General features: G+C 41.6%; 3 protein-coding genes and 2 non-coding genes across 5 annotated transcripts; 3 read left to right on the top strand and 2 right to left on the bottom strand.

Annotated features, from left to right (window-relative positions):
- Positions 1-15277: 15277 nt before the first annotated feature.
- LOC128607365 (dynein axonemal heavy chain 3-like) lies at positions 15278-27711 on the top strand. Its single transcript, XM_053624136.1, has one exon. It carries the CDS (start codon positions 15339-15341, stop codon positions 27273-27275), a length of 11937 nt encoding a protein of 3978 aa, XP_053480111.1. The 5' UTR covers positions 15278-15338; the 3' UTR covers positions 27276-27711.
- Positions 27712-30068: 2357 nt separating this feature from the next.
- Positions 30069-30141, top strand: trnaa-agc (transfer RNA alanine (anticodon AGC)). Its single transcript has one exon. It is a non-coding gene; the product is annotated as a tRNA-Ala (tRNA).
- A 539-nt stretch (positions 30142-30680) lies between these two features.
- Positions 30681-30753, top strand: trnaa-agc (transfer RNA alanine (anticodon AGC)). Its single transcript has one exon. It is a non-coding gene; the product is annotated as a tRNA-Ala (tRNA).
- A 390-nt stretch (positions 30754-31143) lies between these two features.
- On the bottom strand, positions 31144-48960 carry setd1bb (SET domain containing 1B, histone lysine methyltransferase b). The gene is made up of 19 exons (XM_053624052.1): positions 48918-48960; positions 47150-47274; positions 45004-45099; positions 44631-44895; positions 43242-43363; positions 40788-42077; positions 39891-40586; positions 39496-39663; positions 38881-38974; positions 38410-38633; positions 38203-38329; positions 37661-38005; positions 37127-37306; positions 35702-36868; positions 34668-34834; positions 33982-34101; positions 33626-33745; positions 32890-33027; positions 31144-31645 (listed from the first exon to the last, which is right to left on the bottom strand). Exons 1-19 carry the CDS (start codon positions 48958-48960, stop codon positions 31472-31474), a joined length of 5661 nt encoding a protein of 1886 aa, XP_053480027.1. The 3' UTR covers positions 31144-31471.
- A 677-nt stretch (positions 48961-49637) lies between these two features.
- On the bottom strand, positions 49638-53370 carry LOC128607364 (hereditary hemochromatosis protein homolog). The gene is made up of 7 exons (XM_053624135.1): positions 53268-53370; positions 52450-52701; positions 52037-52315; positions 51608-51901; positions 51401-51520; positions 51267-51308; positions 49638-50543 (listed from the first exon to the last, which is right to left on the bottom strand). Exons 1-7 carry the CDS (start codon positions 53323-53325, stop codon positions 50512-50514), a joined length of 1077 nt encoding a protein of 358 aa, XP_053480110.1. The 5' UTR covers positions 53326-53370; the 3' UTR covers positions 49638-50511.
- Positions 53371-72089: the final 18719 nt, after the last annotated feature.

The raw sequence follows: 72089 nt of genomic DNA, 5'->3' as shown, positions 1-72089 counted from the left end.
AATTTGTCTGAGGAGCACACATATGCACATGCGATCTGGGAGACAAAGATGTAACGAGGTAATCTGATCGGTTGAGAAATTTGTTCAGTGATGTCATCTGAGAAAACAAGCCTTAATATTGAGCTCAGTGAGGGGCTAATCCGCTAACTTTCACACTGGGAGCGACTGACATCATGACCGTGGCCATGATAGCTCAGTGATTAAGGTCTTATCCCAGTGATTATGAGGTTGCAAGTTCAAATGCCATTCTGTACTACCACAGATCTTCTGACACACATCCAAGTGAAACAAGATTTCACCTGAGGATGGCTGGGGATGACATGATGATATTAGGTAGCGTTATTTTTTTCCTTTCCAGTCCGTGCATGGTGATGTAGTTAAAACTCACACCATGTAGATGGAGATTTAGATCCCCAAAATGGATCACGAACAAGACGGAGGCGACAGTGGTGAGGAAAAACTCCCTGGGACGACATGAGAAAGAAACCTTGGACCTTATTTATCAATCTTTTAGTAACGTTGTTAATATTTGACTAGTAATTTACAAAAGATTTACAAAAGTTTTGCTGATTTCATTCATACACCTGAGGGTATTACCAAGCGTGGTCATGGCACAGTTGATTTATATGTACTGACGGCCACAAAACTCCATAAAAGGCAAATAGAGCGTCTCGTAAACGTGGTATTCTCGTATTTGCTTGTATTTCCTCATTTGTAAGTCGCTTTGGATAAAAACGTCTGCTAAATGAATAAATGTAAATATAAATGTATTCGCTAAAACTTCCAGTAATGCAGCTCAGCCACTGCAGCAACTTACTGACCTAAAAGTTTATACATATATATATTATATTCTTTTAAAATTACATTATTATTGTCTTAATAGAAAAGCTCATTTGTCTTAATTTTTTTTACAATTTGTTTTGAATTGCTTTCACAAAATGTTCACTAAATTCATGTGCAGTTGAAATCCACGAGCGTTTTAAAGGTTAACACATAATCCGTACATAACATCGCAGTAGCTGATTGCTAATTATAGCCAATCAGTCAATGTTTACATTAGCGTGTCTCCTTGTACGTAAATTGACACGAACTCGGGGGCAAAACGTCGTACGCGAACGCTTTTTCCAATCTAACTGGATTTTTAAGAATGCCGCAGTTCTTGTATAAACGCTCCTGCGAATGATTATGCAGCTTGATAAATGAGACCTCTTGGGAGGAACCAGACTCGAAAGGAAACCCGTCTTCTTCTGGGTGACATCAGATGGTGGGATTATAACTCATTACTCTTCCACAGTTGGATACTGTAAAGTCGAACAGTACTAAGGGTGCTGGAAGGATGTTCAGCATGAGAAGAAGAGCCCTTGGCTGAGCATAATACACTTCCTATTATGGAATATTGTGGGGGGAACAAAAGGACTTTGTCGTTTGACTTGTTTTGCTTTAGGTAATGAATTGCGCCCAACACAGACTATGGATATGAACTAACAAAGTCAAAAAAGGCCAGTTTTTAATGTCAGATTATCTTTACCCCGCAATGGCCTACACATAAACTTCATATTTATGCCTTACGTATATACTACAACATAGTATATAGACACCTGACCATCAGACCCATATGTGGTTCTTCCCTAAATTGTTGCTACATAACTGAAAGCATGCACTTGTATAGGTTGTCTTTGGATGTAGCATTATATGAGGCCCAAACCTGCTCCAGCATGACAATACCCCTGTGCACAAAGCGAGCTCCATGAAGACATGGTTTGCCAAGGTTAGAGCGGAAGAACTCGAGTGTCCTTCACAGAGCCCTGACCTCAACCCTACTGAACACCTTCGAGATGAAAGGGAACACCAAGCCTTCTCACCCGACATCAATATCCAATCTCACTACTGCTCTTGAGACTGAATGAGCACAGATCTCCATGGCATGGCCAACTTTTGAGTCGAAACGGTTATAGAGAAACGGAGTTACAGACCTGAATAATGTCTTTGGATGCATGTGATGATTTAGACATGTTTACAGTTTGTGGCGTGCTAGACCAGTAGTTCTAACAGTAAGCTTCAGTTACTTGTTCACTACATTAACTAGAGTGCAAAGCTTAAAAGACAAACTTTATAACACAAACATGTCTTGGTTGAACCACTTGTAATGTAAACGTATTCCGGTATCAGGCAGAGACCCAAGCACTGATGGGAACATGCTATCTTACTGACTCCTGAATGTACATGTGTGTGTGCGTGTGTGTGTGTGTGTGTGTGTGTGTGTGTGTGTGAGATAGTTACTGTTTCTGTTACGTTATCTGTGCATTTCAGTTAAGGGCAGGCAGCAGAAATCTGAGACACAAACACACACAAAGAAGACAAAAGGGTCTTTAAAAACAAGTAACTCCTGTATTATGAACTTACTTAGCTTGGTTAGGTTTGTTTTCACGGTTCATTACAGACCAATTACCATGTCACAGAGTGAACTCATAATCTCTCTCTGTGTGTGTGTGTGTGTGTGTGTGTACCACAGCTGCAAACCCTCATAATGATGACCAGAAGCATGTGTCCTCCTTCATCACCGCACACACGTCCCTTCTCTCACAGTCTTTCTTCCAAGGTGTGTTATCAGCAGCCGTGTTCCCCCAAGAGCATTTTTTTTTTTTCAAGTTTTGTCATGTTTGAAATGTGTGGTAATTGAATGCACTTTTTTTTTTTTGCATAAATTTGAGATCATTAAACGAACAGACTGATCAGTTCAAGATGTTTTTTTTTTTCCTTTAATTTTACACAGGAGTGATGAAGCTAATGTAGATATTCTCAGGACATTTATCTCGGCCAAAAGCTTTTCTGCAAACGCTTCATACGCTTGCTTGAAATTACAACGTTAGACTACGAAATGTCCCTTTTATATCATATATTTCATTAAAAAAAAAACAAAAAAAACAAAAAAAAACACAGATAGACCTGAAAGTTGCACTTTCAAACTTTGGGAGGCAGGGACAGCACTGCAAAATAAATAAATAATTTTTAAATAGTTTTTTCTTTTATAAGCCAATATATAATTATTAAACCGATTTTTAATCATTTCTGTACTAATTTAAAGCGTCAAATATTTCTATTGGTAGATCATTTTGCTGATTTTTAGCATTTATTTCTAGAAAGAAGGCAAATTTAATTTAATTTAATTCATTTTTAATTTTTTAAATTTTTTTTAAATGTAATTAAAATATTTTAAGAGACCATTTAAACCATAAAATGAGTTTTAAAAAAAAATTCTACAAATAGGTTTAATAATCTTACATTTGATTTATTGTATTCTAATAAAAAGAAACTACTAGCTAGTAGTTTTGGCTATATTTAAGATATGTTGACGTGCTAGGATGTCATTTTTTTTTATAATGAGGGCCAGTGGTGAACATGCCCTGAGACAAAAAGTGATACTGGTTGTCACTGAAGAACTGGATGTGTGAGAGATTTTAGGTGAGACTGCTTTTCATTACTAGCTAAACTTCAGACTTCAAACATTCCTTGGCTGATCGACTGCATTTACGATAAATGGTTAAATGCGTACATTAATAATTTATCTTTTTTTTTTTTTGCCAAACTAATCCTTTAATGGTGTGTGTGCGCGTGTGTTTTGTGTGCTTGTATTTCGAGAACCCGGACCTCTATGCTCACACACTTCTGAACATCAAAGAGTGGCAAACTGTCATCTGATACACACACCACGTTACTGCAACAATTTGTTCTCACTTGGGGTAGAGACAGACAGCGAGAGAGACAGAGAGAGAGAGAGACTTAATTAAAAAGCAGTGATAGAAGTTCTAAACACTGTGTGTGTGTGTGTGTGTGTGTGTGTGTGTGTGAGTGTGAGTAGTCTATTAACAGTGCTATGGACTTGAGCCTGCTGTCTCTTTGCTTGTAAAGACATCCAGACTTCGGCATCTATTTTACACACACTCACACACTCCAACAGTCACATAACCCTAGTTCATAACATAATGTACTGTGTGTGTGTGTGTGTGTGTGTGTGTGTGTGTGTGTGTGTGTGTGTGTGTGTGTATGTGTATGTGTGTGTGTCCAAGCTCGTACAGACAATAGAGTAGACTCGCCCCTTATCCATCAAAACAAAGAGGCCACACTGGAGCATAAGTTTGTTCAAGGACACACACACACACACACACACACACACACACACACACACACTAACAGAGATGGAAAGAAAAGCAGGTTCCGAGAAAAACTGTGTGTTACACAGCTGTCTACATAAGAGAGATTAGAATGGCGTTTCAGTTGAAACCATTTATCCCTCTATCATGTGTCGATAACCTGTTATACCATATACTCTAATATTCAACACACATGCTACTGTTTTCATAGAAATACTGCCACGTCCCCTGCTCTTCACATACGATAGAATGAGAGACGGTGTTCACAGTCCAATCAGGGGTGTGTTAAAAAGAAACTTGTGAATTTGTGCATTCGGTATAATCGATACACGCGTTATTCAAGTCGTGGAAGTACTGTAGCTAGCAACTAGCAAGACCAACCATAATCAATGACTATAAAGCAAGCATGCCCCTAGCCATTAAGTCTTTTATTTGGACAATGCAAAGGCAGCATGCCCATGGAACAAAACAAAACCGTCAGGCCTATCAACATTTCCCACAGATGTGTTGGTAAATTACTAAGGAAAGACTTCTCATGACTAGAACGACCTGTAATTGCACTTAGCATAGATTTCTAACATGGGTTCTGCCATATTGGAGAAAGGCAGAGTTCATCCTCCATATATATATATTTGTATATATATATAAAATTGACTTATGAGGTTGTTAAGGTCACTTGAGTGTGTGTTTCACGTGGACTATAATTCCGGTTATCACTTAGGTTACAACAGCTAGGAACCGTCATCCCATCTTAAATTCTTTAAATTAATTGCCTCTTGTTTCAGAAAAAGAACTTAAAAAAAAAAAAGGTAGTTAAGGTAGCAATTCCAGCGAGACATTAATCAGGACAGAGAGCAGCTGCCTTCTAAATGGTACAGCTTTTATCTTGGAAGTGTTGGAAAGCTGGTCAAAAGTGATGTCTACCCAGGTAGTCTTGGAAAAAGTTAGTCCCTCTGGGGAAATACTGACACAGGGTTTCGTTAAAAACCCATTTTAGAAACCTAAGAACCCCTAACTGCCCATTGAAAAGCACTATTACAGTTTCATAAAGATCAATGAATCAGCAAATATCTTGGGAATCAGGTTTACATCATCATCATCATCATCATCATCCTCCTTCTCCTTGTGTATTTTATTATAATCATGCTCGGAGGTTTGCTCACATTGATCTCCTTCTCTATTTCTTATACCATTCTTTATTTCCCTCACCTCCATCTTCTACCCCCCCCCCCCTCTTTTCTCTTCCCTGTAGTTAGGCTCTCTTTTGATGTTTCATATGAGCTCTCCACCTCCTCTGTTTACACCCTAATGAGCTTCCAGACCACTAATCTAGACACAAACCGAGCTGCCAGCCACATGAACTCGAACCTGCAAGAGAGGGACGAGAAAAGACAAAATGACCAGAGTTTTGCTGTGTGTAGCCGTTCGACATGCTCCATGAGCCCTGGTGAAGATTTAAGAGGCTGAAACCGGATAACTTTCCGCCGATTTCATGGTGTATACCTTGTTAAAGATTCGATTTGGCCGTTACTGGGCACCTGCAGAATAACCAGAAGAATTGTGAAATAGCCCCATTGATACGTTCGCAGTGGGTGTGTGTGTGTGTGTGTGTGTGTGTGTGTGTGTGTGCCCGCCTGCTCCATTTTAATGAGTGTCCTGATACGCTATCTCTTTCTCAGAGTCAGATGTCACTCGTAAATGTACCTTTTCCACTCCAACTCTGGGTTCAGACCTGAATGGAGAGCCAGAGGGGTCACACCTGCCTCTAGTACTGCCCCCTTCCCTCGAGGCATCTCTCGTTCTCAGTTGGACTCGCCTTGTGATAGGCCATTAGGGTCAAACAAAGCTCGCTGATCTGTTATCCTTCTCACATCCATGACAATAGAAGCAACCAAGTGACAATACACACATCTCCCGATAGAGCCATTAATCCAATCCCGGCAAACGACAAAACACTTGAATGCATAACCAGTGAACGCACTTGCACTTGCAATCCGGGTGATGTGCGAGTATTTTAGTGTCTTTTTTCAACATACAGAGTCGTTTCTCGTCTGAGATGAAATGTTTTATGTTGAAGTTGATCTCTATCTCTATCTGTACTGCCAATCCTTCATGTTATTACACCTAAGACAGCTTCTTGACAGCCTGTCTATCATCTGTCGGAAACAATTAAAACACTGTCTGCAAATTTATGACATTATATGACTCCGTTACATGAAAAAAAATAAAATAAATAATAATCTAAAGGAAAAGCTATTCTGTATTGACTTATGTTTCTTCTCACTTCAGTCTTTATTTGTTTATAAATGTTTCATTCATTGCTAAATTAAAAATACAAAATATCATGCTTGGCCCTTTTTTTTTTTTGCCCCAGAGTGTGTGTGTATATATACTCAGCATTCATTATTAGGAACACTTGTACACCTGCACATCCATGCAATTGTCCAATCGGCCAGTCGTGTTCCAGTTGCACAATGTATAATAAAACACATAGATACAAGTCAAGAGCTTCAGTTAATGCTCACATCAAAACTTCAATATGGGGAAACATGTGGTAGAGTCGTTGGTGCCAGAAGGGCTGGTTCATTTCAGAAATCTCTGAACAACAACAAGAACAACAACAAGAACATCCAGTGAGAGTCGGTTCTGCGGGCGGAAACCAGTCTTTACAACCGTGGTGAGCAGAAAAGCATCTCAGAATGCCTAACCTAATAAACCATAAGGAGGACAGCCTACTACAACATAACAACACTTTGGCTTCCTCTCTTGTCAGACAGGAATCTGAGGCTACAGCACAGGCCCAGGAATTCACCCTGCATATACATACAGACCGTCCAATATATTGTAATAGTGAATAGTTCTATTCAGTGTCTCTAACGATCAACAACGTACACTTCTGGCTCCAGAAGAGATCTTTATCAGCCTAGTCATGGTCTTTGGCCCCCTTGCTGTACCTCAAGCTGTCAAACTAATCAAATATATGAGTCTCCATCCTTCTCTGTCAAGAAGAGCAGAGGAAACATGTTGCAGCAGACTTGGGTTTTAGGGTTAAATGTCTTGCTCGGGGGCACAAACACAGCAGGACAGCCATGTTAGAGCAGGGTTTCTCAAAGTCACAGCACGTTTTTTTTGTTTTTTTACTGCTTTGTCACATCCGACTTGGACGATCAAGGGTTTGAAACTACCTGAGGAGTTACACAGGGCCTCTGAGAACTGACCTTGGTATGTTTTTGAATGTGCTGATAAATGTGGTGGGATTTTCTTCCACTTTAAAAAAAAAAAACAACCCTGACCTGGCTGATCGACAGTATTAATGATCATTAGCGATGTTTGCATTTAAATATCGCGTTGCAGTTGTTTTGTTTTGTCTAACTGAGCTGTGCTGTGGGTGGATTTGTTATTTTTGATTAATAATTTACTTTCAATCTTACTTAAAATGAAATTTGACTTTCTTTGCCATTGTTTAAAAATTATTTATTTATTTATTTTTTATTTTAAATTCCAATTACTTTCAAAGTTTGGGTAACAGGGCTGTATGTTCAATGTCACCTCATCAGTCAGTATTACAGAAAAGAAAGAAAGAAAAAGAATGAGACAACTTACCTTTCTTCTTCCCGGGATCTTCAGGAATGTCAGTCGAGTAAACTCAGTAAGTTGAGTAATGTTTCATAACGTGTAAAGGAAGTCTCATGGGAAAGGAATGAGATGCCAAATGGAAGCACACAATAATGCAAAAATAACAGGATTTCTGCAGTATTTTAATGATTATATTTCAAGTTAAAGTGTAGTATATAGTGCACAGTGGTCTGAGATAGGTGTTTTTAGTTGGATAAAGATTTAATGCTTTATTTAGCAGACATCAGTCATCATACATCAGGTTTTTGTATTTAACTGAAATAATAAAATGTAATAATACTTACTTTATTATATTTTTAAAAAATGATTATTTGTTTGCGGCAAAAAACTTTTTCTTTTTCTCAACCTTTCAAACCACAGTGTGTGTGTGTGTGTGTAAGTTGGGGAGAGGTCCCTCTCCGATTGCCCTGAGAACAGTCAGGTCTCCCTCTCTCTTTGTGCTGCTTAATGGATTAGACATGCAGTTTCCTGCAGGCTGAATGAACTCAGTCAGGATTGTGGCTTTTGTACTGGACAGGTAGCACACACCCACCCACACACACACACACACACACACACCCACACCCACACACACACACACAAATCTGCAAAGCTTCCCGCATAGTGTGTCTAAAGTACACACTTGTTCATTATGTACTTATGGTCTAAGCCATCTTCTCAATCATTACGTAAAAGTTTTTTGTAGCTTTTTTTTTTTTTCCACAATATTTTTATTTTTCACTTCGTAACACTTTGAAATACAGCCTTTAACATCCATATACATTCATTCAAATTCTATACATCCATAAAAACTCTGCAGTTCCTCTGGAAAATACAATGTGTATATCAAACAAACAAACAAACAAACAAACAAACAAAATAGAAAGAAAAAAACCAAACAACACTCAGAAAACAAGAATTCTTCTCCTGTTTTAGCAAATGATAATCTATTCACAATTGACTTTTATAATCGTAATGAATTCAAAATGAACCAGAAATATGTTGAAGGATATATCAAGTTTACAAAGTCGGAACCTGCACTGTCCACAAATATTAGTCATGCACCCCCTCATCTGTTAAATCCAAATCCTTAATATACAATCAATGAAAGGGCTCCATGTATTTTCAAATATTTGCTGTTTAGCTTTTAACATGTAAGTTATCATTTCTAATGGAAATCTCGACAGCATTTGTCTTATCCATTGAGTCGTTTTTTTTTTGTAGCTTTTAAAAGTCGACACGTTTCATTTGAGTGGCGTCTCCTTTTTTTTTCCTGAGATATGTCACTGGAACTCAAAAACTATACAGTAACACGTAGACCTACAAACAAATGTATTTAACCTATGATGAATCATTTCTGTGGAAGTGAGAGCACTCTCAATCACCATCGTCAAAACACCAATGGAGGGAAGATCTTTTGATAGAATATAGAATATAATAATATTAATGGTAATCATATTAGTAATAATGATAATTATAATGATAATAATAAATTCATATAGCATTTTTCCATACATTTAAAACACAGCTCAGAGTGTGAAGTAAAAACAGAGAAATAAATAAACAAAAGGAAGTGAGAAAATAAGAAAAATATTTAATTAATTTAATAAAAGTATAATCATTACAATATTATAAAGGTGACTTCCTTTACATGCATAATTACATAAATTGTGAAATCCTTTACGGACTGTTTTACATACTTACATACACACAATATGACAATCTAGTTAAGCTAGTGAGTTACCTGACCACAGCTTTAACATTAGCCAGCTAACTAGCCTGGCTAACATTATCATTACATCTCAGTCGTTGACCTGAGGTACATAGTTGTCCAGCTTTGCAAGCAATCTACCCAATGCTAAGTTTCAATTAGCTCATCAAATTTAACTTAAGCTTAAACCCGTCACCGGTATGTGGATAGACTACGGTATTGTGTGATGAAAACTATTAGTGATTTAAGTTTGCCGGCTAGCTAACGTTAGATAATCTATTCTATCATATCTATCATTTGATTGAAACCCCGGAGCTAGAAGCGGTTAAGCTCACACACAGACACTTCTGTGTATTTAACAGTCCTTCAACCTTCAACGTATCAACTAATGTGACACAAAAAGGCTAGTCAGTGCATATGCTAATCTCTGCAGGATTCTTCTCTCTTCCTGCATCCCTCCATCCCTCCATCCATCCCTCCTCACTCTATCACCCGGCTTTTATATTCACATATCCCACTCTGTCGGGTTGTGATGCGCTCGCATCCAAGGATGGTTTTGGCGGGAGGATGTGTGTGTGTGTGTGTGTGTGTGTGTGTGTGTGTGTGTGTGTGTGTGTGCAGCTGGACTGGCAGTGGGTTTGGGGCATGGACAGGAGACTTATTTAGCCCTGTAATGCTCATAATGCTGGTCTCTCAGCGCAGCATCAACGGACCCTTTGTGGCCCCTGTGGAGGAGGATGAGTCCCTTCTGCATCCAGATCCGGTGCTCATCACATACACACACACACACACACACACACATCGGCATTTTCATGCACGTTCCTAAATCCTCTTTTTTTGTGTGAGAAATTGTACAACTAATATGTTACACACACACACACACACACACACACACACACACAGATGTGTGTAGGTGTGAACGGCTAGTGTGAATAGAGGAATCCTAAACCGTCCTGCTTCAGAGGCTCATGCAAGGGCAACTCGTTCTCTTTCCTATTAGGACATCCTGCAATACACACACACACACACACACACACACCTGTCTCATCTCTGAATCCTCTGCCTGTAACAACAACCCCTCCCTCCCCTCTTCCTGACAGGTGCCTCTATGAAAAGACCTCCAGTGTGAGAGATGCCTGGCACCCTATCAAAGCTACAAAATGAGGGGAAGTGTGTGTATGTGTGTGTGTGTGTGTGTGTGTGTGTGTGAGAGAGAGAGAGAGAGAGAGAGAGAGAGAGAGAGAGAGAGAGAAAGAACGAGGGTGGCATACCAATATGGTAATGAATAAATGGAGACATCACTTATCGTCCTGAACATCTTTGCACACCTTTACACAGATGGTTGCACTTTTTCATGAATACAGATGCGTGTCTTGTACGTCTGTGGATGCAATTAAAATAAACAATTGATATTGCAATATCAGGTGAGGTGTCCATTCAAAATTCTGTAACCAAAAACTAGCACTATAAAACAGAATAATCAAGAACTGGCATTGTAGTGAACAGGGCAACCGAAAACTAGCATGATCACTTGCAATCGTGCAGTTATACCGACTATTAGCAACCTACGGCCGGATCACAGCTGTGCTGATATTCAGTATAATAACCACACTCTTGCAATATTGCTTAAATATACTGAGTCCATCAAAGGGCACCATGCACACAAACATTCACATACTTTGGGCAAATCAGCCTACTGACTTGTTTTTGGGAGGTGGGAGGAAACCTGAGAAGCCAGAAGAAACCCACATGAATATGGGGAAAGCATTCAAACCTTCACACAGACACTGTGCCAACAATGTGTTATATAACAACACAAATTGGACGGTTGGAGTAGATAAAACCATTAAGGTTAATGGTTTGTGAGTTGGCTAACTAGACAGCTAGTTACCTTGCTAGAGAACTTGTGACCGGATTGGATGAATGCCGAAATTCTGATGTTTCTCATATCTATGAGACTACGACTATTAAGAGCTAAGAAGCAATGCAAATATCAACCGAGAGGAATTGGTTTAGTCACTATTCGTTCAGTCCCACCTATTCCAGGCCCTCTGTACATGACTGGGCCCAGGATAAAACATATATTTTGATCGGTAAATTATCAGTATCAGTAAATCCCTAGGGTCTCAACCTTCTCTGGGCCTAGGACAACCTCCATAGTTGTTGCCTCATGAAGGTGGAGCTGGTATCTAGCTCTGAGCACAGGTTTGGCTGGCCTAGTGTAATACAACGTTACAACGTTTCCACCTGCTGGACACATTTAGAACTACAATGGCAAACATGCCTTTATGGTTAAATTATGCATCCAGAATAGGTGGGACTGGGCGAATAGTGACTAAACCAATTCTTCTTGGTTGACATTTGCATTGCAGTGGGGTATTACTGATGTATTTTATGTCGTAGAATAAAACGTGAAAATATCTTGAGATTGTAAACCACAGAGGGGTGTTCCAGAAAGCAAGGTTAACTCACTGTTACATAAACCCTGAATTCTAGGTTGATTAACCCAAACCTTGCTTAAAAGTGAGCAAAAAGCAAAGTTCCCTTTCATTATGAAATAAAATAAAACATTGATTCTATTAGTTATATAGAATATATATTAATGTATATATTAGTATGTTGTAACATTTAATAGATGAATCTTTACTTTTACTTGTACATAGTACATTGGCTAATAATATATAGGCTCCATAGTTTATCAGGTGTAATCCTTCTGGAGCCAAAGAACTTGGAGCCAAGTCAAAATTAAACACAAAAAATATTCTCCAAAAAAAAAAAATATTTCATAAACATGAAAGTTTGTGAACCCTAAAGAATTTCATACATTACTGCCTAAATATGACTTAAAACATCAGCAGATTTTGACACGAGTCCTAAAAGTAGATAAAGAGAACCCAGTTAAACAAAAGCGACAAAAATATTATACTTGGTCATTTATTTATTGAGGAAAATGAGCCAATATTACATATTTATGCAGATACACAGAAAATGGTAAAGAGTTCACAAACTTTCAAGCACCACAGTAAGTCGTAAATCTAAAATATTTATAGTTGTTTCTCCAATCATACTTTGCCCCCCATATAATTTTAATCTAAGCAACGAATCAGTTATGATACATTTCGTACTGAATCTTCATTTGTTTATCAACAAGCAAATAATGTAGCTAAGATATTGACTTATGTCTAAGAGGAACCTCTATCACAAAACTAGTGGCGCCTTTACATTTTATCTCCAGCACAAAATCTCCAATCTTGTCCATTTAATGTTCATATAAAACTGCCATTGACACACACACACACACACACACACACACACACACACACACACACACACACACACACAGCTTATTTACCATCTTCAGGCATTATATGACTCCAAGCTCAAAAATGCACGGGTTTGGATGTGTTTGTTTGATTAGGCTTCTTTCTATTCTTTATATTTTAAAACCATAACAACACTTCAGAGAGGTATGTTGTTGTTGTTTTTTTCCAGTAGAGGTCACTGTAGTGAAGGAATTACACAGTTCTGTGATTATAACCTTGGAGACAACTTTCCAAAGTCAATTTTCACATATCAACATAAAGTTCGTCTTCGTTATGATACAATATACAGTTTTGGGTGTTTCTTTAAAGATTCTTTAAATCTTTTAATTGTTTCTTTAAAGATGGGTGCATCTTTAATTTTATGAAAGCTTCAAGTGCAGTTAATTATTTGTCATGCTATACGTGCAAACAGATGAAGCCGTGCTTGAAGCTGTGGGTTGCGTCCGAAATCAAATATTTACTTACTATATAGTAGCCAAAATACATGTATTTCACCTACTATACACTGTAGCAGGTAAGTACTTTTTTTGTTTGCCGTCAAACGGTTGAGCACTGCCTTGTGTCCTGTCGCAAAATGCGGTGAAAACTCCCACACGCTTGATTAATGTGTGTATGTGTCTATAATGCACGTAAAATGCGACTAAAATATGAATACTTGACAATTGCCTGAAGAAAGTTATCAGCGGCTACAAGGACCACACACACACACACATGCATCACATGTTTTAACTAGATACGTCTGGCAGGTGTTATAAGACATTTTATGCCCATACTTCTTCTTCTTCTTGTACTATTTATTGGCAGTTGGCAAACCAGCTTTTGGTGCATTACCGCCACCCACTGAACTGGAGTGTGGTGCGTTAACTGGAGTTGTGGTGCGTTTCTCCTGTGCAGCTGCGCAGATGTCACTACAAGTACGCAGCCTGGTGATCGCATCACTGCAGGACCTGCTACACTTCATGTCACTGCACCAGGATGGTAATGATTTTGGGGAGTGTTATGATAAGCTGTACACACAGTGTCCACTCCTTTTGGTCACGCTGAGGGTAGAAGAGTCAAGCATTGTTTTTCAGCCTCCGTTGTCTCAGTGCTGGGAGCTCATCAAAACCTCATTCACCCACATCATCAACAGCGCTGACCACTTACCCCGGGTGGAGTGTAACCTGTTCCCTGAGCTCAAGAATAGTGATTTAACTCTGTGCTCTGTCAGACAGGACGAGTCGCTCGTGATATACCTGCTTAGTCAAGCCAGAATGATCCATGACATGAACACTGTGGGCCCACATAGATATTTGGACATTTATAATAAATACAGCAATCTGCTGGATCAGTCAGCCAGACAGGATATTCTCTCATTCCTCCAGGAGAAACACTCCTTGCAGGATTTGTCGAAAAGATTGAGGGGGTAAAGTGTGTGAGGAATGAGATCTCCTCTCTGCGTATGACTGTCCCACTGTCACTCTTCTGTCTGGAAACTGTGAATCTCCACCAGGATCTGTGTGACCGTGTGGACAACCTTAAATACCTGCTCATCACCTGCAAGCTGCAGGAGAACCGAGAACTCAACCAGAGTATCTGTCAGCAGTACCAGCAGATTGTGAACACAGTGATGAGTGTACCAGCCAACACAGAAGAACTGGTGGAGCTCAGTCACTTCCTGAAACACACCAGTGATGTGACTGTACACACACTGCGTAATGAAATTAGCGAAGCGGCCAAACGCCTGAGCTTTCTGCTGGACTATGACACTCTCACCGATGATGATTTTGAGCTGAACAGCAGAGTGTTCGACTGGCCGGATCAGATCCGTAATGTATGTGAGGTCCATACGGGCAAACTGGCCAATCAGAGAGATCACTTTGAGGACCAACTGCACAAGAGTTTTTTTGTTTGCCGTCAAACGGTTGAGCACTGCCTTGTGTCCTGTCACAAAATGCTGTGAAAACCCCCATACACGTGATTAATGTGTACATGTCTATAATGCACGTAAAATGCGACTAAAATATGAATACTTCACAACGGCCTGAAGAAAGCTATCAGCCTCTACAAAGACCACACACACCCATGCATCACATGTTTTAACTATTTACGTCTGGCAGGCGGTATAAGACATTTTTATGCTCATACTAATTCTTCTTCTTGTACTATTTATTGGCGGTTGGCAAACCAGCTTTTGGTGCATTACCGCCACCTACTGAACTGGAGTGTGGTGCGTTATGCTCATACTTCAGGTCTGTAGTCTTTTCAAAAGGTTGCCATGGCCACCGGAATACACATGACGTGTGACTCAATTCTAACTGTGACATAGCATGAATTCTAGAACGTTCAGCCTCTGGACTATATAAACACAATAATATTGATTCTTAACTGCAGTACGAGCGTTTGCTAACTTCAGAGAAATTTATTAGAAGTGATTAATGGTTAAAGTTAACTATCTTGTGACGCCATAGTTGTTTATTTATTTATTTATAGGAATAAGATCAACAGACAGAAAAAATATACTAATATATATCGTCCTTACACGTCTTGCATTGGGATATGCAACAGATGGAAGACCTTCCACAATCATCATCTTCCCTTCACCAGAGGAGACTGTTCCCGCCCCTCTTGGACGATGATCAGATAGAGCACAGGACACCAAGTGAGTGTATCGCTAACAATTTCAGCCCACAAGCACGACACCTGAGCATCACACACCTGCGGCACCCACACAGACATCCCTTGAGATGTTTTGCTTCATCAGAGAAGAGGGTGAAGCATACTGGCACCCCACACTGGAAGGAAGTGACTCCAGTCAGTCAACCTTTAACCCCTGAACAGCAGCTGATCATCATGCACACTCAGGATGAGCTGGAGAAGAAGAAGCTGACAGAACCCACTCCCACTGATTTAGATAGGTATATGCACTACATACATAACGGGCTTCGGGAGGACGCGGTCGCCCCTCAGCCTTCTCACCACATCACCAACATCCTTAAGCTCATTCCTGCCAGTTTCCACGACAAACAGATGCTGCAAGACCTTTTGGAGGAAGAGAAAAGTCGTTTTGATTTCAGCATCCGCAAAAGCATCGTGGATTACGTCCTGATGGACGAGCAGCAGAGGGAGAGGCTGTCCATTTCCAACATTCCTCACCCGTTTCGTCAGCATGTGATCCGTGCTCCGGTTCCGTGGTCTCACTCTTACAGACACGCTCACAAATGGTGCATGCAAAACGTTTTCACTGTCAATCCCATCATGCAACAGCTACAGGAACTGTGGATCAAAAATTTCTCAGATCTGCGTTTTGTGCGTTTGGACGATTTGCGCTCTGCGAATCTGCCGCTGCTGCCCTCAGAGTTCCAGATGTTCATAGAGACACAATGTCAGACCACCAGGGATGTGCTCATCAACAAGTGGTTGCCACAGTGTGAATCACTCTTTTATACCTATAAGGATGCTTGGCTGACCCAGGTGCCACAGACAGATGACGTTGTCCCGGTAAAGACACAGAAGTTTTTCTCCTGTGCAGCTGCGCAGATGTCACTACAAGTACGCAGCCTGGTGATCGCATCACTGCAGGACCTGCTGCACTTCATGTCACTGCACCAGGATGGTAATGATTTTGGGGAGTGTTATGATAAGCTGTACACACAGTGTCCACTCCTTTTGGTCAAGCTGAGGGTAGAAGAGTCAAGCATCGCTTTTCAGCCTCCGCTGTCTCAGTGCTGGGAGCTCATCAAAACCTCATTCACCCACATCATCAACAGCGCTGACCACTTACCCCGGGTGGAGTGTAACCTGTTCCCTGAGCTCATGAATAGTGATTTAACTCTGTGCTCTGTCAGACAGGACGAGTCGCTCGTGATATACCTGCTTAGTCAAGCCAGAATGATCCATGACATGAACACTGTGGGCCCACATAGATATTTGGACATTTACAATAAATACAGCAATCTGCTGGATCAGTCAGCCAGACAGGATATTCTCTCATTCCTCCAGGAGAAACACTCCTTGCAGGACTTTGTCGAAAAGATTGAGGGGGTAAAGTGTGTGAGGAATGAGATCTCCTCTCTGCGTATGACTGTCCCACTGTCACTCTTCTGTCTGGAAACTGTGAATCTCCACCAGGATCTGTGTGACCGCGTGGACAACCTTAAATACTTGCTCATCACCTGCAAGCTGCAGGAGAACCGAGAACTCAACCAGAGTATCTGTCAGCAGTACCAGCAGATTGTGAACACAGTGATGAGTGTACCAGCCAACACAGAAGAACTGGTGGAGCTCAGTCACTTCCTGAAACACACCAGTGATGTGACTGTACACACATTGCGTAATGAAATTAGCGAAGCGGCCAAACGCCTGAGCTTTCTGCTGGACTATGACACTCTCACCGATGATGATTTTGAGCTGAACAGCAGAGTGTTTGACTGGCCGGATCAGATCCGTAATGTATGTGAGGTCCATACGGGCAAACTGGCCAATCAGAGAGATCACTTTGAGGACCAACTGCGCAAGAGGATTGCAGAGCTGGAGCACACACTACAGGCTGTATCTAAAGACGTGGAAGTGTTTAAGAAGATAGAAATGATGAGTTTCGAGGAGGTAAAGAAGAATGTGGATAAACTCCGCAAGATCACAGCATGCCTGGAGAATGCCAGCACACAAATTGAGTACATTAATAAGGAGGAGTGTTTGCTGGAAAGAGACCAGACTCAGTTCCCCCAACTGCAGTCCATCATATCCAGCAAACAGCCATACGATCAGCTGTGGAACACAGCACTGAACTTCAACACCAAATCAGACATCTGGATGAATGGCTCCTTCATGGAGCTGAATGCAGAGCAGATATCTGAGGATCTGTCAGACATGTACAGGCTTATGTACAACCTGATGAGGAGTTTCTCTGCGGCTCCAGCTCCGCGCAGAGTGGCCGACAGCTTTATCACCAAAATTGATAAGTTTAAGCAGCATGTGCCTCTCCTGAGCTACATTTGTAACCCTGGCATTAAAGCCCGCCACTGGGAAAAGATCAGCATCACTGTGGGATTTGATGTAAAGCCAGATGCAGACACTTCTCTCAGTAACATGCTGGACCTTGACCTGACCAAATATGCTGACAAGTTAGAGGAGATCAGTGCATCTGCCAGTAAGGAGTATTCTCTGGAAAGAGCTTTAGAAAAGATGAAGAATGAGTGGACAGACCTCCAGTTTGGCTTCACAGAGTACAAAGACACGGGTACAAGTATTGTCTGTGGAGTGGATGACATTCAGGTGTTGTTGGATGATCACATCATTAGTGCACAAACAATAAGGGGATCTCCGTTCATCAAACCCATTGAGGCAGAGTGCAAGGAATGGGAGGAGAAGCTCTTGCAGATGCAGGACATTTTGGATGCCATGCTGAAGTGTCAGTCCTCTTGGCTGTACCTGGAGCCCATCTTCAGCTCACAGGACATCATTGCGCAGATGCCTGAGGAGGGCCGCAAGTTCAGCATCGTCGACACCTACTGGAGGGACATTGTTGCAGGAGTATTAAAGGATACACATGTGTTAGTGGCTACAGCTCAGCCCAACATGCTGGAGCGTTTGCAGGAGTCAAACATCTTCCTGGAGGAAATTCAGCATGGTCTGAACCACTACTTAGAGGAAAAAAGACTCTACTTTGCCAGGTTCTTCTTCCTCTCTAACGATGAGCTGTTGGAGATCCTGTCTGAGACGAAGGATCCTAAGCGGGTCCAGCCCCACCTGAAGAAGTGCTTCGAGGGAATCGCTAAGCTGGAGTTCACCTCAGAGCTCGAAATCACCGGGATGATCAGCTCAGAGAAAGAGACCGTCCCCTTCACAGACCCCATCGACCCTGCTAAGGCCAAGGGCATGGTTGAGAAGTGGCTCTTGGAGGTAGAACACATGATGCTGAGGAGCGTGAGAGATGTCATACAAGGCGGGTTAGAGCAGTACCCTGAGGTCCCCAGGAAGAAGTGGGTGTTGCAGTGGCCTGGTCAAGTAGTGATCTGTACTTCCTCCATTTTTTGGACCAGTGAGGTGTCTAACGCTATACAGAACAATACTCTGCCTGCATACCTGGATCAGTGTACTGTTCAGATTGCAGACATTGTTGAGCTGGTCAGGGGGAAACTCACAGGTGGAGCTAGACTCACACTGGAAGCTCTAACAGTTATTGATGTTCATGCACGTGATGTTGTGGCAAAACTGGCAGAGGACAGAGTGTCATCTCTAAATGACTTCCAGTGGATGTCACAGCTGAGATATTACTGGGATGGAAGCGAGGTCAAGGTGGGGATGATCACCACTGATGTCACATATGGATATGAGTACTTGGGGAACTCAGGACGACTCGTCATCACCCCACTCACAGACCGCTGCTACAGGACGCTGATGGGAGCTCTGAAGCTGAATCTGGGAGGAGCTCCAGAGGGACCTGCAGGAACAGGAAAAACAGAGACCACCAAAGACCTGGCCAAGGCTCTGGCCAAACAGTGTGTGGTGTTTAATTGCTCAGATGGTCTGGATTATAAAGCGATGAGTAAGTTTTTTAAAGGTTTGGCTCAGTCGGGAGCGTGGGCCTGCTTCGATGAGTTCAACCGCATTGAGGTGGAGGTGTTATCAGTGGTGGCTCAGCAGGTGCTGAGTATTCAGCAGGCCATAGCGCAGAATCTGAAGCGGTTTATGTTTGAGGGAACCGAGCTCTCACTGAACCCAACCTGCAACGTGTTCATCACCATGAACCCGGGATACGCCGGCCGAGCAGAACTGCCTGATAACCTTAAAGCTCGGTTCCGTACAGTAGCCATGATGGTGCCAGATTATGCACTGATTGGAGAAATATCACTCTACTCCATGGGCTTCATTCAGTCCCGCAGCCTGGCACAGAAGATCGTAGCAACATATCGCCTGTGTTCGGAGCAGCTCTCCTCACAGCCCCACTATGACTACGGCATGCGAGCCGTCAAATCAGTCCTGACCGCAGCAGGGAACCTGAAACTGAAGTTCCCACAGGAGGACGAGAATGTGCTGCTGCTCAGAGCACTGATGGATGTCAACATGGCCAAATTCCTTGCCCAGGACGTCCCTCTCTTCCAGGGTATAATATCAGATCTCTTTCCAGGTGTGGTGTTGCCGAAGCCCGATTACGAGTTATTGCTAAAAGCTATGCATGAGAACATTGTGAAACTCAAACTGCAGCCTGTTCCATGGTTCATCGGCAAGATCATACAAGTGTATGAAATGATGCTGGTGAGGCATGGTTTTATGATTGTTGGTGAACCACTTGGAGGGAAAACCTCTGCATATAAAGTTTTAGCAGGAGCTCTGAGAGACCTGTATGAGGGAGGTCTGATGAACGAGTTTGCCGTAAATGTCTCTGTCATTAACCCAAAGGCCATCACCATGGGTCAGCTGTATGGCTGTTTCGACCCAGTGAGTCACGAGTGGACAGACGGTGTCTTGGCCACAACATACCGGGAGCAGGCTCAGTCGACAGCTGAAGATCGCCAGTGGATCGTGTTTGACGGACCAATCGATGCAGTGTGGATTGAAAACATGAACACCGTACTCGATGACAACAAAAAGTTGTGTCTGATGAGCGGTGAGATTATCCAGATGAGTCCTAAGATGAGTCTGATCTTTGAGACAGCCGACCTAGAGCAGGCCTCACCGGCTACTGTCAGCAGGTGTGGCATGATCTACATGGAGCCCCATCAACTAGGCTGGACTCCACTCAGAGATTCTTACATGGACACACTCCAAGACAGCTTGTCACCAGAACACCATGAACTGATTGTGGATCTCTTTGATTGGCTGGTGCAGCCGTGTTTGGACTTCATCGCCCATAATTGCCGTTTCCTGGTGCAAACCTCACCCATCCACCTTGCCAATAGTCTCATGCACCTGTATTCCTGTCTGATTGATGAGATTGTAGTTGTGGGTCAGGAGGGGGCAGAGCCTATGTCCAGTCAGCAGATGACTGTGTGGCTGCAGAGCCTGTTCCTATATGCTGTGGTGTGGACAGTGGGCGGGACTATAAACGGTGATAGCAGGAAGAAGTTTGATGTCTTTTACAGGAATCTGCTCACTGGAACGATGGACGAGAACCCGAGACCCAAAAGTGTCAAACTCACCAAGAACAACGTCTTCCCAGAGAGCGGTTCGGTATATGATTATTATTTCCATAAGCAAGGATCAGGACAGTGGAGAACATGGACCGACTCCATCAGCAAAGAGGAGAGCATCATACCACTTGGAGCAAATGTGTCTGATCTGATCATACCCACTATGGAGACGGCGCGTCAGTTCTTCTTCTTGAGGACGTACTTGTCTCACCAGGTGCCCATGCTCTTCGTGGGGCCTACAGGAACTGGGAAATCCATCATCAACTCTAACTTCCTGATGTCTCTGCCCAAAGAAGAGTACATACCAAACTGCCTCAACTTCTCTGCCCGCACCTCTGCCAACCAGGTGCAGGACATCATCATGGCTAAGCTGGATCGCCGCCGGAAAGGTGTGTTCGGACCACCGCCGGGGAAGAAGTTCATTGTCTATGTTGATGACCTGAACATGCCTGCGAAGGAGGTTTACGGAGCTCAGCCCCCCATCGAGCTGCTGCGGCAGTGGATTGATCATCGGCACTGGTACGACAAGAAGGACACATCCAGGCTGGACATCGTAGATGTGCTGTTTATGTCCGCCATGGGGCCCCCTGGTGGCGGGAGGAATGATATCACAGGTCGTTTTACACGTCACCTGAACATTGTCTCCATCGACTCGTTTGATGATGGGACTCTCAGTAAGATCTTCACCTCCATCACTGACTGGCACTTCAGCACAGGATTCGACGCCTCCTTCTACAGGCTGGGGAAGATCCTGGTTCAGGCCACTATTGCGGTGTATAAGGATGCGATGGAGAAGTTCCTGCCCACTCCGACTAAATCTCACTATGTATTCAATCTCCGAGACATTGCCAGGGTTATTAAAGGAGTGCTGCTGTGCCCACACACACACATGGAGGATGGTGATAAACTGATCAGGTTGTGGATCCATGAGGTTTACCGCGTCTTCAACGATCGTCTGATCGACAACGAGGACAGAAAAACATTCTTCGAAATCGTCCAAGAGAGAACCTCAACCTACTTCAAACAGACCCTGAATAAGCTCCTCTGCCATCTCTCTCTGAGTGGTAACGTGTCAGATGAAACCATTAGATCCCTCTTTTTTGGTGACTATGCCACACCAGATTCGGACATGAGCAGGAGCTATAATGAGATTCGAGACCTTTGCTCACTCACCAGCGTCATGGAGTATCACCTGCAGGAGTTTAACAGGATAAGCACGGCCCCCATGGGCCTCGTCATGTTCCAGTTCGCCATCGAGCACATCTCCCGTATCTGCCGTGTGCTGAAGCAGGATAACGGCCACTTGCTCCTCGTGGGCGTCGGAGGATCCGGTCGCAGCAGTGCCACCAAACTTGCCACCTTCATCAGCCAGTACGAGCTCTTCCAAATCGAGCTCACCAAGAACTACGGCAAGACCGAGTGGCGGGACGACCTGAAGCGCGTGCTGACCATGGCTGGGATGAAGGGGCAAAAGACCACGTTTCTCTTAGGGGATGGACAGATGAAGGATGAGATGTTTGTGGAGGATGTGAACACGCTTCTAAACACTGGAGACGTGCCCAACATGTTCGCACAGGATGAGCGCGCTGAAATCGTGGAGAAGATGCAGAGCATCGCCAAGAATGAGGGGAGAAAAATCGACGCCACGCCACTCTCTATGTACAACTTCTTCATCGACAGGGTCAAAGAGAACCTGCATATTGTCCTGGCGATGAGCCCGATTGGTGACGCATTTCGGAAACGTCTGCGCATGTTCCCGTCTCTGATTAACTGCTGCACAATCGACTGGTTCCAAGCGTGGCCTACAGATGCACTTGAGATGGTCGCTAAAAAATTCCTGGAAGACGTGGAGCTGGAGAATCCCATCAGGAGAGAGGTGGTGGAGATGTGTAAGACATTTCAGGAGAGTGCACAGAAGCTTTCAGAGCAGTATTACTCACAGCTACGTAGGCATAATTATGTCACTCCCACCTCTTACCTAGAGCTGATCCTCACCTATAAGACTCTTCTGACGGCCAAGCGCAATCAGGTGGACATGTTCAAGAATCGCTACCTGATTGGCCTGGAGAAACTTGACTTTGCCGCCTCACAGGTGGCAGTGATGCAGCAGGACTTGACTGCTCGTCAACCTGAACTGATAAAAACCTCAGCTGAGACAGATGCGATGATGGTGAAGATTGATAAGGAGACGATAGAGGTGGATGCGAAGAAAGAGCTTGTTGCTGCCGACGAGAAAGTAGCGAATGAGTCTGCGGCAGCTGCAAAAGCCATTAAGGATGAGTGTGAAGGGGACCTTGCAGAAGCAATGCCAGCACTGAAAGCAGCTCTTTTGGCTCTCGACACGCTGAAATCTGAGCACATCACAGAGGTAAAGGCCATGCAGAACCCTCCTTCCGGTGTTAAACTCGTTATGGAGTCCATCTGTGTAATGAAGGGCATCAAACCTGATAGGAAACCTGATGGTTCTGGTAAGATGGTCGAGGATTTTTGGGGTCCATCCAAGAAACTGCTGGGAGACACAAAATTCCTGGAAAGCCTCAAAACATTTGACAAAGACAATATCCCTGCCGCCAACATCAAGAAGATCCGTGAGAAGTTTATTAACAATCCTGAGTTTCAACCTGCCCTGGTCAAAAATGCCTCAACTGCCTGTGAGGGTTTGTGCAAGTGGGTCCGGGCCATGGAGGTGTACGAACGAGTTGCCAAAGTGGTGGCCCCAAAGAAAGAGAAGCTCCACCAGGCAGAGGAAGAGCTGGCACTTCAAATGGAAATTCTTTCAGTGAAGCGGGCTGAGCTGAAAGCTGTGCAGGACCGTCTGTGCTCTCTGAATGACACGTTTGCTGAAAAGGTGCAGAAGAAAAAGGACCTGGAAGATGACATCGAGCTGTGCTCACAGAAACTGATACGGGCTGAGAAAATGATCGGTGGACTGGGAGGAGAAAAAGACAGGTGGACAGAAACAGCACGAGTCCTGGGAATCAAATACACTAACCTGACCGGGGATGTGCTTCTTTCTTCAGCCACTGTGTCATACCTGGGGGCTTTTACAGTGGATTATCGGGTGGAATGTCAGAAGGAATGGCATAAGATTTGCATGGAAAGGAAAGTGCCATGTTCTGAAGACTTCACACTTAGCAACACCCTTGGCAATCAAGTTCTGATCCGGGAATGGCGGATTGCTGGGTTACCCGTAGACTCTTTCTCCACAGACAATGGCATCATTGTGTCAAATTCACGCCGCTGGCCACTCATTATAGACCCTCAGGGACAGGCCAACAAGTGGATCAAGAACATGGAGAAGGCCAACAAGCTTGCCGTTATCAAGCTCTCTGATAGCAACTATGTGCGAACTTTAGAAAACGCCATCCAGTTTGGAACCCCTGTCCTCCTGGAGAATGTGGATGAGGAGCTGGATGCTATTCTAGAGCCAATTCTCCTGAAGCAGACATTTAAGCAGCAAGGTGTAGAATACCTGAAGCTGGGTGAGAACATCATTGAATATTCCCAAGACTTCCGGTTCTATATGACCACTGGGTTGAGGAACCCACACTACCTGCCTGAAGTGGCCGTGAAGGTGTGTTTGCTGAATTTTATGATCACACCTCTCGGGCTGCAAGACCAGCTTCTCGGCATTGTCGCTGCTAAAGAGAAACCAGAGCTGGAGGAAAAGAAAAACCAACTCATCCTTGAGGGTGCAGCCAACAGCAAGCAGCTTCAAGAGATAGAGGACAAGATATTGGAAGTTCTTTCCTCATCTGAAGGGGACATCCTGGAAGATGAGACGGCTATCAACGTGTTATCGTCCTCCAAGGTCCTCTCTGCGGAGATCTCAGAAAAGCAAAAGATTGCGACTGAAACGGAGGGGGAAATTGACAGGACAAGGATGGGATATCGCCCCGTGGCCGAGCACTCATCCATCCTGTTCTTCTGCATCTCTGAGCTTGCCAACATTGAGCCAATGTACCAGTACTCGCTCACATGGTTTATCAGTCTCTATCTTCACTCCCTTGCTCAAAGTGCACCAAGCGAAGACTTAACTACTCGCATTGCTAATATCCTTGAGCACTTCACTGTCAGCATCTACAACAATGTGTGCCGCTCACTCTTTGAGAAGGACAAGCTGCTGTTCTCACTGCTTCTCACTGTCGGAATCATGCAAGGCAAAGGTCAAATCAATGACCTCATCTGGCGCTTCTTGCTCACCGGCGGTGTTGCACTTGACAACCCACACCCAAACCCCGCCCCTGGGTGGCTGTCAGACAAAGCATGGTCAGAGGTGGTCCAAGCCTCAAAGCTCCCAAGTCTTGAAGGTCTCTTTGAAGATGTACGTAAAAACACGGCTGACTGGAAGCAGGTGTACGACTCAAGCCGGCCGCACGAGGAGTGCTTCCCAGGCAGATGGCACACCCTGGTGGGCATGGACCGCATGGCGGTGCTGCGCTGCTTCCGCCCTGATAAACTTGTTCCTGCTGTGCAACAGTTCATCGTGGAAAACATGGGACGAACCTACATCGAACCGCCAACATTCGACTTGGCAAAAAGCTACAGTGATTCCAACTGCTGCTCGCCGCTAATCTTTATACTCTCAGCAGGGTCAGATCCCACCGCAGTGTTGTTGAAGTTTGCAGATGATGTGAATATGGGGGGCAGTAAGACCCAGACTGTGTCACTTGGTCAGGGACAGGGCCCTGTCGCTGCTAGCATCATCAACTCTGCTATTAGCAACGGAACGTGGGTTGTCCTACAAAACTGTCATCTAGCAACCAGCTGGATGCCAACACTGGAGAGAATCTGTGAGGAGGTGATCACGCCTGAGAACACACACCCTGATTTCAGGCTGTGGTTGACCAGTTACCCATGTGAGAAGTTTCCAGTCAGTATCCTGCAGAACGGAGTGAAGATGACTAATGAGCCTCCTAAAGGTCTGAGAGCCAATCTGCTGCGCTCCTACCTCACTGACCCACTGTGTGAACCCACCTTCTTGGAAAGCTCCAACCAACCCCATGCCTGGAAGAAGCTGCTCTTTGGCCTCTGCTTTTTCCACGCTCTCGTCCAGGAAAGGAGAACATTCGGCCCGCTAGGCTGGAATATCCCTTATGAATTTAATGAGTCGGATATGAAGATCAGCATGCTTCAGACTCAAATGTTCCTGGATGAGTATGAGGTAGTTCCTCTTGAGGCACTGACTTACCTGATTGGTGAGTGTAATTATGGTGGTAGGGTGACTGATGATAAGGATCGCAGGCTTCTGCTCTCGTTGCTCTCCACCTTCTACAGCTCTGAGCTCATACATCAGGAAAGATACAGGGTGTGTGAGGGAGACGTTTACTATGTACCATCGGATGGACCCTACGAGAGTTACGTTGACTACATCCGCAACCTGCCAATCGCAGCCGAGCCTGGGGTCTTCGGTCTACACAGCAACGCGGACATCACCAAGGACAACCAGGAGACCAATCTGCTTTTAAAAGGAGTGTTACTCACCCTTCCCAGGCAGACAGGGGGTGGAGCCAAATCTCCTCAGGAAGTGGTTGATGAGTTGGCAGAGGACATTATGTCAAAGTTGCCACCAGATTTCAATATTGAGAAGGTGATATCTAAGTATCCAGTGATGTATGAGGAGTCCATGAACACCGTACTGCGGCAGGAGATCATCCGCTTTAACAGGTTGACATCGGTGGTTCGCAGGAGCCTGGTCAATATCCGGAGGGCTTTAAAGGGGCAGGTGGTGATGTCTTCAGAGCTGGAGAACGTTTTTAACAGCATGCTGGTGGGGAAAGTTCCAGCCATATGGGCCGCTAAATCTTACCCATCACTCAAACCTCTCGGCGGCTACGTCTCTGACCTGCTGTCCAGACTGCACTTCCTACAGGAGTGGATAGATAACGGACCTCCGACTGTGTTCTGGCTCTCCGGGTTCTACTTTACACAGTCCTTCCTCACCGGAGTGTCTCAGAATTTTGCACGCAAATACACTATCCCCATCGACTACATCGGCTTTGAGTATGAGGTGATGAAGCAGGAGAATAAGATGGAGGTAAAGCCTGAGGACGGTGCATATGTTCGTGGTTTGTTCCTGGAGGGAGCTCGGTGGGATCGGGAGCACATGGTCATCGGAGAATCGCTTCCCAAAATCCTCTTCGACCCGCTGCCTATCATCTGGCTGAAGCCTGGAGAGAGCAGCACATTCCAGCACGAGAACATATATGTATGTCCAGTGTACAAAACGAGTGAAAGGAGAGGCACACTGTCCACCACTGGACACTCCACCAACTACGTCCAGTCCATTGAGCTGCCCTCAGACCGGCCACAGAAACACTGGATCAACCGCGGGGTGGCTGTTCTCTGCCAGCTTGACGACTGAGCACACACACACACACACACACACACACAGCACAAACATACACCACACACACAAACACAAACACACACACACACTCACACACACACACTCTCTCTCTATAAACAAGAAAGTGTTAAAAGAAAACATGCAGCATACAAAATATAAACAAATTGAACAGAATAAAATCAGAAAACTTAATACAGCAAAATAATAAAAAAAAAAGATTTCAAAGAATATTTTAAACGCATAATAGAAAAAGAGAAGTGAACTAAAAAGAAAAGGACTCTCAGCTTAGTGAACAACTCGGCACCATAAGATCCGTCTGAAATTTTATAAAATTCACTTGAATGTTTGTTTACTCTTTTACACACACACACACACACACACACATTTACACATATGTAGACTGAAGTTACATGTTTACATTGCTGTGGAAAATAAAGATTTATATAAAGACAAGTCGTGTCAACTTTTTTTTCTAGAGCACATTTAAAAGCACTTTGCATCAAAGTACTGTACAATAAAACATCGAGCATATAAAAAGAAAGTGTTAAAAGAAAACATGCAGTGTACAAAATATAAACAAATTAAACAGAATAAAATCAGAAAACTTAATACAGCAAAAAAAACCCCGAATATTTTAAAAGCATAATAAAAAAAAGAGAAGTGAACTAAAAAGAAAAGGACTCTCAACTTAGTGAACGACTCGGCACCATAAGATCCATCTGAAATTTTATAAAATTCACTTGAAAGTTTGTTTGTTTGTTTGTTGTTTATTTAAGGTTAATTTCACAAAAGGTTTCAGCCTTATGAAGACTTAATAATCACGTGTCAAATTATCGCCAACTATCCGGTTGAGAGTAAAACGGTAGCGAGTCATTTGGATGTTCGACACTTCTTAGTGAATCGTATCAACTATTTTGCGGACAATATTCAAAAGCAATTACAAATTGTATTTGCAATCGCATTTTCTATTTGTGGACGTTATTAGTTACTCATGTAAAACCAAATATACTAGGATATGGTTCATTATTGCTATCAACTAAAGCAAACGTGTAATAATGGTTTATGGTTCATTGAAGAAGCATGAAAAACATTGTTTAAACCCTTTCCAATCTATAAAGCTTATTTGGATTTTTACAAAATTATCCTTAAAAAAGTTTTTTTTTTTTTTTTTTTTTTGCTGGGTATACAGTATCTCACAAAAGTGAGTACACCCCTCACATTTTTGTAAATATTTGATTATATCTTTTCATGTGACAACACTGAAGAAATGACACTTTGCTGCAATGTAAAGTAGTGAGTGTACAGCTTGTGTAACACTGTAAATTTGCTGTCCCCTCAAAATAACTCAACACACAGCCATTAATGTCTAAACTGCTGGCAACAAAAGTGAGTACACCCCTAAGTGAAAATGTCCAAATTGGTCCCAATTAGCCATTTTCCCTCCCCGGTGTCATGTGACTTGTTAGTGTTACAAGGTCTCAGGTGTGAATGGGGAGCAGGTGTGTTAAATTTGGTGTCATCGCTCTCACACTCCCTCATACTGGTCACTGGAAGTTCAACATGGCACCTCATGGCAAAGAACTCTCTGAGGATCTGAAAAAAAGAATTGTTGCTCTACATAAAGATGGCCTGGGCTTTAAGAAGATTGCCAAGATCCTGACACTGAGCTGCAGCATGGTGGGCAAGACCATATAGCGGTTTAACAGGACAGGTTCCACTCAGAACAGGCCTCGCCATGGTCCACCAAAGAAGTTGAGTGCACATGCTCAGCATCATATCCAGAGGTTGTCTTTGGGAAATAGACATATGTGTGCTAGCAGCATTGCTGCAGAGGTTGAAGGGGTGGGGGGTCAGCCTGTCAGTGCTCAGACCATACGCCGCACACTGCATAGCTGCACACTGCACACTGGGTAGCTACAGTTCATTGAGGGAACCACGAATGCCAATATGTACTGTGACCTAGTAAAGCAGAGCATGATCCCCAGAGCAGTATTCCAGCATGATAACGACCCCAAACACACCTTCAAGATGACCACTGCCTTGCTAAAGAAGCTGAGGGTGAAGGTGATGGACTGGCCAAGCATGTCTCCAGACCTAAGCCCCACTGAGCATCTGTGGGGCATCCTCAAACAGAAGGTGGAGGAGCACAAGGTCTCTAACATCCACCAGCTCTGTGATGTTGTCATGGAGGAGTGTAAGAGGACTCCAGTGGCAACCTGTGAAGCTCTGGTGAACTCCATGGTCAAGAGGGTTAAGGCAGTGCTGGAAAATAATGGTGGCCACACAAAATATTGACACTTTGGGTCCAATTTTGACATTTTCACTTAGGGGTGTATTCACTTTTGTTGCCAGCAATTTAGACATTAATGGCTGTGTGTAGAGTTATTTTGAGGGGACAGCAAATTTACACTGTTACACAAGCTGTACACTCAATACTTTACATTGTAGCAAAGTGTCATTCCTTCAGTGTTGTCACATGAAAAGGTATAATCAAATATTTACAAAAATGTGAGGGATGTACTCACTTTTGTGAGATACTGTATATAGAAAGATCTCCAACTGCTCCAAATTCAGTAGCAATTATTTAATTTGACACACGCATCTTCAGGCATTATATGACTCAAAGCTCAAAGATGCACTGATTTGGTTGTGTTAGTTTGATCAGGCTTCTTCCTATTTTTTCAAAACCATAACAACGCTTCAGACATGTTGTTTTTATTCTTTATTTGTCCAGCAGAAGATATTGTGGGTAAGAAATTACACGGCTATAATATCTGACCTTATATTTACATAGGGTTGCTTGTATTCGGGGAATTAGCTCAAATGGTAGAGCGCTCGCTTAGCATGCGAGAGGTAGCGGGATCGATGCCCGCATTCTCCACACGACAGTTTTCCGTCACTTTTAACAACAAAAAAAACCTAGTGTGACTCGTTTTTTTTCATTTAGAAAGATTGGCGTTACCACATTTTACTAAGCGAGTGAGCAGACTAATATCCCAGACTAATGTACTGTGAATAAGAATACTTTAGTAGGGGAATATACAGTTACTACACATGGGCGAAGTACTAAGTTGTTGATACGTTAATGTACTAGGTGAATAATTAGGTTTATATATTCGAAGACTAAGATATTATGTAAATTACAGCAATAATGCAGCTTTAAGTTAAGTATAAGCAGGTTGTTAGGTTCGCATGCATCTCTTTACGGTAGTATTCTAGGCGAGTTAGTAGGCTAGTATAGGTATATCTGTTGACTAATATTCTAGATGAGTTTGTAGGAGATTATACACTTAGATTGACAAACTACGCAGACTGTGAAACTAGTGTAAAATCGCTTTAGTATAATAAATGCGTTAATATTAGACAAACCCGTCTACGGTAAACAAGTTGTAAGGTATAAGTAACACTATCCTTTCATCCGGGGAATTAGCTCAAATGGTAGAGCGCTCGCTTAGCATGCGAGAGGTAGCGGGATCGATGCCCGCATTCTCCAAGCAATTTTCGCATTAATTTTTCATCAATAAATAGTTGTTACTGTTTAAAAGCAACAAACAAATAACGAATCTTGAACACTGGTCTTTCCTTTTCATATTATTTCCAGAATTTCCCACGTTTCCTGAGCTGTGGGGTTTTAACATGTTTTCCTCGTGTCCTTGTAGGTTTCCTCCAGGTTCTCTGGTTTCCTCCTGTAAACATACTGGGATGTGGACTGGAAGTACCAAATTTCCCCTGGGTATGAATGGGTGTGTGTGCTTGGTGACCTGGTTCAAGCGATTAAGAATGAATGATTCTTTATCTTAATTAATAAAAGGGAAATGACATGGACTCACTTCCTGCAAGAAAATATACTTTATTTGTCCTGCATGTTGAAGTGTAATACCATACAGTCTGATGTGTGATGTTCTGAATTCAAATTCTTTATGCATATTAAAGTAAAACAACTGTACAGCGCTGTGCAATGAACTGTGTACACACGACCTCTGGATTCAAATCCCGAGATGGACGGTTGGTTAAGTTTTCTAATTAAATGATAACCATTACATTAACGACATCATTACAAGTCTCTGGTGAACTGTAACTGATGGACTGTGTATATACTTACATCACTTGTGGTGATTAAAATAGAATCGCAATGTCTTTATGAGTCATGGGATGGTTAGTGGTGGGTTTAGTGCCGCAACGAGACAACTAGACGACGGTACAATCGTTGTCTAGTTGAGGGTTCCTCTGCAGTTCTCGGCTCCACATAGGCAGGGGATCTTCTCGTCCTCGATGGGGAATTTATAATCATACGTGATCTCTTCGTTGACGCTGATCGGCTGGCGAGAATAGATGACTATTTTCTTTTTGGCTTCTACGGTGATGACTTTAGCGTAGCAGTTTGGCTGAATATAAACAGGAGAAGAAAAAAAACAATTATAATTTAGACAAACTGTCTGAGGCGTCACAAACCAATGCTCATCAGCATCGAGTGTGGAGTACATTCATGTAGTGTTGAACCATATTTTCTTGAAAATGGCTTAGTAATTCTGCAATGCAGCAAAACCTTCAGCTTTGAATGAAATTTTAACCTCTAGGGATGTCACGAGAACCGATACTTCAGTGCCAAGTCGGTACCAACATACTTAACACGTGACGGTACTTGTTTTTCTGGAGTAGCGTTAGAACCGTTTCTAATGGAGGTATCGAGGTTGCAATTCTGATGGGGGCAGCAAATACGCGCAAGTGTTTTAGTCGGTCCAAAAGTGGTGAAGTAGAACAACAACTACAAGCACACGGGAAAAACTACAGAAGTTCAGCTCCACCGCGACTCGTTGAGAGGAAATGTGGTATGGGATATGGAAATACTTCACATTCGAGGCGGATGACGACAAACATATAATTGATGTTGTGAAGCCGGTGTGCGACCGATGCTGTCGTTCATTTCAAACAAAGTGAGGCAACACCTGGAATTTGGAGAAGCACCTGAAAGACGGGTCCTATATTATGTTTGTTTGAGGCAGCGGGCATTGTGGCCGTGAAACCAGCTAACGTTATGCTCCATGTAATGTTAGCAATAGCCAGTTATTTGTTAACGATGCTAACGCATTGCAGTGTTATAAACTACCTCCGAATGTTCCACCATGCATCGCCATTCAGCCCGTGTCCTGTCAGCTAAATGTAGCCTAATTATTCAAATGTTCATGCTTTTAATAAATCTTTTTGGCCTGGCACCATATCAGTCTTTAAACTAATGCTTGCATTCAGAGCATAAGGGTGTGTGTGCGCGCGTGCGTGTAGGAGTGCTGCACCTCCACTCATTGTCAGACGATGTTTGATAACTAAAACTCTCTCTTTTTGCCAGTATCAGCCAGAGGAGGATGTCCTCCAGGAGAGTTTTAATTTTAATTTTATTTTTATACCACACTGTGGTATCGACTTTGGTATCGAGTATCGTGTAATTTTGGTGGTATCGGTACCGACTACTAGATTTTTGGTATCGTGTCATCCCTATTAACCTCTGATTAAAACATTAATACCCGATTAAATCACTCACTGGGAATTATTTCTAACTGAATAGTTAACGTTCGATTCCACATTCATTCCTAACCAAAGCACAAAGTACTGCAAAGTACTAATCACTACTCACGTTACAGCTGTGGTTGATGAACCTGGCCAGGTTGCCGCACTTGGTCGCATCGATGATGGTGTCCTGGTCGACCCGGAACAGGTAGCTGCTGCCGATGCCTTCGTGCTCGTAACGTCTCTCACGCATGTCCGCTATCACCTGAAGACAGTGTTCAAACGACAGCAGCTCCAAAACAAGGCCACTTTCTTTTATGCAAGACTTGAATAGGGATGTTATCACAAAGGCGGAAAAGTGTTACGGGAATATGATTAATTATATGATTTAAGCGCAATGTTTGGGACCTCTAAATCTGCCTAATTGGAGATCTTCAAATTTCATGATGTTTATGGCAAAGAGAAGTCATTTAATGATTGTATTTTTTAATACATTTATTTCACTACATTGACTTCATTTGCCGGAGAACCTTTGTTTTTTGAAATCTCAGCCGGAAGTTTTCATCTAGACTATGTCAGCAAGTTGTCATACAATGTCGCTTCAGAACTAGCTAGGACTTTACCGGGTCCGTAAAATCGATTTATTAGACATTATATGTTCCAAAAGCAAGCGGCCTATGTGCGAATAAATTCTAAAGAAAGCACTGTCCTTGAAAGCGGATATGAAGGAGATCTAGGAAATCCTAGATATTTTTAGTAACGGAATACCTTTTTCATGCAGGATCATTAAATATCTGATCAATTTACATCATCCACATTGGTTGTTTGACGCGTGAGCTCATGTACAGTATCATTCGTCTCACCTGCCGTATACTCTGGCCTACGTATTCGATCACCATCTCATCAGCAGCTATCGGCTCCTCTGCAAACAATCCCCAGTCGTGGATGTGACTCCTGCTGAAGCGCAGCCTCTTCTTACGGAACTGAATTCAACAACACAGCAAATGTACACGTAAGACGAATAATAATTAAAAAAAATTAACTAGACGCGTATATGTCTCAGCTGTAAAATACATCAGAGCCTATCCCGGGAACAGTGAGGTGGGAATAGACCCGGGATGGAAGCCAGTCTAGTGCGTAAAAATAAGCAATTGTTATATTCATGATAAGATTTGTGGTAGAGGACTCAAATTTTTGACTGGTGATGCGTGAGTCGCACCTTCAGTTGGTTGAACTTGAGCAGGTCGCTGTCACAGCTGAAGGAGGAGAGCAGGCGCCGCTGTTCAGCTCGGAAATCCGATCCGGAACGGGACGACGAGGGAAGCTGAGCTGGAGCGTTCTTATACGGCATGCAGATAAAATTCATAAAATAAATAAAAAGTCGCAGTTTTGAAAATAAGTCATATTTTTTCTAAAGATATACGGTATAGGTTTATGTTCATTTGTTTTATTTGCATACATTACAGTAGTTTGTGTCAAATGATTACGTTTTGCTGGCAGTATTAAATGATATTAATCATAAATAATAAACTACACAGTTTTATGCTTTAAAAATAAGATCCTGCTTTAAATACCGAGCATCTGATTCGACATGGGAACAGGAAATGGCGACGATTTCATGCACATCAGCTTCTTACTTAGTTATTAGATAAATAATGTGTGGAGAAAAAAAATTGTCACAACTTTTGCTAGTGAGTGAGTGAAACTTGTAAGATCTAATTTTAAACACAGTGCATAATGTGCTTAATACTTATAAATCAATAACAGTCGGACTGTTATTGATTTATTCTATTTATTATAACTTTACTCTCAGATCTGTGACTGTTTTTTTCTCTCCATCTGTCCATCTATGCGTTTGGACAGCCTTCAATAACTTCAAAAATGGCCTTCACTCACGACTCCCACCTGAGAGTCTGCAGTCAGTTCTCCCGAGGAAGCGTGTGTGTGTTGGAGGTAGCGCAGTTTGTCAGTCTTGCTGATGACGTAAAATCCCTCTGTGCGCGCGGACCCAGTCATGTGATAGCGAACGCCACTCTGCAATTTCGGTGGCCATTCCAGAGGAACGCTGCTCGGTGAGGTGAAGTCAAGGAACACACATTAGAGCTGTCAAACTGCTTACAACTACTGTTTTCGAATTTCAGTCATGCTCACTACAGAGTATTACATAATGGCTATGGGTATTTATTCCCAATAAAATGCCATTGAGATTCAGATCCCCCAAAAAATTACAACTACTTCTATTGAAAATAAACAGTTCTATGTTATATTTGTTCATGTAAGAGGCCGAGCTACACCATCGGAAGCCAGCAGAGAGCGACAGCGGGACACAGTGAGAACTCGGTTGCTCAGAATTCAAGGGGCTGATTAACCCGGACCGCCTGCACCTGCCAGGCAGGATACTTAAGGCCAGGCTTGGCTGAAACCCTTTGTCGCACCTTTGTAGAGGGGTGACTGGTATGGTATTTCAGGGCTTTGCCTGAGGTAAGAGTAAAAGGAAAATGTCAATTTAAAAAAAGAACTAGAAAAGAAACTGAAAAGAAAAGCAAAAATGAAGCGGATGAAATAAAGGATAAGATAGATTTAAGGCACAGCCAGGAAAAGAGAAAGAAACTAAGACAAAAACATCAAAGACAGTTGAAAAGAAGAGAAAACCAACAGTACCTCTGGAAATATATATTTCCATAATTTAAGTTGCGGGAGCCTATTCCCATTTTGATATTTTAATTGTCCCTATTTAGTAAGGAAGATTTCTTTACACTAAAATGTTTCAGCCATTAAACAGAAAACATGGGATCTGAAATACTGATCATTCTTGGCCTTTGTATTAATCAGTATTATGAAGCTCAAAAAGTTTTTAAGTAGTAAAATTCAACTGAAAGCTCAATCGCACATTCTCATAAACCCTGACACACAAAGATAGATCGTCTAGGTAAGGATATGAGGATGAGGAACCCAGTGTGTGCTTCTGAGCCAGTCGAAGGTGTTGTTTTGCAGCAGCATCGTCTCGTATGAGGCCTTCAGATGCCGGATCTCCTCCATGTTCACTCCTTTAGTCCAGACAGCATTGATCAGAAGCCTTTCTCTCCGTTTGGATCGAGGGGCAAACAAAGAAGTGTGAGGCCAGGACTTTCTCTTTCTCCATGGGAACAGTGGTTCAGGAAGTCTCGGGTTCTCCAGTGGGCCCTGGTAAATCCTGTTTTCTAATCGGTTCTCGAGTCCCTGCAGTGGCTTTTTGGCCTGAGCTGCCAACTCCAGGCTCAAATCTGGAGCTGCGTCACACGATGATGACTTAGTGAATAAACTGCGCACGGGCGTGTGTTGAATATCATCCTTGTTTTGTCTGTTTCTCTGGGAGAGGATCATTCTCCTTCTACGCTGCATCCGTTCTCTTCGCTTTCTGAGATGTGCAATATCGAAACGTGAGAACCGATTTGTAGAGAAGCTCAAATCTTGTGTCTCTGAACTTGAGGAATCCGAGGAGTAAGGTGAGGAGCTGGTGATGTGGACGTGGATCTGGTGCGAATAGCGTGGACGCCGACCTCGCCAATGCTCCCTCTGCTGAACATTGACCTCGCTGTCCTCAGAAAGGGGCGAGGATGGATTCGTGTCTCGTCCCGGAGTTCTGGGAACCCCGCTTCCTGTGTGAGGTGATACTGACAGATAGGATGGAGAGAATGGGCTGTGCGTTGCCATCCTGAGCACTGCATCTCGCGTGATCACTGCTGTATGATGTATCTGCTCCTCTCTGTTATTCCTGCCTGGAGTTTTAGGAGTTTCCTCATAGGCAGGATAAGAGGATGGGAAAGGAAGAGGAGACAAGTGCAGTGGAGGAGAGGGGAAAAGATGGAAACCCGTGGGAGAAGGCGGAGGAGGGAGAGGAGTGGTAGGAGCCGGAGATAAAACAAGAGTTTCGGTCTCTGTTTCAAAACCTCCTCCAGGAGTACAGGGCAGTTCCACCTCGTCGGCAGCGGGCGGCGATAACCTGTGCCTAAGCTCGAGCTCGGGCTCGCTTTCCGACAGGGAGCCTGTTGGTGTGGGGGGTCTGAGGTTCCCAGAATCCTCAATTAATTCATTTGTGTAACCTGAATCCTCCAGTTCTGTCTCATCTGTGTGTATTAAAAATATTAAAACGCATTAACTAATATTTCATAGCTCGAGACTGTAATGTAAACACATTTCTACAAACTTCTGTCTCATTGCTACTGTCAGGTCAAATGACCCAGAACAAAATCTCTGGATATAAAAATAAATATAATCATAAATATGATTCAAATGTTTGTGTACGTTAATTACAGAGAGAGAGAAAAAAAAACGAGTTTCATGTTGTCATGGTGTTTTCATAGTGTTAGTCGTGTGTATCGTACTCGAGGAGAACTCTCTATAAGCTGGCGATGGCGGACACTGCAGCTCCAGCTCGAGGGCTGAAGGAAGCAGAGCCGGGTCAGACAGCTCGAGTTTGTTAGATAAATGCTGTGTGACTGGATCCTGGCAGCCGTAGCTGTGCAGAAACACTTGCACTCGCAGCTCTCCCTGTGGATCAGTGCCTGCAAAAGATATAAATAAATGTAATAAATATATCACACACTGCATGTCTGACCCGAGACCTGCTGCGACGCACATATTCATATACAGTGTAACACCTAATACTGGGTGTGTGTTCAGCTAAGCACAGGGTAAGCTCAATTATTATTATTGATTAATCATAAGATTCAACAGTCATATGTAGTCGTTAAACACAATGTCCATTCTCAGTTTGTTTGTTTGTTTATTTAATCAGAATCATAGCTGAATCATTATGTTCAGTGCAATTGAAACATGCTGTAGACGTAGTGTATCAGTAAGGAATACAACAGTTGGCGCTCAGAACAAGAAGGGCGAACTTGATTTGATTTTCGCACCTAGCAGTGTGTCATCTGGGTCGCCATCATTGGACAGTGGAGCAGACGGAGTCAGGGGTGGGTCGAGCTCGTCCTCCCAGGAGTTCACAGAAGAAGGAGCAGGCGTGCGAGATACATGTTCTTCAAGGTCTTCATCTGACGAGATCCAAATCTCCTCCACCGCTCTCTCCTCTTCAGGTGTTTCAGATAATGGACTTTCCCCATCATCCGCATAATCTTCCTCAGACTCCCCGCCGTCAGAGGAGTAACGGCTCTCGTCAGAGGAACTCAAGTCAGATCTTGAGGAGAGTGTGGATTCATAATCGACGATGGAGGAGGATTCTGATGACGCTATGCTAATTACCTCTGAGGAGCAATGAAACCAAATTTACTTCATGTATATCTTCCTGAACTTAACGTGTAACATATTAATAACTTTTATTTTTGTTTAGAGTTGCTCTCCTGTGTTAAAGCTAGCTAGCTACTTATTCGTCACTACATGTTAATTACGACCACTACATTATTTACAACTCTTACTTTTGTTTAAGAGCTATTTTTCTTACCTTTGTCTGAGTGAGTTTCATCTTCTCTCACAGCTGAAAGCCTCCCTTCTCTCCTTTCTCCGTTCACAGCTGAAAACCTCCCCTCTTTTCTGTCACCTTCGTCTTCTGTCTCGTCCTCATCCTCCTCCTAGCAGGACAAGAAATACAAGTTATAAGAGTTCTGTCATCAGATAAAACAAAAACTCACCTCAGCTAGGTGTGTTATACCTGTTCAGTGTTTGAATTCTTTGGTTTCTTGCTATCCTCTTGTTCAGAACCCAAGTCCTCTACAATCCCAGAGTTCTCCTCCTTCTCTTCCTCCTCCTGTTCCTCATCCTCTTCACTGTCCAGCTCCAGAGGTCTGGCGTGGCGCCGTTTCACCACAGGGACTCCCTGTTCCTTCCGGGGCTTGTCCACTTCTTCATTCTGAATACGTGTCTCCTGTCCTGCTTCTAAACATGGCAACAATTCACAATAGTTAGAAGATGACAAAATACAATACAGATGAGTTTGTGATGGAATTAAAGAAATCAGGATTTTGAGCAATGCTGATGAGGCACGATATGTCCAAAATGAAAAGGGTACGACTTTAGAACAGGATTTAATCAAACTGTAAATGATCGTTATTAATCATTTAATTTTCAATCCGACTCCCGATAATACTGTATTATTGTACACGATACTGTACTGAGTACTGACCTGCTTCCTCTGAGAGTGTGTGATCAGGTGAACAGGAGGGGCCTGACTTTTTATCCTCCACAGGGTCGTCACCAGATGGAGCCTTCCGTTTCACCTAAATATAATAATAATATCATTAGATCATCTTAAATAGATGATCAAAGAGCATCTTAAATAGATGTACAAGCAGTACAGCCATACACATGCACACACACACACACACCACCACCACCACAAAACGCACAGCTCGAATGATGGAAGCAGAATCCTGAGATTTTTAGATGGTTGCTGCTAAACTTTCACTGTTTCACCAAGGTTAACACCCAAACTCACTCCATGAGTTATATTTCTTTTTCAGCACAAACTTAAGCAGATTAACCCATTTTGTCGATCATATGAACTCAGGCCACAAAACTTTGGGGGGGGGGAGACGGACTCCTATTGAAGTAATAGGAACAGATGTCTTCATTGGTGTCAATACTTCATAGTGCTGAAGACACATCTATTCTAATCCCAGCAATGTGGTTCGGATGTTCCAAAACCCTCCAAAAATACAAAGGCCGTCTTTTTAGTCTTATTTTTCCTATGTACTGGTGCATGATTAATTAAAACAGAAGTGTTTACGATTGGTGGTACCTTAAATGAAGGCAATTTGAGGGCAGAGCGGAGGCCCAAACCCAGTCCTGTGCCCAGTATCGTGCCCTCTGACCCCGTACTCTCCACAGTCTGCCATGGATGCAAAACTTTAAGCTTCACGGGCTCTTTCTCTTTACTTTCTCCAGATTTCACAGGAACCATCGATATCTGTAGGCATACAACGGAAAGAGGAAAATATATCTTCACTTTTAAGACAAAAATAACACTGATTCAAAACATTAAACAAGTTGAATCAACTAATAGGAAAGGCACGTATTTACTAGAGGGAGGAATGTATCTACAAACTATAGAAACTTAATCAACACCTTCTGACTATTAAAAATCAAGAATTTGACAATTTTGTGGTATGAATATCAGTAATACACATATTCTACCTTAGCTGAGTGTTCCCTCTCATCCCACCACTGATCAAATGCTGCAAAGGCAACTCCTTCAACCATCCTGCGATGAATGTCTTTTTTCACTATGACCCTGAGTTCTGCAGCAACGGCAGCCATCACTCCATCCACCGTGGCCTTGTGGAGCGACTCTCTCACAGGGAAGTAGCCCGGAGGTGGCACCGAGGGGTCAAACACAGGTAGGAGTACGGGTGGCCCTAGTGCTCTGTAGCCTGGGATAGCAGCTGAATTAAAAGTCGGACATGGTGCATGTCGGACTCCATCCACACCTGGAAAGTGTGTCAGGGGAGGACGAATGGCAAAAGGAGGTGGGAAAACAGTCTGGGATTTCCCCTGGGTTATTCTTGTTGGGATAGGAAGAGGCGCAGAAGGAGTCGTACACCTTGGGGGCCTGTTCACTTGTCCCATGGGGAGCTTTGGTGCCAGGTAGAAAGTCGATGGAGATACAGAGAGGTTAGGAGGAGGGGAAGTGAGTCGGACTGGTACAGGGGGCAGTAAACGATGGGCAGGTCCACACATAGGTGGCAGAACTGGGGGTGGTAGGGTAGGAAAGCCTGGTGGCGGTGGAGGGAGGAGAACTGGAGGAGGAGGCATGGAGAATACGGGTGAAGAGCAGGTCCCGGGTCCAAGGGGCTGCTCTGAATTTTCTCCTTCTCTTAGGGACAGCTTAATCTGTAAGACACATAAAAACATTCACTTGTAAACAGTGTCTCATCAATATATGCAGACACACTTCGAGACTTCTGGAGAATAAGGGATCAAGATAACACCATGGAATATTCAGATTTCTCATGTGGAAAGTTTAATGTTTAGTACCATTCCACTTAGGGCTGTAACTGAACCATAATAGTATTAAATCTTAGTTGTTTTTACCGTAGCTGTTTGGTGAGAAGGTTGCTGAGCTGGGCGTGCCGAACAGAAGGTTGAAATGACAGGTATCTTGGACGGATGCTCATTACTTGGTTGAGGTTCCTCTCTTTCCTCTGCCGTGTCCGGAAAAGGAAAAGGACTCACATCTTCAAAACCCAATGTAAATGAAGTTTGCTGTGCGGAGACATCAGGGGACCGAGGAGAAGGGGGACCAGATTTGGAGGACCGTTGAGGAATGGTTGGGGGAACCCAATCTTCTGAGTTTGAATTCATCTCATTCTCTTCTGAATCTGGACTCTGAGGGCCCAGGAGCATCTTGATACGAGAGTCCAGGCTGCTTGGCACTGGTTCTGGAGGAAATGACCCAGTTGAAGGGCTTGTCTCTGGCTCAGGGGAGACACACTGTTCTGGGGTTTGTATCACAGCCGTGTCCTGCTGTTGTACCTCAGGCACATGAGGAGGAGAGTTAAAGATGTTATGAGGTGTTTTTTGAGGAACATCCAAAGTTTTCCCCAATGGCTGTGAACACAATGTTTGTATTTGATGCAAGTTGCGCCCCTGGGATACTGGCAGAATTGGTTCCTTGTCCATATTTCCTATAGATGCTTCTGTGGCTGTTTGTCCTGTAGGTTTATTTGTGCTACTACTACATTGGATAAAAGGTGCCAGAGACTTACCCGGTTGTGTCTGAGCAGCTGAAGGTCCTTGAAATGTAACTAAAGGCACTAGATTACATCCCGAGCGATAGTGAGATCTGTTGAATCCAGGTCTGTGCACGTAGTGATGCTCCGGCCTACGGTTATATGCATTCTGGTATTTAGTGCCCCAAGCACGACCCCTGTGCCCACCTTGAGGAGCCCTGCTGACTTTGTGGGACTGGCCTCCTGATACCATGTGCCCTTTAGAAATTTGAGTAATGTTAATTAAAGACCCCTGCCTCGTATTTGGTGTATGCGGCGTTAGTTGGACCAAGTGAGGTTTGTGATGGGTGTGTTGGGATTCAGAGTTGATGAATGGGGTCGAATATGGGATGTTTTTTGAAGTGTGTGTATCATCCTGTGTATCTGTTGTGTTTGCAAGGCCCTCGCAGTGCTGTGGAGTTCCTGGGTTACTATGAGACATAGGTGAGCCGTGTGGCGTATCCTGCCAGAAACTACATGGAGTATCCTGATGCATGCTGGAATAGGCAGTATCCATGGACATAGGGGTGGAGCAATCAAATGGGGTGGAGCCAAGGAGCACAGAAGATGAAGACAGCAACCCGTGAGACAGGCGCTTCACCGGGTCATACTCCTGCATAGAAAAAAGCAAAAAAAATTTGATGTTGAAAAGCTCCAACGATTTATTAGTTAATAGACAACATTAAGTCATTAAGCTTGCATTCAAAATGGCAGTGACACAAAATTCCTTTTCAATTAAATCTTGTAAAGTGGGTGGATTTCAGTGATGTATTAAAGTCATGGATAATTAAATTTTATGCAAATGAGAAGCAAAAGGATGTGGTTACGGTTGATGCGAGTGAAGGGTCAGCAATGGGAGTGAGGATGCTTAATTTCTCTTTGTTGGTGCAGAAATTCATTCCTTTTTTTTCCAGTTTCATTTTTATTGAACATTTCTGCTGAACATTTCTGCTGAACTAAACATTTCTGCTGAACATTTCTGCTGGACATTTCTGCTGAACTAAACATTTCTGCTGAACATTTCTGCTGGACATTTCTGCTGAACTAAACATTTCTGCTGAACTAAACATTTCTGCTGGACATTTCTGCTGAACTAAACATTTCTGCTGAACACGTCTACCAAACATGTCTGCTGAACATCACCTTTTTTCTTCTCTCCTCCCCTCCCTTTCCCAAATATTCCATTGAGAAGAAAAAAAAACAAAAACAAATTGAGCAACACACAGAAGTAAACACTGACAGGTTTTTTTTCTTTTTATACTAACAAAGGAAAACAAAATTAAAAGTAAACCCCCCCCCTTCCCCCCCCCGAAGTGGGACCCCCCCCAAACACACACCCAAAGTCTCCATAAAACAAGCGAGACAGCAGTGTTTCCCACCAAGAGTTGTCCACAGTGTGAAAACAACTCAAAGAGTAAGCTGAACTAACAAACAAAATTACCTAAACAAAAAAAATTCCAGTAAAAGTCCCCTACTAGAAATTCATTCCTAATAAGGATGGAGGGAAAACAGGGTTTTTTTTTTTTTGTCTTTGTCAATTCCCGACCAGTAGCTAATTCTCCCCTATCCTGCGACAGCTAACAACTGGGGAGGGTGAGGGCTAGCACATATAAGATCCACTGGATTATAAGAGGTGTCCCTTAATTTTGTCTATGTAATGATTAAAATAAATACATAAACACACTTTGTATATTTGGCCATTTTTATTTGACAGTAAATTTGTGTGTTTGGCCATTTTTTTTTATCATTGCTAAATAACACTGCATGTCACACTCACATTGTGGGAGTCAGAGCTGTAGGTGGGGGACTGTGGTCCCCAAGCCTCTTCCCCTAAAGGAAGAGTAAAGGGCGTATACAGCCCACTGACAAGCAGCTGGAAATATCGCATCCTCTTCTCGCCTGGAAGCAGATTTTGTGGCAGAATTATATTATTATAATACCATCTCGAGCTACACAGCTAAAATGAAACTGACAGTATTTCCTTCATTCAGCCAAAACAGGTAGGGTTTTGTGCTTTGATCAATTTTGCCCTTTTCTTGGCTAAATAATACACAATCACTTTTATATAATAACAGAATACATCCCTATTAAAAATAAACGAATATACAAATGGAACAAATGAAATATATTATCTGTATCACCTCTAACATTTGGCCACACTTCCTACCTGAGTCTGATGATTATTTTCATTATTTTAGCTGACAAACATACACAATATGGCCAAAAGTTTGTGGACGCCTGACCATCATACTCATATGTAGTTCTTAACCAAACTGTTGAAGCGCACGATTGTATAGAATGCCTTTGTATGCTGTAACATTAATATTTACATTCAATGGAACTAAGAGGCCCAAACCTGTTCCAGCATGACAATGCCCATGTGCACAAAACGAGCTCCATGAAGACATGGTATGCCAAGGTTGGAGTGGAAGAACCCGAGTGTCCTGCACAGAGCTCTGACCTCAACCCCATTGAACACCTTTGGGATGAACTGGAATGCCGACTGCACCCCAGGTCTCCTCACTCAACATCAGTGCCTGACCTCACTAACGCTCTTGTAACTGAATGGGCAAATCCTCACAGCTGTGCTCCAGAAACTAGTGGAAATCCTTCCCAGACGAGTGGAGATTATTATTACAGCAGAGAGGGAATAGATCTGGAATGGGATGTTTAAGAAGCACATATAGGTATGGTAGGGATGGTCAGGTGTCCACATACATTTGGTTATATAGTGTAGCTTTCAGAATAAAGTAGTGAATGTAGGTGGATGAGTCAGCAGTCTGGACAGTGCAAATTGATCAAGTGTTATATTCTGAGTGATGGTCAGGTGTCCATCTCAAACTTTTGGTCATACAGTGTAGATAATCAATGCCCTTTTTTTTTTTTGTCAGAAACCACATAAATAATTCTGTTTAAGATACTCAACTTGTCATTTTAAGGTAAGTGTGTGTGATGTTTTAGGCATACAATTTGCATGATGCTAAACTGGTAGCTGGTAACAGTTTCCTTTACTTTGCTACACACAACTCTGCACTTCAGTGCAAAACTAAAGAAGCAAACTCTGTGTTTGGCTGAGAAGAAAATTGCAACAATGTATTTTGTGGTAAACTTTTCCTTTAAAAATATGAACCTGAGAGACTGCGGCGTATACGAACAGGTTTCTTACCCCTTGGGTCCAGCTCCACATGAATGAGGTTTCCCATAACTGAAGTACTGTGAAGTTTTTGCACCGCGTCATTGGCCCCGCGGACACTTTCAAAAATGACTTTGGCTATTCCTAAATGTTTCTTATTCTTGGGATTGAACAAAACCTCCACCTCTTGGATCTCTCCAAACCTTCGGCACATGTCCGTTAAGAATCCGGCCTTGATGTTGTCATTCAGCCTGGCGATTGTCACCTCCTTCGGTGGGCCAACGTAATTCTCATCAATCTAAAAAAGAATTTAATGTTGAATTGGTCATTCATTCTCATCTGTTATTAATGAACCAATAATAAACCAATGATGACCCAGAAAATAGTACAAATTCGCTGCTATAACCTTGAACTTGGGGACTGGAAGATTTGTCTCTTTAAACTTGGTCCAAAAGCGAGCAATTCTGGGGTCTCTAACTTCTGGCGGGTGAATTCCAGGATTCTGTGAAAAAATAAACTGTTCTTCAGCTTACTAGCAGACACCTGAAGGTTTTCCAGTAAAAAAAACAACTGGTATTTATAGCTATTTATGATTCCCTCCACCATGATAAAAGCCCCAGTTCTGAATGAAGAAAGCCCTAAAGCATGATGCTTCCAACACCATGCTTCACCGTGGGTATGGTTTCTTTAGGTGCTGTTTTTTCTGCACCAAACATACCTTTTGGAATTATTATACCATTTGGAATTGGTCTCATCGGACCATAACACATTTTGCCACATGATCTGGGGTGATTTAGTTGGACTTGGATGTTTTTTTTTTGTGATAAAAGGCTGTGACATGTGAAGAATACGAGAGAATGTTGTCACATGCAGAGAGTAATCAGTACATGTCAGATATTCCTGCAGCTCCTTTAATGTTATCATGGATCTCATGTCAGCCTCCCTGGTAAGTTTGTCTTGTCATTTTATACATTTTGGAGGGATGTCCTGTTCTTGGTGATGTCACTGTGGTGCTCCATTTTCTCCACTTGTTGATGATGGTCTTCATGGTACATCTAATGTTTGGGAAATTGTTTTTTTATAACCCGCTACTGATCGATTCCTTTCAACAGGTGAGATACCGTACATGCTTTGTAAGCTCTTTGCAGAGCATGGCTTCAGCAGTCGGATAAAACCAAGCAGATGTGAAGACAATCCTACAGAAACAGCTGGTCTTTATTTGGGATTAATCAGACGAATTTCATTGATGACAGCTGTATGATCATTACTTTTGAACATGATTTTGAATGTGAACACAGCCACACGAGCAATTTTAAAAGGGCGTGCACACTTATGCTAGCAGATTTTTTCATTTTTTCCTATTTTTCCCTAAAATGTTTCTGATTTGTTTTTCACTTCATTTTTTTATACACTGCGATGTCACATTGGGGTGGAAAAAGCTCTGACATGATTTATCTTGGTTTATTTATTGATTGATTTCACATGACAAAAACCTGCCGTTTTAACAGGGGTGTGTAGACTTTTTATATTCACCATACAAATCCCTGTAAATTAGCCGTTACTATAGAAACCACAACGTATTCAAACAAGCACATTGATCAACACCTTCTGACCAATCCTGATTTGAGAATTCAACAGCATTTTGGTCTAAAAATGAATAGCTTCGTTTTGAATATTGGTTTATGTGCTCACATGGTCACATGACCTGTTGCTAGGCAGCGATGTATTTTGCAAGTCAATGACTTTAAATGCCACATCCATCACATGCGGAAGAGTTTTTGAGCTAAAGTAAAAAGAAATACCTTGCGTTTGAACAATTGAACAACATCGAGCTGATCGACATATTCTTTTTAAACAAATTGTATTTACGTAGGAGTTTACCCTCTTTAAAAGGGGTTAAAATTCATTTCTGAAATAATTAGAAATGATTTGTTTTAAATGCTATAACAGACAATAAACCATTTGATGTAGTATGGTAAAATGTTATCAAACCCAGAAGAAAAATCCATCAGGGTTATTATTTTGAGACCAGGACTTAAACCAAGTTGCTTCTTAAAAAGATTCTTCACCAGAGAGACATCACCGGCTCCGTATCTGTGGAAAAGCAGCAACGTTTATGTGAACGACTAAGCAATGTAGTTTCACTTAGCCTTCATCCTAGAATTAAGAATCTAGTATTAAACGTTTAACTGAGTGCTTTGTGAAAGTCGGTGGAAACTCAGCCTTGCATCACTCATATCACAGCCAACCTGTTTAGCAGCGCTGTGTTTCGATTAGATTTGCCTAAGTCATTTACGACACCACTACCTGTCAAACGAATAAATGTCGATGTAAATGCCTCGTCCCATGGCCTTCTGCCGTATGGACGAATTAAAGCATAAGCGTAACCACGTGATTTAGCACCTGAGGGATGTCATGGCGCAGGGAAGCTCAGGTAAATTCCTGCTTTCCCTTTCAAAGCCCTCGTGGCCAGGAAGCTCTAGAAACAACTGCATTTATTAACGTTAACAGCCTAAGCATGTCATCTACTAAGAACATCACTTAAAACTCACAGGTGCGCTGAAATGCAGTCCATCATAGCGGTAGAGCTTTTCCTTTCCACCATCCAACGCTGGATCAACAAGCAGTTTGTAGCTGCTCCAGTTCTGTGTTCTTTCCGCTCCAGACTCAACACATTCTGTATAGTGGGGTGGGGGGTGGGGGTGTGGGGGTAAGGTTACTGAAAAGTTTTAATCAAGATATTCACTGTAATGCTGATCGATAAGACAATTCCTTCAACCAAAATATGAGACGAGTTGATCGTATTACTATTACTACAACAGTTATTAACTATTAATACAATCATTATTACAACACGATGTCTCGCGTTAAAAAAAAATCTATTTATTTTGTAGAACAGTATTTGAATACAGCTGTAAGTTGATGGTTGTAACACCTTCGATATGTTCTGTGTGATGACAGACCATACAGTAGGTGGACAAAATAAAGGAAAACTGTAACAATGCTTCTTGGGCTACCCTTTGCCTCCAAAGCAAGGATTTTAATCCTTCTCGGTAAGACAGACGTGGACAAATCAGCAGCCCAGACACCTGGGACAAGCCCTTTTCATGTCCAGGATTTTATTTGTACGGACAACCAGAAAACGAAAATAAACCGACTCCCTGTTGACGTAACAAAACGTTTGATTTGGGTTGTAGCTATGGTTAAAAATAATGCACTATATAATGCACGCATAAACGGCACGCATAAACGGAACAAAACTCAAAATTTAGGACATTTCACTGATCAAATTTGGTGGAGGAAATATTAGTCTTCCATCCATCCATCCGTCCATTTTTCATACTACTTATTCTACACAGGGTCGCGGAGAGCCTGGAGCCTAACCCATGGAGCTCGGGGCACAGGGTGGGTGACACCCTAGACGGGGTGCAGGGCACAATCATACACACACATTCACACACTACAGACAATCTGGAAATGCCAATCATCCTACAAGACAGTCTTTGGACTGAGAGAGGAAGCCGACAGCGAACGCGGAGGAGACCCCCAAAGCACGGGAAAAACATACAAGCTTTGCACACACAGGGCAGAGGCAGAATTCGAACCCCCGACCCCGGAGGTGCGAGGCAAACCACTGTGCCCCCACCCCCAAAATATCTGTCTTATTAATTAAAATGTAATTAGTCCATTTCTACTCTTAGAACATATTTTCCTAATTAAATTAGGAGTCCAATGGACACTAATTCCTGGGTGTCTTGTAGTATTATACAATATATGTGTATAAAAAAAAAAAAAGTAAATATATACAACATATATAAAAAAAACTTTTTGAGTGCCTCAAGAAAGGTAAAGGATAAGAAGTTAGCAAGCGGTGCTAGTAGGCTTGCAAAACTAGAGAAAAAACAACACTGCAAAGCATGAAATAGCCTTCTTCTTCTTAGTATTATTATTATTATTCATTTTTTTTAAAAAAGCACCTTCTCCAAACTTTTGATATTACTAGCATTGTATTATTTTGTCTTCATGATGTATATTAATAAGATATGAAACACTATTAAAGGTGTACACAGTAAGGCCTGGAGAGAGAAAAAAAAAAAAACACCAAACAAGATGTAGGCTAGTTATTCACTGCAGAATAAACAGCTGATTAATAATAAACTACAGAAGGTATGTTGTACATTAATCTCTATTATCCGTGTAACATATGCTGTGACTATTTGTACAAACCGTCTTTAGACTACATTTCAGTGGAAAAGAGACGGTAAACATGTTGAATGGACCGGTCCAGGCCTGAGGCGGAAACACAGCATCCCTCCTTACCGTTATCTCCCTGTCCCTCCTTCTCGCCGCTTTCGCTCATCATTTGCACTCATTGTACACTGTTATTAACAGCCGCTTCCCGTTTATATGAAACTCTTCTCCTTATAAACCCACACATAAACGGCTCGTATCGCTGTTTTTGAGCTGCATTGTTGCGACTTCTGCTTTCTCCCGAGGGATAAACCTGCATCACAACAAGTGGGAGTCACCTGGCGCCCCGCCTTACAGGTGCTTCATCCTGCCATTACGCTGCATCCGGTGTTGCCAGATTGGGACTGATCCCTTTCTTCATATTATAGTCCTTTGGCTGTTAATTTAATATAGAAAATGTATTATTTGGATTGTTAACATGAATTATGCTTGAGTAGAATATATATATATATATATATATATATATATATATATATATATATATATATATATATATATATATATATATATATTAATATATATATTAACACTGGAGGAGTTAGAGGGATTTTAAACCGTTGCTACTAGGCAACAGTGCAGCATCAATATCAATCTGGCGACTATAAAACAAGGTGTCTACGTCACTAAATTTTGCAGCGTTCTGACCAATCACAGGAATAGAAAGGCGGAAGTTCGGGATACGGTTATAAACATGGAGATGCCACTTGTTTAAAAATAATAATAATAATAATAATAAACATGACACCCATAAAAATGAAGGAAAGAAAACAAAAGATTTGGAGGAGTCCTTTATTTATTAAGTAGTTTTTTTTGGTGTTGTTTTGACAAATACCGTATCCCAGCTTAACTAGCTTTAGCAAACCATAGCTACATAGACAGCCGCAACCTAGGTAACAGCGACTGTTGCGTGGCAACAGGCAGACGTGCAGTCGGAAGTGAGCCGGAAGTACATGAAAAAGTTGTCTTTATTATTATTATTATTATTATTATTATTATCTAGTTGTTAAACTACTGGTAAACTACTGTTGCTATAGAAGGACAAATTGGATCACAAAAAATGTATTTAATTTTTTAAAGAAAAATGGGGGGAAAAACCTTTATTATTGCACATGTACATTCATATCCAGTTTATTAAAACAATCTGAGATGGTGACGATGCTCATGGAACAAAGTAAAAAAAAAGTGCTTTGTTTGTGGTTTGCAATATCAGTAATACAAAGGCCAATATTAATCATTATTAACAAGCAATATTGTTATAGTGCAAATGTTGCAGTAAATATCCACCAACTGACTGGACGCAAGTGTAAGACAGCTGAAGGAAGAAGAAGAAGAAGAAGAGAAGAAGAAGAAAAAGAAGTACAGGGAACTGAACAAAATTGTTGTATTAGGGTCTAGTGCAAATTTTGTTCAAAAATGAACAACACCTTTGGTCAAATTTAGGCTTAAATCTAATACTACCTAAAAAATTAACAAGTATATCATACCAAATAGATTGTAAGGTATTGTACATGAATCCACATAAAGTTATATGCTACTCATTTAGAAAGTATATAGGCCTATTTATAAACAATTCATGATAAAAAAAAAAACCCAAACAATTGAATATAACATTTTTTTCAACTTCATATAGGTTATATATCGCAGTGTCCCATACATTCCTGTCCTACTTTTCACGGGTCTCCTGCTCCTCCGTGGCTGAAAATGTAAAATTAAACACACAAGGATGAACTTCAAAGTTGGTAAAAAAAAAAAAAGTGTAAAAATAAATAAATAAATAAATATTTAAATAAATAGGTGTAAAACCAAATTCTGAAACTTTCAGTAAGTTAAGCAAATTTGTTGGATCAGTTCTGTTACTGTTTGGAAGTTATTCTTATATAACATTGTAAAAATTAAAAAAAGCTGTACATTTTACAGTAATTTACTGACAACCTGGGTAAACAACTACAATAAACAACTGTAAAAGATTAACAGTAAAGCAAGTAATGTCTTACATAGTATAAAATAACACAGAATCCAGTAGATTTGCTCATTTGGCTGATGCAGGATACAGCTGAGCAGATGGTTAAGGGTCTTTTTCAAGGACCAAACCATGGCACTTTGGTGGTACTGGGATTTAAACACACCACCTTCCGATTTGTAACTCAATGCCTCAACCTTTAGCCCATCTAGCTTGCAATTTATTTAACCAGGTCTGCCACTGAATTAACTCCATAAACGACTGCACTGAATCAATGCAAGCTAGTTGCACTAGTTGTGGTGGTCGTGTGTTTAAATCCCAGCAGCATCAACGTGCCATGGCTGTGTCCTTGAGCACACCAAGGACATGGCCACACCAAATTGTTGAGGCCCCCCTGGCGCCAAGATTTATAATATTAGTGTTTATGTGATGTTGGCAAACACAAATTCAACACTCACTCGAGGCAGAAGAGTAGTCTGTCTGAGAGGACGCTTGAGAAACTAGAAGATAAAATGCAGGCAAAAGTCCGTTTCAGAAGGCACTTCATAGTCATTCTGTGAAATGACCGTATTTGTGATGTCAGCGTTCTTACCTGCACGCCTTCTCTTACATAAGAGGAAGGCAGCTGCTGGTGCGATCACACACACAAATAGTATACTGGTGATGATGACAGTAATGTTTGGACCGGGTCTGTCACCTGTGAGCAGCATTTCTGCAAGAAAAGAACTACCTTTTAGAGCATAGACTGATCTAATTAATGGGGAAATGACAGCCACTGAACAGAGTGATGTTGCCGTACCCCAGTAAACATCCATCTTGTTGTCCTGGTTGAGGTGCGTAGCCGTGCAGGTGTAGTTATGTTTCTGTTGGAGCTCTTCCTTGCTGATCTCAACAGTCTTCCTCATTTGATAGGTTCCGTCTGTATTGGGCAAAAGATCATCCACAGTGAAGAGGTGCTCGGGAATGCCCTGGCCGTCCTTCAGCAGCGTCATGTTAATGTGTCGTGGGTAAAAACCAGTGGCCAGGCAGGTCAGACGAGCCCCTCCGGACTGTGAGTTGAATTGCTGCTTCATAAGTCTCACTCTGGGCTTCACTTGTAGGTAAGAGAAAAAGAAATCCTGATAATAACACGTCATTTTTAAAGGTAGTGAGTAATGAAACTCATTAAGTTGGATAGGGGAGAAAAAAGCACAGATTAAACAAACAGAATTCCTGAATGTGAATTTACCTTTCCTCAGTGCATAATTCCTCAACTCTTTAAGTAATGTTTGTAAAGTTGTTGTGCATAAAGGTTGCAGAAATTTGAGGTACAGTGCCTTGTGATATTCATACTGCAATGTGTCAAAGCTTATTGGCCATTTTATATCGGTGTGGAGCGAATGCTGGTGTATATTATAGTCCATCACAAATCCGCTCAAGCCATCAAAAGAATCAATCATCTTCATTTGCCCTTGCACGTTATTGCTCAGTAATTCACAACAGTCCAGCCTTTGTTCCACATGGACGCCTATGAAAAAAGTATCATGTTACAGTGCCATATTTTTCCTTTTCAGGATTAAGCTAAAAACTGGTTTATATCAGAATACAGATGCACAAAACAGATCAAATGAATTGACCCTACTCTATACGAATCTCACCTACCTTTAGAGCAGTTAAAGTGCTGCTTAAGAAGATGTGCTCGTTCCCGCATATTCTTGTGCAGTTTTCCAAATAGCAAACTGCAAAAATCTTGCTCTTCATTATTTATCGTTCTGTTCACTCTCATAACTGTCTTTTGCGTATCTGAATCGTAGCTTGAGACTGTTATATCATCCAGCATTATCAGGAGGGTGAACTCTGGGAAAGGCGTCTCTCCTATGATGAACGTCGCCACCGAGCACAACGAGTGGGAACCTGTGAGAACCAGAGATCAGAGATCAGGACTGCGTTCAAATACTGTTCCTGACATGCACTTATTGACGACTTCTTATCCCCTCTATGTGCCTGTACTTAGATAGAGGAGAGTCCTGGGGGATTGGGCCAATGTTAAGTTGAATTGACCCAGAATGTATTGAAATGAGACTGTTCGTTCTAGTTAAGACAATAACTAGTTAACAATTCTGTCTACAGTATACTGTACTGAGGTTCCAGTAGAAACATTTCTTTATTTTTTCCTATAACAGCATGATTGGAAGTGTCGTGTTCTTTACTTCACTGTAGGTTATTTTCAAAAGCATGCGAATATTTTGTATTTTCATTTTGTTGCATTATATCATGTGATATCATTGTATGATAGAACAATTTAAACAGTAAATATATCAAATGTGCTAAATATAAATATACACCAATTCAGTTCCATATGGAGTTTCACAAAAAGTCTGAGCCTCTGAAAGTCACACAAACACAGTATTAAATAAATACTAAGTATTAAAAACTACTAAGATATAAAAACATTTCAATCCACTGGAAAGAGAAGGTACCTGTGTTGGCAGATGATAAAAATGTGAGAAGGTTTACTAAAACGTGAAGTCTCTTCATGTTGCCTGTGTGCTCGTAACACTGAGAAGCTCTACAAAAAAAAAAAAAAAGATTTGTTTCCTCTTTTCAGAGTCAAACTCCTCCCTGATGGAGCTGTTTTTGCTTTTGTTTTTTTTTTTTCCCCAACCGCAAATGCGGAAGGTGAATCAGTGCTGCAATCCAGGATGGTCAAAATTCCCCAGGTTTAGTCACTAGTAATGTCTTAACACTGATAATACTGAAAATATTATTCTTTATAATAACACTTCCTTTACCATATTTGAAACACTGCCATTTCAGATGTGTTATGATGGACCGTGTAATTTTACTACAATGCCAACCAGACGCTAATGTCTATTATGATCTAAAATGGAATTTGGCCAGACAAACAGATAATCAGATCAGCTTCTGTTCAGGTCTGACAGGTTTAGTGGCAGGATCAGGTTAAGATGTTAACTTTAAAATCCAACACAGTGGGTTAAGCTGGTAGCACAAAGACATGGCACATATTCGTCATCTGAAGTGGATTCTGAATCATCACACTTTTTTTTTTTTGCCCTTTAGCAGGTGCAATGACTTAGTGTGGTTAGATGAGGCAGGACTCAACATGTGTTTTGTTAAGGAAAAATCCAAGAATCATTGTCAAAGTCCGTAGGTCAGAAAAACAGAAAACGAAAACAAGAGCAAAAGTCAAAGGCAGGAAACACAAAAGAAGTGAAATGCGAGATAAGACTTGGCAAAAAATTATAAACAAACTAATCCAAGGCTTAACAGAGAACAGGTGAACACCTTAGGGTAACCAACCAATAGCAGGACAGGATGGAGACAGGGCTAGAATAGAAACAACAGCACAGGGCAAAGTAAACAAAAGCACATGATTTGAACCCAAAACAAAAGGCAGAGAGATAGGGAAATTTGTAACAGGTTCATTGGATAATTAAGGGTTCTTAGCTTCCAAAGAAGGCTGAGGATCTGAGTGACTTTGACAAGGGCCAAATTGTGTTAGATGACTGGGTCAGAGCATCTCCAAAACAACAGGTCTTGTGGGGCGTTCCCGTTATGCAGTGGTTATTACCTACCAAAAGAGCTCCAAGGAAAGACAACCAGTGAACCGGTGCAAAAGTTAATGCTGGCTATGACAGAAAGGTGTCAGAACACACAGTGCGCGTAGCCAGAGACCAGTCAGAGTGCCCATGCTGACCCCTGTCCATCACCGAAAGCAACTACAATGGTCACGTAAGCATCAGAACTAGACAGTGGAGCAATGAAAGAGGAAGGCCTGGTCTGATGATTCACGTTTTCTTTTATGTAATGTTGACAGTCATATGTGCGTCACTTTTCTGAGGAAGCCATAGCACCAGGATGCATTATAGGAAGAAGACAGTATGATGCTCTGGGCAGTATTCTGTTGAGAAAACGTGGGTCCTGGTATTCATGTGGATGTTACTTTGTTACTTCGTACCACCTACATAAACATTGCAGACAGAGTACAGCCCTTCATGGCAACAGTATTCCCTAATGGCAGTGACCTCTTACAGCAGGATAATGCCCCCTGCCACACTGTTCAGGAAAAATTGTTCAAGGTGTTGATTTGGCCTCCAAATTCCCCAGATATCAATCTGACCAAGCATCTGTGGGATGTGCTGGACAAACAAGCCCGGTCCATGAAGGCCTCACCTCACATCTTACAGGACTTAAAGGATCTGCATCTAATGTCTTGGTGCCAGATACCATAGCACACCTTCAGATGTCTTGTGGATTCCATACCTTGAAGGATCAGAGCTGCTTCGGTGGCACAATCGGGACATACACAATATTAGGCAGGTGGTTTTAATGTTATGGCTGGTCGGTGTATATAGTCTATGGATGAAAATGAGCCTAGAGGGTATGTCTTTTACTCTGGTGTGAATTATAGTCCAGAAAATACAGTCATTTAACACTTCGTACTATATTGCGACTTAGAATGCTGATGCACGCATGTTTGTACAGGATGAGGTGGAGAAGTATATCTGTAGCAATAAACACCGAATCAACAACATGAGTAACATGTGCAATCAAAGGAAATGGACAGTGTACAGTACTACACCAGCACCTTGGTGTTATTTGTTAATATTTAGTTAAACACAGATCGTCGCAGTTTAGATTCCTATTTATCTGCTTGTGTTTGCTCACTAAAAGTGATGTACATTCTGTGGGTTTTATTCTGTAAAGCATCAGAGGGATAATACTACCACTACTACCACTACCACTACTACTACTACTACTACTACTAATAATAATAATAATAACAGTACTTTGGCTTTAGATATAACCTTTGCTATATCAAAGCTAGAATAATAGTAAAATAGAATAAATAACAGCTGAAACATACTGAAACAATACACAAGATATTTAGTTCTCTTGTACTTATTGACAGACTTTGGCCACTAGATGGCGATAAAGGTGTACAGAGTCACAGGTTCACTGACTTCTGATGCAAAAACCGACTGGTTTGGTTTGAGTGATCAGATTTAAATCTGTTGTAAAGACGTCTTGGTTGCATTGCAGATGTCTTTTTGTTGTTGTTTTTTAATTTTATTTATTTATTTATTTATTTATCTTTTACAATACTCCTGTTACTCAAGTCGCATAAGTTCACCAAGTGTAAGCAGGGTTTGTGTATGCTAACTTGTCTTTTCTGATTCGGCTGCAGTGCTGCTGTGTGTCCACTAGGGGCACTGTGTGCTTCAGTCAGCTGCAGGCAAACACCGCTAGGAATAAAACAGTACATCTGATCAATAAATGAAAATTACTGAAAAAATTCCTGACAGGAGTAACATACTTCTTACAAATGGACTACATGTTAGGACTGAGGTGCCTGTTAGGAATGAAATGTGTACTAGGAATAAAATACTTTTAGTGTGAATAAAACACTTGTTAGAAATAAAGGTGGCTCAGAGCATCTAAATACCTACTAGGGTTAAAATGCCTATTTGAACCAAAGTGTGGACTACAATCAAAATGCCTACAAGGAATAAAATTCCTGTTGCAAATAAAGTATGTTCTGGGATTTAAATGCATACTAAGAATATAATGCCTGTTAAAACTAAGTGTCAGTGCCTTCTATGAATATAATTCCAGTTAGAAATAAAGTGTCTGCTAGGGAATAAAATATTGCCTGTGTTAGAAATAAAGGCACCTGCTAGAATTTAAATGCCTACTAGGAGCATAATGCCTGTTAGCAATAAACTGTGTGCTAGGATTTGAATGTCTACTAGGCATAAAATGTCTGTTAGACACAGTGTGTGCTAGGAGTTAAATGCCTACTAGGAATAAATGCCTGACAGAAGTAAAGTGCCTGCTAGCAATAAAATACTTCCTGTGTTAGAAATAAAGGCACCTGCTAGAATTTAAATACCTACCAGGACTGACATAGCTATTAAGTAAAATGTGCACTAGGATTTACATGTCTACTAGGCATAAAATGCCTGTTAGAAGCAAATGGTCTGCTAGGAGTTAAATGCCTTCTAGGAAAAATTGCCCAATAGAAATAAAGTGCCTGCTAGCAATAACAGACTTCCTGTATTAGAAATAAAGGCATGTGTTTGGATTTAAATGCCTACTAGGACTGACATAGCTATTAGAATACAGTGTGCACTAGGCATAAAATGTCTGTTCGATGCAAAATGTGTGCTAGGAGTATAATGCCAACTAGGAGCCTGTTAGAAATAAAACGTGGACTAGGATATAAATGCCTACTAGGAATAACAGGGCTGTAAAGCAACAGTATCATGACTGTGTACCTGCCTTTGAATGTCTGCGCACGTCTCGTTTTGTTCATTCTTTATATTATTAATTAAACAGTAGCCAGGTCTTCTATTGGTCTTCCCTCTTTATCTTCACACCTCTGTAGCTCTTGTTTAATCTTTCGTCATGTCTTCTTCTCTCACTCTCAACCTGTTTGTACTCCACTTCTCTCCATCTTTCTTGCCCTAACCTTTCTTTGTTCTCCGTCACTTTGATTTCCGTTTAATGTATTCTCTTCATTTCTCTGTATACTGTTATCGGTTGAAGCACCTTTGGGAGAGTGCTTTCGTGAAGGCCATCTTTCTCTCTCTCCCTCTACAGCACACAAGCGCTCACACTGTTGTCTTCTCAGGACATGTCAGAAAAGCTCACTTGGCAAAACTGGAGTTCTATTCGATTGGACTTCTTGTTCTTTCAACGATAAGACGCTATATATGCTAAAGAGGAAGAAGTCTGGGACTAGAGACTACAAGCAATAAAATTTAGGATTAGAGGATTAGACTCATACCTCGTTACACATGGCAGGCGTACTGTATATACCTATACAGGTATCCTGTTGGGTGTTAATGAGACCATCTCACATCTCAATTTTCAACATAAGCGATATGGGATTGGTAAGGATAGCAGTGAGGGGAACCAGGAAATGTAATGTGTAGTATACAGTTTGTAAACAATATGAATATTTGCAGTGTGTCAAAGAAACCTGAATGATATACTGCAGACAAAAAAGATCCCATAATGCATTACAGAAAGACAAAGCAATAACAGTGAGCTCCAATCTTCTTTATTTCATCCATAGAAGAGAAATGATCGATACTTATATATTTGATCAAGTGTGTTTAGTACACTTTAGTTAATTTCTTTGTTTGCTGTCATTTTAAGTACTGTGTACTTTTTAGACTGTTATACGTTATTACATTATACTATTATCACGTTATTATAAAAAATAATTATTGTTGTATTTTTATTTAATTGTGTGCGAAGAGATCTTAAATTCTTAACTGACTATGATGGTTTAATACCTGGTAGAGAAAATGATGTATTTATACTAATTATCCAGTTACTGTAATTACTCTGCACTCCTGCTCTATAAATAAAAGTAAATCAGTTCTTCACTGCCTTAAAGCCTTTGACTTTGAACTTTTGCCTATTTATTGCATCATTGTTGGCTTTCACTAGTGACGCTAATTATGCTGCCTTCAAAAATGAGCCAATTTAATGTTAAAAGGCAGCGGTCCTTTATTTAAAACATGACAGCTTTTGATATTTAAACAAAATATTAGGAGGAAACGTCATACTTTTTTGTCTGCTATAAGCAGTAGTTCCTTCACCAGCGTCTCCTTTTCTCTCTTGAATTTAATAAGAAGAAAAAAAACCCAATAACAACAATAACAACAACACAGCTTGTCATGTTACAGAGAAACTCTGAGAAGGGAACTGTTGGAAAACCTGAAGTCACAGCTTCAGTGACACTGGAGACGCCTTCCTTCAATTACACAAGTTTTCAAAATCTGTGTACGAGGTGCGTCCACATAACTGGAGGCTGCTGTACAGTTTTCTGGCCAATAAAGATCAAATCTGACCAAAAATGCTCTGAAGTATGAATGTATGAAAAGAAACACCTGATATATATATACACAATATATACAAAACAATAGGAAACAAAGGAAACATGTCATCTCCGCTCATAACTCATGAACAAGCATGTGCATGTTATAAATCCCCCAGGTCACGTAAGGGGCGTTTCATGTCACTGTTTGCTCAGTTGTCTCAATGTGTGGAGTAGGACTTCAGTGAGCACAAGTATGCACACACACACACACACACATACAGTGAATTATAGGCAGGATCCTTTTACCAATAATACTTTTGGAAGACACCATATGGTGTAAAAATCAAGCCCCTTGCCCTCTGTCTGTGTGTCTGTATCTTTATTTTTAATGGACCCAGAGACGCCAGAGTAATAGGGACATCCTTCACCTCTGTAACTTCACCCTAGTGTGTGTATATGTATGTTTTTTAATATCTTGGTGGGGACCAAATGTCCCCACAAGGATAGGACCTTGTTATTGTTAGCAAGAACTTTTATTATTATTACTGCAGCTTATATATATATATATATATATATATATATATATATATATATATATATATATATATATATATTAGATGACACACAGTACTGGAGAAGTCACCATGCACCCCATGCATGTACAACTACTTGAACTACCGATCGAGAAGACAGCATATGGACCACATAATGTCTTCTCTTGTTCTTCAATGTGGACAAATTTGAAGAAGTGTTTGGGTAATACCATATTTCTGTTTTGTGGATGAGAGTGAACAGAAAAGCCCCTTTTAAACAATTAAAAAAAAAAATAATCTAGTATCGTAAACCACGCTAAACAGGCGATATTTTTCTACATCGGTAAACACGTCCTTGTTTTCAGGGCTAGTAAATCAAACAATATTCAAAATGAGTTTTTATAGAAAACCTGGTCATTTGTGTCAGTCAGCTATAGCTAAGTTTCCATCCGAGTTGTGAATTTATCGCATAAACATTTGAGAATAAAGCACCGTCTCCATCCCATGTGTTCAAGAGAACAAAATCCTCACTTCTGGAGAAACGGGCACATTTTTACTATTCTGAGCCGGTTATCTCACTATCACATGATTTGTTGAGGTAAAGTCACGTGACTTTTTTAATGCGCATCGAGGAGTTTGGTAGTTTATGCACACGTTGTCTTATCGGGTTAAAAAATGATCCGCCTCAATTGAGCGCATACTGTTTTTATGTGCATTTTGGAGATTTTATTCGCATCTGGTGTTCCCATCCAGCGTTTTTTTTAATTTATGCGATATCCTAAAATGTGCTGAACAATAAGTGGATGGAAACATAGCTCATGCCATGTTTGGTGCTTCTTTAGTTGTACACGAAAGCTACAAGACTTAAGTTGCTGACAAGTAACAGAAGCTCGTGGCCACCAGTTTCAGAATCATCACATCGTTTTAGGTGACATTCTCTGGCTCAGAAAAACCATTTGTCCATAAACTGATTCATTTATATTAAATAGCGCAAAGAGTTTATATACTTTTTTTTTTTTTAAAAAAAACAACAATATACTGTATAAACCAAATTACAATACTGTATAAATCAAATTATACTATATAAACCAAATGATCTATATTAAATGATTCCAGGCTACGTATAAGCTGATTGGGGGGAAAAAAAAGGGATTCTGGAGCTCTGATAAATATATTTTTAGCTCTGTGACGTACTTTTGTCCATTTGTATAGTTAGTGTGTCAGAAAACACCTACAGCTAACCTTTTTGAGGTTACATAAGAAATCCCTCCTGTAAAATGAGGTGGTTATGATGATTTAGGCCGGCAGTTCGATGCTAGCTATGCTAGTACGATTTGTTTACCTGCTAGCTATATTAGCTTGTAGCTCCAGTGCAAAAGTAAAGAAGCAAACTCTGGACACTGAACATGACATAAAAGTATGAAGCTTTCATTTTTGAACTGCAGCTTTAAATACAGAATAAAAATGTTAGCTAAAATTACTGTTAAAAGGAACTAGCATGATTTACGATCTTTTGGACAAATATAGTTTGTCATGCAATAATCTCCATGTCTCCATTTCTGTCTCCTTTACACAACACACAGAGGGTGGAGCAGGTGGAGCGAAACTGTGGAGAGTTAATTTAATACGTCTGTCCTGTTTTTTTGTTGCTGTTGTTGTTGTTGTTGTTGCTTTTTGGTTGATGTTTTTTTTTTTTTAAGCGTAAGCGCTTTTGAATTAGTTTCGGGCTAGTTCGGTGAGCAGCAATACATTAAGCCAAGCCACTGGACAGCCAGTGAAAAAGAAAGTATGAGAGATGCTGATAAGAATGACTTTAAAACCAGAATGAGAGAACAACCACGAGATGGACGTTGATTAATATTTGAAGTAATGTACAGAAGACAGATGAATGAGTGGAGGAAACAAATACGGTGAAAGAAGTAGTGCTGAGAATAGAGTTACACAAACTCTCTCTCTCTCTCTCTCTCTCTCTCTCTCTCTCTCTCTCTGTTCATCTGTGTGTGAAAGAGTGAGCAAGGGAGCGCCGTGAGATACGGCGGTATTGTTTCGGTGACAGAGATCAGTGGCTGGCTGAATGTGCTTTATTTGCTGCACTCCCAGGCTAATAAAATGCGAGGGCTCCCGCTGCCCGTGGTGCCGTGCTGGGCACAGCAGGGGGCACGGCTTTTTTGTGCTCCCCAGCCCAAATTATGGAGCCGTCAATACCCACCCCGGAGTCCGTCAATAGAGCCGCGCTTCGTGACTGATGGGAGACCAACTTCAAGGCTAACCCTGAAAAAATGGGAGGGAAAAAGAGGGGGTGAAAGTAGAAAGAGGAGAGAAACCTGACCTGTTTTTCACCAACTAAGGCCTAGGCCGTACGCCTGATTAGTGTGTTAGTGTGAGGTGGTGTGATGTTTTTCGCCAAGCTGTTTATCTCTCGGTCTAGTTGGTTAGCTAACTATTTTCGGTGTTCAGCCATTTTGTCACTGTAACCCTAGCGGAGAGTGTCTATTTCACCCTAAGTGATCGTTCATTCTCTACGTACATGCCGCAACACATAGCCACGATTTCAGCAAAATCGTCAAAGCGACATTTGAAGCGAGGTTTTCTTGGTCCTATGCAAATGAGGTATGATGCTGTAAAGCAACAAATCGAATGATTCCTTAGACCAAGTGGTCCGACGTTTCTTCAGTTCCCCACTCACAACCTCCTGCGATTAGTTTCCGTGTACTGTCAGTCACAAAAATGACCTCTAAGCGTGGTTTCATCTGAACCTGTCTGAATGTTTAGCACTCTTGTGTGTATGTGCATTTCACACATCACTGTGTACTCGGCAGCCATCTTGGAAAGGCTCCAGTCTACATGAACGGGGAGAAGCAAATAAACTGTTTCAAACATAGATTCTAAACGGATTTTAAAATCTGAGCAAAAAGTGGAAAAATGTGTAAACTTTGACTCACAGAACACACACACACACACACAAAAAAAAACTGCATAAGTGAATTCCTCCATAACTAAAAGATCAAAGTGGCCTATTCCTGCATCAGTGGAAGAATCTGATAGGCTAGGTGTTTTTGTTAACGTCTTAAGCTAGTTACGATTGAGTGTTTTTACTGAGGGGCGGAACTTACGTACATCAGCTATGTTGTCTCGACTCATACCATCTCTAGCAGCGTCCAATCAGAATAAATTAGCTGTAATTTCACCCTGTAATGGTCAATTTGTAAATGCTTAATTTTTTAAAGAATATTAGCTGAACTTTCATGCCTCCTGACATTTTACAAACGGCAATCCCGCAAGATCCATCAATACAGCCCTGTAAACAGCATCACAGAGAATAATTAAACATATAACTTCAAATAACTAGTTTAAAAAGACGAGAGAGTGAAAGATGAAATGGTTCTGCTTTGCCATGAAAAAGCACAAGGAAAAAATAATATAATGTAATAGAAAGAAAAAGCTAAACTTTTATGCCTTTTTCTCCTTTTTTTGAGTTTGAACTTTGTGGCTTTTTCTTCACGTTCTAAGGATTTCAGAACACACTCTTGCTCGCGCCTTCAAAGGGCACGTAGCATCTCTCAGAAGTGCCACCTAGCAGCGTGTGCATACGCGGCAGCCCCACGCTGTGTGACGATTCTGATATGCTAATAGATCAGCGGGGCATTACAGCCCGATACACACACAGCCGCTTTAATACTCTCTATCTTTCTCTCTCTCTCTCTCTCTCTCTCTCTCTCTCTCAAAGCAGTTCAATTCAAAATAGCTTTACTGGAATAACTATATGAAGTACAATATTGGCAAAGTATGGAAAGGAGAAGCTTTAAAGTTTAAATCTGTAGCTGAGCACGCACTACAAATGAAATATCAGCAGTAAAGTAACTTGAACTACGACTTGTATAATAATTATAATAATCATTTCAATGTTCCTCTTTCTTGCTTGCACTTTCCTTGAATTTTTCCCCGCTTCCATACGTTGCATTCATACAAACAGCAGCCTGTCTTTATTGGACGTGTAATAACTGCTCTGGTTATTGCTTGTGGGCGTGGCCTGTCTAGCTATTTTTAATTTAAAACCATAGTAACGAAAAATTATGCTTTACTGTCTGAAGCTGTCTTTACTCTGAACGTAGCCTTGCGGTTACAGTACAGTTTTTTTTTAGACATTATTTCCCCACTCCGTTAAATATAGACAGGAAAGACATGTTTGGTGTCTTAAGCTTGTGTTTTCACTTGTTCAGTTTTTAGTCATTCAGCTTGTACAAGGCTCAACAGGTAGCTGCTTCCATTCCTCCACATTAGCGCCAGAGCTAAACTAAAGAAGCCAAACATATTGATTTTCTACATCTGTTATAAAAATAAAAAAACTCCATTTCTTGTGGAAAAACGATCATTCCACTTGAATCAGATTGCCGAGATTGTGTGCGCGTGACAGAGGGAGAGAGAAAGTGTGTGTGTGTTTAACAGTGAGAGTGTGAGAGGGCCTCTCGTCTCGTCATGGCAGCGTTAGCGCTCGATCCCTCACAGATCTCTTTCTCTCCGTGTCCGGGACTCACGCTGAGCAGGAACTTGAGCTGATTGGGTTTCATTCACTTGCCTACCCATAACCCCCCCTACACACACACTCTCTCACACACACACGCAGTCACAGGCCTCATCTCCAGCTGGGTGAGAGCGATTGTTGAAGCGCTGAAGGGTCACATGCGGGTCGATCACCGCGGCGCGGCTAAGCTAACTCCGACTCCCCCGTTTCTTTCTCCTGCAGGTTGCTATGGCCTGGTATTCGCTCTGGAATGACGCACTGCTAGAAGTCCTCTTTTGTGTTCGCCGCCGTTATTGGAAGTGTGAGCATGATGGCACGTATACACACACACACACACACACACACACACACACACACACGCATCCCCCCTTACAGACACACACTTTTACCAGAGACTCACTGGACGGAGAGCATTCTAATATATGGTAATGCTTAACTCACCCTCTCGGGGTTATTCTGACATTATGACTCATCAGTAAATAGAAAGAAACAAAGACAAGATTGAACATGTGCCAATAAGCAGTTAAAACTTATTTCACTGTACAAAAATACTTATTTATGATTGGTTGGGCAACACAGTAAAAAAAAAAAAAAATCGAATTAAAAACTCAGCCAAGATTTGTTTGGTGTCCAAAGTTGTTCATAGTTTCTTTAGTACTTGGTCTATGTGGCTAATGTAGCTCAGTGAGAACAAATACATGTGAACATGTAATCATTTCTTAAATACAATACCATGACCAAATTATAACTAACAGAATAATTTAGCAAGATGTTGTCATGTGAAACTTGAACGCCTGCACATGCCTAATACCAGTATACTGTAGGACTGCATAGCGCATAACACACGCCCAGGCTGACAATATTTTGAGTCTTAGCAAGACAGAATGATTCCCTGATGCTGAAAGACGCATTCATTTGAATTCACCGAGTCATGCGGATGTGTATGCGGACCATGTGAGAACGCTCTGCGCCGGCTTCTATTCATCTCGGGCTTATGCAAACTTTAACTTCATTTTTGTCGGGCGGAGTCGCCTTTTCAAAAGCAACCCGTCCCCCGAGGAGATTCCTACCCTAAAAACAAACAGAGCGTATTTATTCCCTTTCGGAGAAGGACAGAAGAGTGTTTACTGGCCTTAGAGTGGCGGAAAAGACATCAGAGAGTCTCAGGAGAGCTCAAATCCGAACAGCTGCTCATTGAAAAGAGTCAGGAAACACAGGGATCATATTGCAATAATAAAGAAGAAGAAGAGAAAAAAAAAAAAGCTGGCCCCAAAAAGCCATGGCTCATAAACAGGAGACACAACGGGGCAAATAGCGACAATAAAAACTCTAATGACAACAAATAATAAAGCCACAAAGACATAAAAGAGCCCGCTAAAGCCTCTGGTAGTGCAGCCAGAGCTTCCTTCCTGCTTCTTTTGAACCATGTGTGTACCTGATGTGTGCTTGTCCGTATATCCTTGTTAACTCCGTATCATTAACGCTGTCCAAATAAGTCAGTCGCGTGTCACCCTAAACGATGCCCCCTCTTAAAGCATCATCAAAGCAAGCCCCAGCATCTGCGTCTCTGTATGTGTCCACAGCGGCAAACATCGACCTCAAGGCTCAAAAAAATATGGCCGAAAGCCTTGCTGAAATGAAGGACACATGTTCGTCCTTGGAATAATTTGTTCTCAGGGAGAAAAAAAAAACCCACAAACATTGTTTTCAGTAAGGCTACAATGTAGTTATGCAGAGAGCTCTTGGCAATGCTATTTTGCACAGCGACGCAGAAACAATCACTCCGTTAGCGTTGCATTTAAAATGGACTTTCAGCATGGTTCAGGTTAAAGTGATGATTTAGTGACTGATTGTGCGCTTTCCAGCGGAGCCGACATGAAGTGTTATATTGCTTAAAGGGTGGAGTCAGCGATTTTAAAAGCCATGCCAGCATCTGTTAATAGAATAATTCTTAAAAGCATTCATTATGTTAGTACCTTGTTGAGTGAAACGCTTTCACGGTTTGATTTCCTTGGCACGAAACATTAAACACGGCATGTCAGTGCCGTATCTCCGTCACGGTGGGATTTCCAAATCATAGTGTTCTTTAAAAAAATGCGACTCGATGATCTGTCATTGCATTCACTTTGTATACAGACATTGAATCTTAAGCAATAATAATAACATCATATTATTGGTTAAAGGTTATTGTTCATTCTGAGATGCTTTATTGGTAAACGAGACCTTTTAGCTGTACTCATGGCTTAGGCTGAATGCGTGTTGTGATGACGTCACATGACACATCTTGGCTGAAAATCGGCGGTATTTTTTTTTTAAGGTAGAAACATATAATTTAATTATTTTTGAAGCCATCCTTACATGCTCTACAGCGTCCCTTTGCATGTGACTAAGACTTTTGCACAGTACTATATTTATATATACTTCTCGTGGTTGCATGTTGTATTTCAACTATTTTATTGAGTACCACTGTAAGGCTCGTACTACTATCACTACGTTGTTTAATTGAATTTGTTGCTGTTTCAAACGGTACACTAGTCTATATTTTCAGTCCGTCATGTTATCTGGAAGCACAACTGACTCGAGCTACAAATGAGTCACTGTCAAGTTGTTTTACTGGTAAATATTGAGCTGAGAAGTTTTATGTTTGGACCTAGCAGATTTTCAATTGAGATGTCTGTTTTTATCCAAAGATGGAAATTAGATCCTGCTACCATCCCCCCAAACCCCATCTCTTTTTGGTTGTTTGGACACACGAGCATGTTAGATTGTGTGTCGAAAGACGAGCACAGTGATGAGTTTGACAGCTTGTCACTCAACTCAACCGTGCCCTTAGTTCATTAGTTCATAGCACTAAAGTTGACAAGAAACACAAGGTAAAAACCCCACAAACTTTGGCAACCCAAGATGAAAACAAGAGCTGTTGCTTGATGTGAACCTGACACACTTTTACTGCTCTGGCTCCTCTCACCCTCCGGATCGACCTGATTCTTCCTGGTGCTCTACTTCGGGTTCCCTTTTGAGTCTGGTTACTCGCAAGGTTTTTTTTTTTTTCCTGATAACATCTCAGGGAGTTTTTCCTCACCACTGTCACTCATTAGTGATCGAGATCTACATCCGGTAACAAATATAAACTTGGATTTTAATTGTAATTCTTCAACATTGGATAATTTTGGAGAAGACATGCACAGATGCTGAGATTGGATGAGTTGAGAAGAGGAAAAGGTCATAAGGATGTGCTGTTATTGACTTTGGTCAAAATTCGAAGAGTTATATTGTTAGTTAAAATGACAGTAAGTTGATACAAACTAAAAACATGCCAGCAATACGTATGAAACGCAACTCATTACTCATAATCTGTGAGCAGATCGGATCTCGTTTTCATCACTGCCCCATGCTTCATCATTACTTTTCATGGCTTTTCCAGGTCGCCACCACTGATTACACATGACGGCAGTTCTCATGTGATGTCACATCCTGTCTGATATATGGGTTCACAGAAGAAAGACGAAAGTCTCCGTCTTGTTCCGGCTTCTTTATCTTTCTTCCTCGGGATAAAAGCCAGAGCACAGCAGACATCTTTGACTTTTCTGTAGTCGGGTCGTTAAACACAATCGCTCAGATATGAATAAAAGAGGAGGGTTCTTATTGGGGAAGGCTTTCATGTTCATGGCAGGATGCCATCAAGACCATGTGCTGAATTGAAGACATTGTGAAAAAGAAAGGGAATGCATGTATACAGTGCTTAAGGAAACTGTGGATGAATTGATACGTATATGGTTCACATGGTATGGCTGGAAATAACCTAAGATTGAAGCCATTTAACCTCATAGTCATTGCAGACTGCGCTGTTTGTATATGTATATATGCAGCAGAGCCTTGGTTCCATTTTGTTTGTGTATGATAAATAGAGCTAAAAGAACTCATCACCTGCTGATTATACTAGTTTAATTCCGTCTAGATGTTTAAATGTGGCAAATCATGAAATATAGAGGATTTACATTTATTTATTTGATAGGTGAGGTAGTATCCTGTCTAAGCACCAAGTTGAACAGACGAGGGTTTAGGGTCTTACTCAACCTGTGACTGTTGCTGACGTTGAAGACTCTTTCCCAAAATGGTAAATGGATGCTTATAGATTTATAAATGACCAGATGCCAGGCAGAGTCACTGTTACCACAAGAACTGTATTATTGTCTTCCTACTGTTGTTATTTCCTTTCTACTTTTTAACGCAGTACATCCTGATGTGTTTTAGTCACTTCATCTGTGTTTCTTTATTCAGGCATGACATTCGCTTCACACTTTGTTCGTCTGTTAGCCCATTAGTGGATTCTTGGGAACTCATGCCCCTGGGATCGCATTCGGATGTTGCGGTTTAGATTTTCTGTGTGAATATGCTGCTCAGTTTGAAATTCACCACAAACCCAATGTTTACTGCACATCCTCCTGAGCATTTCTGACGCCCCCGCCACAGATGTGACAACGATATTGTTCCGTTTGCTCTGTTCTTCGTTCTTCAGTTGTTGGCCTGGTGTTCTGACTAATTTTGTTAACCGCAAGCTTTTAGGGCCTTTCCCAGATGTGTGCACATTTTGTCCTTGTTAAATGTTGAAGTGAATGCTAAATAGGCTGCTTTTTATCTTTCAAAAATGAGAAGATTTAAAAGATTCTCATGCAAAAGTGACTTGAAGAAACTCATCCATGTCATCATCTCGAGCAAAAAAACAACAACAACAACAACCATACAGTGGATAAAAAAAAGTCTACACTCCCCTGTTAAAATGGCAGGTTGTTGTGAAAAAAAAATTAAAGTAAGTTAAATCATGTCAGAACCTTTTTCACCTTTGTAGCGAAATTGCAACATATAAATATTAAGTGACAAACACCCAGAAATGTTTTTTAGGGAAAAAAAAAAAGAAAAACAAAAAACTTCCAATACCCAGCTTGCATAAGGAGAACGTCCTTTTATAATTGGAAATGTGGCAGTGTTCAGAATCAACCTGTCACATTTAAGCTCATATTAAATACTAATAATTATACACCTGCCATCAATTAAAGTGACTGATTAAACCCACATAAAGTACAGCTGTTCCAATAGGATTTTCCTGACATCTTCTTAGTAACATCCAGCTGGAAAAGATTTTAAAAAGCAGGTACTGGATCTCATTAATGAAAAATATCAATCAGCAGAGGGTTAGAAATTTTTTCAAGGGATTGGATGTACCATGGAACACAATATTCAACAAGTGGAGAAAATATGGCACGGCAGTGACACTACTAAGAACAGGACGTCCCTGTAAAATTGATGAGAAGTTCAGGAGAAAACTGGTCAGTGAGGCTGCCAAGAGGCCTACAGCAACATGAAAAGAATTGCAGCAACTTCTGACAAGTACTGTTTGCTCCCTACACGTGACAGAAATCTCCCGAATTGTTCATATCTCTGGGTTATGGGGTAGGGTGGCAAGACAGAAGCCTTTTTTAACCAACAAAATAAATTTAAAAAAAAATACACCCAATCTCCCAAAACCATGTGGAATAATGTGTTACGGTCTGATAAGACCAAAGTTGAACTTTCTGGCCATAATACTAAAAGATATGTTTGGCACAAATAAACACAGCACTTCATCAAAAGATCCCCATCGCCATGGGGAAGCATGGTGGTGGCAGCATCATACCTTGAGGCTGTTTTTCTTCAGCTGGAACTGGAAATCATGGTGAATAGCTCCTAATACCAGTCAAGTTTGGCACAAAATCTTAAGGCTTCTGCTGAAACACTTCAGATGAAGAGGAATTTCATCTTTCGGCATGATTACCACCCAAAGCAAAACCTCCAGATCATCAAAGGAATGGCTTCACTAAAACAAGTTCAAGTCCAGACCTCAATCCTATCAAAGATCTGTGGGGTGAAGAGGTCAGAGTTAGAACGCTTTTGCAAGGACGAATGGCAAAATATTGCTAGGTCAAGACGCGCCAAACTGACTGACTCTTTAACCAAAAAGACTGACCGCTGTAATAAAATCTAAAGGTGCTTCAACTAAAGTATTAGTTTAGGGGTGTGAACACTTCTGCAACCAGGTTATTGTACATTTATTTTTTTTCTTACTGTTTTTCACTTTAATTAATAGGTTAAAATTTCACAATAAAGGTTAGAAAAGGTTCTCACATGATTTATCTTGGTTTAAGCTTTTTTTACACTACAAAAACCTGTCACTTTAACAGGGGTGTGTAGACTTTTTAGATCCAGTGTATATGTTACAATATGCAACAGGTATCAAGAAAGGTTCATTAGGGAAACAAAAAAAGGGTTCTTGAATCAGTGTAAAAGTCACATAAGGTTACATAAACACCAAAAGAAGTTAACACATGTTTACAGCTTGTCTTTCAGGCCAGGTAAACACACCTAGCAAAGGCCTGCAATCAGAGCAATTAGCTCTGAGAGACACTCACTTGCCCACAGGGTTAACGGCTTTCTCTGTGTGCATGTGTGTGCGTGTGTGTTTGTGTATGTGTGTGTGTGTGAGACAAAGACACCACTCAGGAGATCAGAGAGAAAGTAACACTCGGGAGAGACGCAGAGTCAAAGGTGCCAGCGGAAACACTTTCGCAGAAAATCCCCTCTCTGACTTCTTTTTGTCCTGTGCGAGCAAGACCCAGCCTCTCTCGTTCAACCTTGACACAAAAAAGTGGCATCTTTCGCTCGTCCATGAATGAGTGTCATCCCTGGTTTTGTTTGATGTGGCACTCCGCTGTCAGCAGCTCCGGACAGATAAGAGCTTTGTTTCTGTCTTGTGGGTTTTGCTGATTTTTTTTGGTCTTTGTGTCTGTGATTTGTGTCACACAGATGTCAATCAAAGCACCTGACTCCGCCCACACAGCGGGGACTGATGGAAGCCGTTAGCTCCTGAATGGAACTGGAATTGAAACTGTTTCCACTTTAAGACGGGTTTACACTGTGTGATTTTGTTGTAGCAGACAAAAAATAATTCGTAAAGATAATCTGACATGGAGGACGCACATTAGGGCAGTGGTGGCTTGACAGTTAAGACTCTGAGTTGCTGATCGGAAGGTCGGGGGTTCAAGCCCCAGCACTGCAAAGCTGCCACTGTTGGGCCCTTGAGCAAGGTACTTACCCCTCGCTGCTCTAGGGGGCGCTGTATCATGGCTGACCCTGCGCTCTGACCCCAGCTTCCTGACATGCTGGGGTATGCGAAGAAAAGAATTTCACTGTGTATATGTGATCAATAAAGACTCATTATCATTATCATCACACAGTCAGGTATAGAATTCGGATAAGATCATATTGGGATCGTCTTATACAATGTGATATGTAAAGGATCGCTGTAATCACACAACCTAAAACTGCCTTTAATTTAAATAGCACTAATCGTAACATGATTTTAGCCTGTAGCTGTTTAAGGGTGATGGTGTACGGCTGTTTATGTTGCTCCAAATTGCCCCACCCACTTTCTGTATCAATTACATTACTATATAGACACACATAGGGAGTATGAAACAATCCAGAAGGAAAAATTCTTCTCAGGTGTGCCAACATGTTCCGATTCAGGTGTAGCATTTACAATTTTTGACCACTTTCTACGGCGATATGGGAGACGAACGTTGAGAACAAACGCAAACCAAATTCACCGAAGGGGAAAGGACGCTCAGCGCTTTTGCCTTGCTATTTGTTTTACTCTTGCTTGCACAGATCTGAAAAACATTTCTCTTTTCTTCCACTCTCTGAGCCACTGACTTCACTCGACGGTGTCACACAGTTCACCACTCGAGTCCTTCTGTACGACGTGCTCGTGCAGCTCGCAGCATAAATCTCCTGTTCTCCTGAGAAAGGACTCACTCGAGGATGCACTCACACAAGGGGAGGGAGAATAGGAAAGAAATCGAAAAGAAAAGCCAGAAAGAAAGCGCAAGGAGGAATTAAAGCAGCATGTTGTACGTGCCACGTCTAATAAAGGTAGCACAATAGAAAATGACAGCACACGGGTGTTCAGAGAAAAATCAGAAGGAGGATTTTTTTTTTTTAAAGGAACAGATATCAATTTACAAAAAGATGACAGAAATAGTATCACACAAAGAAATACATTTTATAAACAAATGTCTATAAACATGTTTACCTACAATCATTCGTTCATTCCTGTTCACTAACTGTTTTATACTGATCAGGGTCACGGTGGATCCGCTGCCTATCCCTGTATCACTGGGTGCAAAAGCAATTATCACACATTCATAATAATGTCATTAATAGCATTAATAACAGTTTGGGGCGTTTCTTGTTTATTAGTCAGGCCAAATCTATTAAGAAAAGATCGAATTTGGGTATGGTTGTGAAACATTTCCAGATATGTTTATAATATTCACCCATTAAAGTAATAATATTC

Source organism: Ictalurus furcatus, chromosome 5, assembly GCF_023375685.1.
Source record: "Ictalurus furcatus strain D&B chromosome 5, Billie_1.0, whole genome shotgun sequence".
NCBI lineage: Eukaryota > Metazoa > Chordata > Actinopteri > Siluriformes > Ictaluridae > Ictalurus > Ictalurus furcatus.
The sequence above is the reverse complement of the archived record's forward strand: the minus strand, read 5'-3'. Positions and strand labels throughout refer to the sequence as shown.

Excerpts from the sequence above, each read along its gene's own strand:
- LOC128607365 (XM_053624136.1), top strand. The coding sequence starts at position 15,339 with ATGCAACAGATGGAAGACCTTCCACAATCATCATCTTCCCTTCACCAG.
- setd1bb (XM_053624052.1), bottom strand. The coding sequence starts at position 48,960 with ATGATGAGCGAAAGCGGCGAGAAGGAGGGACAGGGAGATAACG. Across the intron at positions 36,869-37,126 it reads TTATAGAGAGTTCTCCTCGA|ATGAGACAGAACTGGAGGAT; the intron begins GTACGATACACA and ends TAATACACACAG. Across the intron at positions 33,028-33,625 it reads TAGGCCAGAGTATACGGCAG|GTGATAGCGGACATGCGTGA; the intron begins GTGAGACGAATG and ends CACTGTCTTCAG.
- LOC128607364 (XM_053624135.1), bottom strand. The coding sequence starts at position 53,325 with ATGAAGAGACTTCACGTTTTAGTAAACCTTCTCACATTTTTATCATCT. Across the intron at positions 52,702-53,267 it reads TTTATCATCTGCCAACACAG|GTTCCCACTCGTTGTGCTCG; the intron begins GTACCTTCTCTT and ends TGGTTCTCACAG. Across the intron at positions 51,521-51,607 it reads CAAGATGGATGTTTACTGGG|AAATGCTGCTCACAGGTGAC; the intron begins GTACGGCAACAT and ends CTTTTCTTGCAG.